Genomic DNA, 72089 nt, shown 5'->3' on the forward strand with positions numbered 1-72089 from the left:
ATTTTAATTTCTTTTGCTGCATTTATGAACTTTAAGTTATATCAAATGGACGTGAAATGTGCTTTCTTAAATGGTTTTCTTGATGAAGAAGTTTTTGTTGAACAACCCCCAGGTTTTGAGAATACATCTTGTCCTGATCATGTCTACAAGCTTGAAAAAGCTTTATATGGCTTGAAGCAAGCACCTAGGCAATGGTATGAAAGACTATCAAAGTTTTTGATTCAAAATAACTTTGTAAGAGGAAAAATTGATAAAACCTTATTCTTTAAGAATAAAGGTTATGATATTTTAGTTGTTCAAATTTATGTTGATGATATTATTTTCGGTGCGACCAATGATTTATTGTGTAAAAAATTTGCCAACCTTATGGGCACAGAATTTGAAATGAGTATGATGGGAGAATTAAACTTCTTCCTTGGTTTGCAAATTAAACAAACTGAAAATGGTATTTTTATTCATCAACAAAAATACATAAAAGAACTTCTTAAGAAGTATGGGCTATACAACGCTAAAACCAACCATACACCCATGGCTACAACTGTTAGATTAGATGAAGACCTAAAAGGAACTAACGTAGATCAAAAAATGTATCGAGGCATGATAGGTTCCTTATTATATCTAACTGCAAGTAGACCCGATATTTCATTTAGTGTTGGTTTATGTGCTAGATTTCAGTCCAACCCCAAAGAATCACATCTCACAGCAGTAAAACGGATTTTAAGATATTTGAAGGGAACAGACGACTTGTCCCTATTTTATCCTAAAAGTGATGTTTATGATTTAAAAGGCTTTAGTGATGTAGATTATGCAGGTGATCTAGTTAATAGAAAAAGCACGTCAGGTATGGTACAATTTCTTGGCTCATGTTTAGTTTCATGGAGTTCTAAGAAACAAAACACAGTTGCATTATCCACAGCCGAAGCTGAATACGTAGCAGCAGCAGCTTGCTGTTCCCAAATGCTTTGGATAAAACAGCAACTAAGAGATTTTGGTATTAAAATTGAATGCATTCCTATTTATTGTGACAATACCAGTGCCATATGTATATCTAAAGATCCAGTGCATCACTCACGAGCTAAACATATACATATTAGACATCATTTTCTTAAGGATAATGTAGAAAACAAAAATATTATATTAAAGCATGTTAATACAAATGAACAAGTTGCAGATATTCTGACTAAACCACTTCCAAGGGAACAATATGAAAAGATGAGATTGGAACTTGGTATGATCAAGCTCCACTAAAGTTGATTGCATAAAATTCCCAATGAAGCATCATGAGAATGAAAAAGGTCAGGAATCAACCTCAATATCTTTATTGAGAATCAATTATTGAATGGATCAGGTAAACACTTAATAAAGTTTGTACTATGAATGTCTTCTCGTTTGTATGTTGTTAAGTTGATCAGACCAAAGCAGTATGTTCATTATTTTCTTCATATAATATTTTATAATATCATAATTCATTCTTTTTATAATTTAATATCATAATTTAATATTTCATAATTTTATTTTTATATAGTCAACATAAATCAATAAAAAAAAACTATGGGAAACGGTTTTCATTTTTTTTCAAATAATCCTTCCAAATAACAAGTAATGATAATGGCATTGATGAGATGGGACTTAAGGTAACCGTCATTTCAACCCTTATTAAACTCACAATCTTTTCAAAAGTACACACGCTACTCACATTACTCACGCTTTCTCAATTCTTCTTCAAGAAACCGTTCTCCTTCTTTTCTCTCAACCTCTTCAAAAGTTCAAAATGAAAACCCCACAATCTTCAAAATCAGGCAAGAAAACTCCTAAATCTCGTGCACATACCCAGCCAAAACCTCTAAAAGTGGTTCATCCTCCACCATTACTGGATGCTGCACCACCCACAACCTCAGAAACCACAAAAGAATCACCCAAACATACAACTGAACCTACCAGTACCAAATGCAAGATCTCAAGTGGTTCATCCTCCAAAGTAGTCAAACGTTTGAAGCATAGTGACCCTAATAGTGCTGAAGAAATCTCAAAAGAAATGTCTGTTGGTTTCGGACTCGACAAATACTGGTATGATTCTACCCATTTTCCTCAACTGCATGACATTTTGCAACATCAAGAATGGGAAGTTTTGATGTCAAATTTTAGTTGCAATTCTATTTTTCCAAATATTCAAATGATTGTGGGATGTGTTCTAGTACTGTCAAGAACATCAAAATAGAATTTAATAGTGCATTGCTGGGGGAATGGTTTAATGTTCCTAATGTTGGGTTTGATACTTACTACGTTGGTTCAAAAATAGTATTTTCTGGGATAAATGAAAAAACGGTTTTAAAATTTTTAGGGATTGAGCAAAGAAAAGGGAAAATAAGCCATAACATTTTGAGTCCTCTGCATAAATTACTGTACAATATTGCACGAAGATTTATTTTGACAAGAAACTCCAAAAGAAGTGAAGTAAGTTTACGTGATGCTACATTGATTTACTACATGGTTAATCACATAAAGATAAATTGTCCATCTTTGATGATATCTCATTTGTCTGATTGTATTGAGAAGAAAAATTTTGTTGGTTATGGAGGGTTCCTGACCTGAAGATAGGTGCAAAGTGTTTACAAAATTTGCACTTAAAATTAACTGATGAAGGGATGTTAATACATTATGTAGAGGAGGAAGTTGAAGTTGGTTCTGAAGAAGAAGGGATTGAAAAAGAAGAAGAAAAATTGAGGGAGGAAGAAAAAGAAGAAAAAGAGCAAGGACCTATTCCCATTGAAAATATTGAAAAAGAAGAAAAAGGGGAACAGGAGGGAGAAGCTAGTAAGGGGGAAGCAGAATAGGAAGGAGTAGATGCTTATCACAATCTCTGTAATGATTCAAGTGATGAAGAGACTGTGATAGCATTGAGGAGAAAGGCTAAATCTGTTTAAAGGAAGAGTAGGAGGTTAGCCTCGAAGCGTAAGGCTACATTGGTTGATGATACCACATTTGAGACCATGCCTGAATCTACATCTAACAAACCTCCTTCTCCCAAGCCAACCACATCACCACCACATCACACTCCATCACCACCACATCACAATCCATCACCACCTCCATCACCTATTCACTTTACACCACCACCATCTCAGTCTTCACCAGGTAATGGTTGTGCTAACCCTGATTCTGTTCCTGCAGCTTCTTCAAACCTCATTATCTTCAAACTCCTTGACCTACAGTCTCAATTCACTGCTTTTCAAGACAAAGTTCGAGTCTCACTTGCTTCGATTGTTGATCAACTTAACCAGATGGAAAACCGTCTTGGTGCCAAGCTGGACACAGTGGAAGTACAGACTGAGTTCATCGATGAAGAAGAGACTGCTCCCTGATTCCTCTTCCCATGATTTTTAAATGATTTGTTGGCTGTAACACTAATCAAACAATTTCACTTTTCTTTGTACCATCTGGGGTACAAGTTTGTATTTGAACAACTGCTACATTTCTTTCTTTTGTTTTTATTTTCTGGTCTGTGATGACTAACACTATGAAGATTTGATTGCTTTTTATGGTGCTTACTTTTATTATTGTTTCTTGCTTTTATCACTGACAAATCTATATGGTTTGTGCTGAGGTTTGATAACCCCAATTTCTTTTTGATTGATGACAAAAGGGGGAAGATTATGCACAAACTTAAGAAGAGCTGTGAATACACAGTACATATCTTGATTAATTTATATTGTTTTTTTTATGGAAGTTAATGTGTTGTGCGTGCTGTGTTTATGTTAGCTTGAAATCTGATCATCTGTGATGATATTAAGTTCTTATGGATAGTGATGATATTAAGTTCTTATGGATATTTTGATTAATTGTTTTGATTAATTGTTTTAAAGTTGTTTCTTTGGTTGTTTCTTTGTTTCTTTTGAAAATACTTAATAATTTTTGTTTTCGACTATTTTATATTAGTTTGTTTTAGTTTAATTATTTTTGAAAGTTTTTAAACATATTTGATATTATGTTTTTATAGAGTATGTTGGTTTATGTATGGTTGGTAAATTATATTGTAACAAGTTGATTTACTAAGTTATTTAGAGTTGCTTTAATCTCTAGTATGCTCTAAGAAATTTGTTTTACTCTAGTATACTTAAGTTTGTTTATAAAGTTTGTCATCATCAAAAAGGGGGAATTTGTTGGCTCTTAAGGTTTTGATGATGACTTCACTTTTAAATAAACAAACATATTTTAGAGATTGTTTTGTAGGTGAATATCCGATTTTTTTGAGATTGTTGATGAAGCCTATGACTTGGTTCGTGGAGGTTGTACATGTCTTAAAATATTCAAGAAGTTAGATAAGTGCTTAGGAAGTTAAAAGTAGACAGACGGTCTACTGTTCCCAAAGTTGATAATCTGACAGAAGATGTAGATGGAGACAGTACACTGTTCCCATGTCGCAGGTCTGGAGAGAAACATCGGCTGGAAAATTGCGAATTAATTATTTTCTGTTTTTAAGTTGATGTAACGGTTAAGAATTAAATTAATTGCTTGATTAATTAATAAATTGGTTGGAAAAACTATTTTTAGGTTATCTAAAAATAGCCTAAGACTTTTTTTTTTTTAAGATTAAGATCTCCTATTTTTTAGGATCTTGTTCTTTTTAATTCCTATGCTATTTTTAGCTTAAGGAAATTGATTTTCTTTCTGAGCAAATGACAGCCGGTCATTTATTTTTTGGCAATTTCACTACCATTTGTTTTGAGAACGTGGATGATTGTGGGAGGTATGTCTAAGGTAACTGTTGGTTGTTGCTACTATAAATAGGAGGAACTTTGCTCAAACCGAACATCCATCCAAGAGTGTCCATTAAAGGGAGATCATTTAAGAAAAATATTTTCTGTTTTTAAATGCCAATTAATTTATTATATTTTTCTTAAGTAATTATTTGGATTTTTAATCTCTTGAGAATTGGCCTTGTAAGGGTTAATGAGTGATTTGTTGTAATTAGACTCATGAGAAGTCTAAGGGAATAGAGAAGTGAAACGTGAGAAGAGAAAGAGAAGGAGAAAGTAGAGAAAGAGAATTAGGCCTAGAGTAGAGAAGCTTCAAGTGAAGCAAACTGTTTTATGTAATTGTATTTGATTGCATAAAACATAGTGAGAATTTTGAAATCCCGGGGGATCGTGGTTTTCCTTCTTATTAGGCCAAGAAGGTTTCCACGTAAAATCTTTGTCTCCTTTTTATCATTTGCTTTTTAAGTTTAAGTTTTATTTTGTTTGAAAAAATTCCGCAAATTAGAATAAAAACGAAGTAAAGCTAGATACACAACAATTCACCCCCCCTCTTGTTGCATTCGACCATCTTCGTGTATATCAACAATTTCTAACATATGACTATTATTTTATATTATAACCACTTCAACACAATAAAATATACCAAATAATGTTGTGGGCCAAGTTTCGTGCAAAACAAACCAAGTTTGAGCTACTTTATGCGCGTAAGTGCCAAAAAAGCTTAAATACGCATAAAATCGTAACTTAACATGTATTTTCTAGCATATGACTATAATTTTGAATTCTAACCACTTCAACACAATAATATATACCAAATAGTGTTGTGTGCCAACTTTCGTGCAAAATTAACCAAGTTTGACCTACTTTATGCGTAAAAGTGCCAAAAAAACTTTAAAACCCATAAAATCACAACTTAACACGTAATTTCTAGAATATGACTATTATTTTTATTTCTAACCACTTCAACACAATAATATATACCAAATAGTTTTGTGTTTCAAGTTTCCAGCAAAACAACCAAGTTTGAGCTACTTTATACACGAAAGTGCCAAAAAAGCTTAAAACCCATTAAATCGCAACTTAACACGTAATTTCTAGCATATGACTATTATTTTAAATTCTAACCACTTCAACACAATAATATATACCAAATAGTGTTGTGTGCCAAGTTTCGTGCAAAACAAACCAAGTTTGAGCTACTTTATGCGCGAAAGTGCAAAAAAAGCTTAACAACGCATAAAATCGCAGCTTAACACGTAATTTCTAGCATATGGCTATTATTTTAAATTCTAATCACTCCACCAAATCGTGTTGTGTGCCAATTTTCGTGCAAAACAAACCATGTTTGAACTACTTTATGCGCGAAAGTGCCAAAAAAGATTAACAACCCATAAAATCGCAACTTAACGCGTAATTTCTAGCATATGACTATTATTTTAAATTCTAATCACTCCAACACAATAATATATGTAACAAATAGTGTTGTGTGCCAAGTTTCGTGCAAAACAAACCAAGTTTGAGCTACTTTATGCGCGAAAGTGCCAAAAAAGCTTAAAAACCCATTAAACCACAACTTAACACGTAATTTCTAGAATATGACTATTATTTTAAATTCTAACCACTTCAACACAATAATATATGCCAAATAGTTTTGTATGCGAAGTTTCCTGCAAAACAAACCAAGTTTGAGCTACTTTATGCACGAAAGTGCCAAAAAAAGCATAAAAACCCATAAAATCGCAACTTAACACGTAATTTCGAGCATATGACTATTATTTTCAATTCTAACCACTTTAACACAGTAATATATACCAAATAGTGTTGTGTGCCAATTCTCGTGCAAAACAAACGAAGTTTAAACTACTTTAATTCGCGAAAGTGCTAAAAAAGAATAAAAACCTATAAATCGGAACTTAACACGTAATTTCTAACATATGACTATTATTTTATATTATAACCACTTCAACACAATAAAATATACCAAATAATGTTGTGGCCCAAGTTTCGTGCAAAACAAACCAAGTTTGAGCTACTTTATGCGCGAAAGTGCCAAAAAAGCTTAAATACGCATAAAATCGCAACTTAACATGTATTTTCTAACATATGACTATAATTTTGAATTCTAACCACTTCAACACAATAATATATACAAAATAGTGTTGTGTGCCAACTTTCGTGCAAAATTAACCAAGTTTGACCTACTTTATGCGTCAAAGTGCCAAAAAAACTTTAAAACCCATAAAATCACAACTTAACACGTAATTTCTAGAATATGACTATTATTTTTATTTCTAACCACTTCAACACAATAATATATACCAAATAGTTTTGTGTTTCAAGTTTCCAGCAAAACAACCAAGTTTGAGCTACTTTATACACGAAAGTGCCAAAAAAGCTTAAAACCCATTAAATCGCAACTTAACACGTAATTTCTAGCATATGACTATTATTTTAAATTCTAACCACTTCAACACAATAATATATACCAAATAGTGTTGTGTGCCAAGTTTCGTGCAAAACAAACCAAGTTTGAGCTACTTTATGCGCGAAAGTGCAAAAAAAGCTTAACAACGCATAAAATCGCAGCTTAACACGTAATTTCTAGCATATGGCTATTATTTTAAATTCTAATCACTCCACCAAATCGTGTTGTGTGCCAATTTTCGTGCAAAACAAACCATGTTTGAACTACTTTATGCGCGAAAGTGCCAAAAAAGATTAACAACCCATAAAATCGCAACTTAACGCGTAATTTCTAGCATATGACTATTATTTTAAATTCTAATCACTCCAACACAATAATATATGTAACAAATAGTGTTGTGTGCCAAGTTTCGTGCAAAACAAACCAAGTTTGAGCTACTTTATGCGCGAAAGTGCCAAAAAAGCTTAAAAACCCATTAAACCACAACTTAACACGTAATTTCTAGAATATGACTATTATTTTAAATTCTAACCACTTCAACACAATAATATATGCCAAATAGTTTTGTATGCGAAGTTTCCTGCAAAACAAACCAAGTTTGAGCTACTTTATGCACGAAAGTGCCAAAAAAAGCATAAAAACCCATAAAATCGCAACTTAACACGTAATTTCGAGCATATGACTATTATTTTCAATTCTAACCACTTTAACACAGTAATATATACCAAATAGTGTTGTGTGCCAATTCTCGTGCAAAACAAACGAAGTTTAAACTACTTTAATTCGCGAAAGTGCTAAAAAAGAATAAAAACCTATAAATCGGAACTTAACACGTAATTTCTAACATATGACTATTATTTTATATTATAACCACTTCAACACAATAAAATATACCAAATAATGTTGTGGCCCAAGTTTCGTGCAAAACAAACCAAGTTTGAGCTACTTTATGCGCGAAAGTGCCAAAAAAGCTTAAATACGCATAAAATCGCAACTTAACATGTATTTTCTAACATATGACTATAATTTTGAATTCTAACCACTTCAACACAATAATATATACAAAATAGTGTTGTGTGCCAACTTTCGTGCAAAATTAACCAAGTTTGACCTACTTTATGCGTCAAAGTGCCAAAAAAACTTTAAAACCCATAAAATCACAACTTAACACGTAATTTCTAGAATATGACTATTATTTTTATTTCTAACCACTTCAACACAATAATATATACCAAATAGTTTTGTGTTTCAAGTTTCCAGCAAAACAACCAAGTTTGAGCTACTTTATACACGAAAGTGCCAAAAAAGCTTAAAACCCATTAAATCGCAACTTAACACGTAATTTCTAGCATATGACTATTATTTTAAATTCTAACCACTTCAACACAATAATATATACCAAATAGTGTTGTGTGCCAAGTTTCGTGCAAAACAAACCAAGTTTGAGCTACTTTATGCGCGAAAGTGCAAAAAAAGCTTAACAACGCATAAAATCGCAACTTAACACGTAATTTCTAGCATATGGCTATTATTTTAAATTCTAATCACTCCACCAAATCGTGTTGTGTGCCAATTTTCGTGCAAAACAAACCATGTTTGAACTACTTTATGCGCGAAAGTGCCAAAAAAGATTAACAACCCATAAAATCGCAACTTAACGCGTAATTTCTAGCATATGACTATTATTTTAAATTCTAATCACTCCAACACAATAATATATGTAACAAATAGTGTTGTGTGCCAAGTTTCGTGCAAAACAAACTAAGTTTGAGCTACTTTATGCGCGAAAGTGCCAAAAAAGCTTTAAAACCCATTAAACCACAACTTAACAAGTAATTTCTAGAATATGACTATTATTTTAAATTCTAACCACTTCAACACAATAATATATGCCAAATAGTTTTGTATGCGAAGTTTCTTGCAAAACAAACCAAGTTTGAGCTACTTTATGCACGAAAGTACCAAAAAAGCATAAAAACCCATAAAATCGCAACTTAACACGTAATTTCGAGCATATGACTATTATTTTCAATTCTAACCACTTTAACACAGTAATATATACCAAATAGTGTTGTGTGCCAATTCTCGTGCAAAACAAACGAAGTTTAAACTACTTTAATTCGCGAAAGTGCTAAAAAAGAATAAAAACCTATAAATCGCAACTTAACACGTAATTTCTAACATATGACTATTATTTTATATTATAACCACTTCAACACAATAAAATATACCAAATAATGTTGTGGCCCAAGTTTCGTGCAAAACAAACCAAGTTTGAGCTACTTTATGCGCGAAAGTGCCAAAAAAGCTTAAATACGCATAAAATTGCAACTTAACATGTATTTTCTAGCATATGACTATAATTTTGAATTCTAACCACTTCAACACAATAATATATACCAAATAGTGTTGTGTGCCAACTTTCGTGCAAAATTAACCAAGTTTGACCTACTTTATGCGTGAAAGTGCCAAAAAAACTTTAAAACCCATAAAATCACAACTTAACACGTAATTTCTAGAATATGACTATTATTTTTATTTCTAACCACTTCAACACAATAATATATACCAAATAGTTTTGTGTTTCAAGTTTCCAGCAAAACAACCAAGTTTGAGCTACTTTATACACGAAAGTGCCAAAAAAGCTTAAAACCCATTAAATCGCAACGTAACACGTAATTTCTAGCATATGACTATTATTTTAAATTCTAACCACTTCAACACAATAATATATACCAAATAGTGTTGTGTGCCAAGTTTCGTGCAAAACAAACCAAGTTTGAGCTACTTTATGCGCGAAAGTGCAAAAAAAGCTTAACAACGCATAAAATCGCAACTTAACACGTAATTTCTAGCATATGGCTATTATTTTAAATTCTAATCACTCCACCAAATCGTGTTGTGTGCCAATTTTCGGGCAAAACAAACCATGTTTGAACTACTTTATGCGCGAAAGTGCCAAAAAAGATTAACAACCCATAAAATCGCAACTTAACGCGTAATTTCTAGCATATGACTATTATTTTAAATTCTAATCACTCCAACACAATAATATATGTAACAAATAGTGTTGTGTGCCAAGTTTCGTGCAAAACAAACCAAGTTTGAGCTACTTTATGCGCGAAAGTGCCAAAAAAGCTTAAAAACCCATTAAACCACAACTTAACACGTAATTTCTAGAATATGACTATTATTTTAAATTCTAACCACTTCAACACAATAATATATGCCAAATAGTTTTGTATGCGAAGTTTCCTGCAAAACAAACCAAGTTTGAGCTACTTTATGCACGAAAGTGCCAAAAAAGCATAAAAACCCATAAAATCGCAACTTAACACGTAATTTCGAGCATATGACTATTATTTTCAATTCTAACCACTTTAACACAGTAATATATACCAAATAGTGTTGTGTGCCAATTCTCGTGCAAAACAAACGAAGTTTAAACTACTTTAATTCGCGAAAGTGCTAAAAAAGAATAAAAACCTATAAATCGCAACTTAACACGTAATTTCTAACATATGACTATTATTTTATATTATAACCACTTCAACACAATAAAATATACCAAATAATGTTGTGGCCCAAGTTTCGTGCAAAACAAACCAAGTTTGAGCTACTTTATGCGCGAAAGTGCCAAAAAAGCTTAAATACGCATAAAATCGCAACTTAACATGTATTTTCTAACATATGACTATAATTTTGAATTCTAACCACTTCAACACAATAATATATACCAAATAGTGTTGTGTGCCAACTTTCGTGCAAAATTAACCAAGTTTGACCTACTTTATGCGTCAAAGTGCCAAAAAAACTTTAAAACCCATAAAATCACAACTTAACACGTAATTTCTAGAATATGACTATTATTTTTATTTCTAACCACTTCAACACAATAATATATACCAAATAGTTTTGTGTTTCAAGTTTCCAGCAAAACAACCAAGTTTGAGCTACTTTATACACGAAAGTGCCAAAAAAGCTTAAAACCCATTAAATCGCAACTTAACACGTAATTTCTAGCATATGACTATTATTTTAAATTATAACCACTTCAACACAATAATATATACCAAATAGTGTTGTGTGCCAAGTTTCGTGCAAAACAAACCAAGTTTGAGCTACTTTATGCGCGAAAGTGCAAAAAAAGCTTAACAACGCATAAAATCGCAACTTAACACGTAATTTCTAGCATATGGCTATTATTTTAAATTCTAATCACTCCACCAAATCGTGTTGTGTGCCAATTTTCGTGCAAAACAAACCATGTTTGAACTACTTTATGCGCGAAAGTGCCAAAAAAGATTAACAACCCATAAAATCGCAACTTAACGCGTAATTTCTAGCATATGACTATTATTTTAAATTCTAATCACTCCAACACAATAATATATGTAACAAATAGTGTTGTGTGCCAAGTTTCGTGCAAAACAAACTAAGTTTGAGCTACTTTATGCGCGAAAGTGCCAAAAAAGCTTTAAAACCCATTAAACCACAACTTAACAAGTAATTTCTAGAATATGACTATTATATTAAATTCTAACCACTTCAACACAATAATATATGCCAAATAGTTTTGTATGCGAAGTTTCCTGCAAAACAAACCAAGTTTGAGCTACTTTATGCACGAAAGTGCCAAAAAAGCATAAAAACCCATAAAATCGCAACTTAACACGTAATTTCGAGCATATGACTATTATTTTCAATTCTAACCACTTTAACACAGTAATATATACCAAATAGTGTTGTGTGCCAATTCTCGTGCAAAACAAACGAAGTTTAAACTACTTTAATTCGCGAAAGTGCTAAAAAAGAATAAAAACCTATAAATCGCAACTTAACACGTAATTTCTAACATATGACTATTATTTTATATTATAACCACTTCAACACAATAAAATATACCAAATAATGTTGTGGCCCAAGTTTCGTGCAAAACAAACCAAGTTTGAGCTACTTTATGCGCGAAAGTGCCAAAAAAGCTTAAATACGCATAAAATCGCAACTTAACATGTATTTTCTAGCATATGACTATAATTTTGAATTCTAACCACTTCAACACAATAATATATACCAAATAGTGTTGTGTGCCATGTTTCGTGCAAAATTAACCAAGTTTGACCTACTTTATGCGTGAAAGTGCCAAAAAAACTTTAAAACCCATAAAATCACAACTTAACACGTAATTTCTAGAATATGACTATTATTTTTATTTCTAACCACTTCAACACAATAATATATACCAAATAGTTTTGTGTTTCAAGTTTCCAGCAAAACAACCAAGTTTGAGCTACTCTATACACGAAAGTGCCAAAAAAGCTTAAAACCCATTAAATCGCAACTTAACACGTAATTTCTAGCATATGACTATTATTTTAAATTCTAACCACTTCAACACAATAATATATACCAAATAGTGTTGTGTGCCAAGTTTCGTGCAAAACAAACCAAGTTTGAGCTACTTTATGCGCGAAAGTGCAAAAAAAGCTTAACAACGCATAAAATCGCAACTTAACACGTAATTTCTAGCATATGGCTATTATTTTAAATTCTAATCACTCCACCAAATCGTGTTGTGTGCCAATTTTCGGGCAAAACAAACCATGTTTGAACTACTTTATGCGCGAAAGTGCCAAAAAAGATTAACAACCCATAAAATCGCAACTTAACGCGTAATTTCTAGCATATGACTATTATTTTAAATTCTAATCACTCCAACACAATAATATATGTAACAAATAGTGTTGTGTGCCAAGTTTCGTGCAAAACAAACCAAGTTTGAGCTACTTTATGCGCGAAAGTGCCAAAAAAGCTTAAAAACCCATTAAACCACAACTTAACACGTAATTTCTAGAATATGACTATTATTTTAAATTCTAACCACTTCAACACAATAATATATGCCAAATAGTTTTGTATGCGAAGTTTCCTGCAAAACAAACCAAGTTTGAGCTACTTTATGCACGAAAGTGCCAAAAAAGCATAAAAACCCATAAAATCGCAACTTAACACGTAATTTCGAGCATATGACTATTATTTTCAATTCTAACCACTTTAACACAGTAATATATACCAAATAGTGTTGTGTGCCAATTCTCGTGCAAAACAAACGAAGTTTAAACTACTTTAATTCGCGAAAGTGCTAAAAAAGAATAAAAACCTATAAATCGCAACTTAACACGTAATTTCTAACATATGACTATTATTTTATATTATAACCACTTCAACACAATAAAATATACCAAATAATGTTGTGGCCCAAGTTTCGTGCAAAACAAACCAAGTTTGAGCTACTTTATGCGCGAAAGTGCCAAAAAAGCTTAAATACGCATAAAATCGCAACTTAACATGTATTTTCTAGCATATGACTATAATTTTGAATTCTAACCACTTCAACACAATAATATATACCAAATAGTGTTGTGTGCCAAGTTTCGTGCAAAATTAAGCAAGTTTGACGTACTTTATGCGCGAAAGTGCCAAAAAAACTTTAAAACCCATAAAATCACAACTTAACACGTAATTTCTAGAATATGACTATTATTTTTATTTCTAACCACTTCAACACAATAATATATACCAAAAAGTTTTGTGTTTCAAGTTTTCAGCAAAACAAACAAGTTTGAGATACTTTATACACGAAAGTGCCAAAAAAGCTTAAAAACCCATTAAATCGCAACTTAACACGTAATTTCTAGCATATGACTATTATTTTAAATTCTAACCACTTTAACACAGTAATATATACCAAATAGTGTTGTGTGCCAATTCTCGTGCAAAACAAACGAAGTTTAAACTACTTTAATTCGCGAAAGTGCTAAAAAAGAATAAAAACCTATAAATCGCAACTTAACACGTAATTTCTAACATATGACTATTATTTTATATTATAACCACTTCAACACAATAAAATATACCAAATAATGTTGTGGCCCAAGTTTCGTGCAAAACAAACCAAGTTTGAGCTACTTTATGCGCGAAAGTGCCAAAAAAGCTTAAATACGCATAAAATCGCAACTTAACATGTATTTTCTAACATATGACTATAATTTTGAATTCTAACCACTTCAACACAATAATATATACCAAATAGTGTTGTGTGCCAACTTTCGTGCAAAATTAACCAAGTTTGACCTACTTTATGCGTCAAAGTGCCAAAAAAACTTTAAAACCCATAAAATCACAACTTAACACGTAATTTCTAGAATATGACTATTATTTTTATTTCTAACCACTTCAACACAATAATATATACCAAATAGTTTTGTGTTTCAAGTTTCCAGCAAAACAACCAAGTTTGAGCTACTTTATACACGAAAGTGCCAAAAAAGCTTAAAACCCATTAAATCGCAACTTAACACGTAATTTCTAGCATATGACTATTATTTTAAATTCTAACCACTTCAACACAATAATATATACCAAATAGTGTTGTGTGCCAAGTTTCGTGCAAAACAAACCAAGTTTGAGCTACTTTATGCGCGAAAGTGCAAAAAAAGCTTAACAACGCATAAAATCGCAACTTAACACGTAATTTCTAGCATATGGCTATTATTTTAAATTCTAATCACTCCACCAAATCGTGTTGTGTGCCAATTTTCGTGCAAAACAAACCATGTTTGAACTACTTTATGCGCGAAAGTGCCAAAAAAGATTAACAACCCATAAAATCGCAACTTAACGCGTAATTTCTAGCATATGACTATTATTTTAAATTCTAATCACTCCAACACAATAATATATGTAACAAATAGTGTTGTGTGCCAAGTTTCGTGCAAAACAAACTAAGTTTGAGCTACTTTATGCGCGAAAGTGCCAAAAAAGCTTTAAAACCCATTAAACCACAACTTAACAAGTAATTTCTAGAATATGACTATTATTTTAAATTCTAACCACTTCAACACAATAATATATGCCAAATAGTTTTGTATGCGAAGTTTCCTGCAAAACAAACCAAGTTTGAGCTACTTTATGCACGAAAGTGCCAAAAAAGCATAAAAACCCATAAAATCGCAACTTAACACGTAATTTCGAGCATATGACTATTATTTTCAATTCTAACCACTTTAACACAGTAATATATACCAAATAGTGTTGTGTGCCAATTCTCGTGCAAAACAAACGAAGTTTAAACTACTTTAATTCGCGAAAGTGCTAAAAAAGAATAAAAACCTATAAATCGCAACTTAACACGTAATTTCTAACATATGACTATTATATTATATTATAACCACTTCAACACAATAAAATATACCAAATAATGTTGTGGCCCAAGTTTCGTGCAAAACAAACCAAGTTTGAGCTACTTTATGCGCGAAAGTGCCAAAAAAGCTTAAATACGCATAAAATCGCAACTTAACATGTATTTTCTAGCATATGACTATAATTTTGAATTCTAACCACTTCAACACAATAATATATACCAAATAGTGTTGTGTGCCATGTTTCGTGCAAAATTAACCAAGTTTGACCTACTTTATGCGTGAAAGTGCCAAAAAAACTTTAAAACCCATAAAATCACAACTTAACACGTAATTTCTAGAATATGACTATTATTTTTATTTCTAACCACTTCAACACAATAATATATACCAAAAAGTTTTGTGTTTCAAGTTTCCAGCAAAACAACCAAGTTTGAGCTACTTTATACACGAAAGTGCCAAAAAAGCTTAAAACCCATTAAATCGCAACTTAACACGTAATTTCTAGCATATGACTATTATTTTAAATTCTAACCACTTCAACACAATAATATATACCAAATAGTGTTGTGTGCCAAGTTTCGTGCAAAACAAACCAAGTTTGAGCTACTTTATGCGCGAAAGTGCAAAAAAAGCTTAACAACGCATAAAATCGCAACTTAACACGTAATTTCTAGCATATGGCTATTATTTTAAATTCTAATCACTCCACCAAATCGTGTTGTGTGCCAATTTTCGGGCAAAACAAACCATGTTTGAACTACTTTATGCGCGAAAGTGCCAAAAAAGATTAACAACCCATAAAATCGCAACTTAACGCGTAATTTCTAGCATATGACTATTATTTTAAATTCTAATCACTCCAACACAATAATATATGTAACAAAGAGTGTTGTGTGCCAAGTTTCGTGCAAAACAAACCAAGTTTGAGCTACTTTATGCGCGAAAGTGCCAAAAAAGCTTAAAAACCCATTAAAACACAACTTAACACGTAATTTCTAGAATATGACTATTATTTTAAATTCTAACCACTTCAACACAATAATATATGCCAAATAGTTTTGTATGCGAAGTTTCCTGCAAAACAAACCAAGTTTGAGCTACTTTATGCACGAAAGTGCCAAAAAAGCATAAAAACCCATAAAATCGCAACTTAACACGTAATTTCGAGCATATGACTATTATTTTCAATTCTAACCACTTTAACACAGTAATATATACCAAATAGTGTTGTGTGCCAATTCTCGTGCAAAACAAACGAAGTTTAAACTACTTTAATTCGCGAAAGTGCTAAAAAAGAATAAAAACCTATAAATCGCAACTTAACACGTAATTTCTAACATATGACTATTATTTTATATTATAACCACTTCAACACAATAAAATATACCAAATAATGTTGTGGCCCAAGTTTCGTGCAAAACAAACCAAGTTTGAGCTACTTTATGCGCGAAAGTGCCAAAAAAGCTTAAATACGCATAAAATCGCAACTTAACATGTATTTTCTAGCATATGACTATAATTTTGAATTCTAACCACTTCAACACAATAATATATACCAAATAGTGTTGTGTGCCATGTTTCGTGCAAAATTAACCAAGTTTGACCTACTTTATGCGTGAAAGTGCCAAAAAAACTTTAAAACCCATAAAATCACAACTTAACACGTAATTTCTAGAATATGACTATTATTTTTATTTCTAACCACTTCAACACAATAATATATACCAAATAGTTTTGTGTTTCAAGTTTCCAGCAAAACAACCAAGTTTGAGCTACTTTATACACGAAAGTGCCAAAAAAGCTTAAAACCCATTAAATCGCAACTTAACACGTAATTTCTAGCATATGACTATTATTTTAAATTCTAACCACTTCAACACAATAATATATACCAAATAGTGTTGTGTGCCAAGTTTCGTGCAAAACAAACCAAGTTTGAGCTACTTTATGCGCGAAAGTGCAAAAAAAGCTTAACAACGCATAAAATCGCAACTTAACACGTAATTTCTAGCATATGGCTATTATTTTAAATTCTAATCACTCCACCAAATCGTGTTGTGTGCCAATTTTCGGGCAAAACAAACCATGTTTGAACTACTTTATGCGCGAAAGTGCCAAAAAAGATTAACAACCCATAAAATCGCAACTTAACGCGTAATTTCTAGCATATGACTATTATTTTAAATTCTAATCACTCCAACACAATAATATATGTAACAAATAGTGTTGTGTGCCAAGTTTCGTGCAAAACAAACCAAGTTTGAGCTACTTTATGCGCGAAAGTGCCAAAAAAGCTTAAAAACCCATTAAACCACAACTTAACACGTAATTTCTAGAATATGACTATTATTTTAAATTCTAACCACTTCAACACAATAATATATGCCAAATAGTTTTGTATGCGAAGTTTCCTGCAAAACAAACCAAGTTTGAGCTACTTTATGCACGAAAGTGCCAAAAAACCATAAAAACCCATAAAATCGCAACTTAACACGTAATTTCGAGCATATGACTATTATTTTCAATTCTAACCACTTTAACACAGTAATATATACCAAATAGTGTTGTGTGCCAATTCTCGTGCAAAACAAACGAAGTTTAAACTACTTTAATTCGCGAAAGTGCTAAAAAAGAATAAAAACCTATAAATCGCAACTTAACACGTAATTTCTAACATATGACTATTATTTTATATTATAACCACTTCAACACAATAAAATATACCAAATAATGTTGTGGCCCAAGTTTCGTGCAAAACAAACCAAGTTTGAGCTACTTTATGCGCGAAAGTGCCAAAAAAGCTTAAATACGCATAAAATCGCAACTTAACATGTATTTTCTAACATATGACTATAATTTTGAATTCTAACCACTTCAACACAATAATATATACCAAATAGTGTTGTGTGCCAACTTTCGTGCAAAATTAACCAAGTTTGACCTACTTTATGCGTCAAAGTGCCAAAAAAACTTTAAAACCCATAAAATCACAACTTAACACGTAATTTCTAGAATATGACTATTATTTTTATTTCTAACCACTTCAACACAATAATATATACCAAATAGTTTTGTGTTTCAAGTTTCCAGCAAAACAACCAAGTTTGAGCTACTTTATACACGAAAGTGCCAAAAAAGCTTAAAACCCATTAAATCGCAACTTAACACGTAATTTCTAGCATATGACTATTATTTTAAATTCTAACCACTTCAACACAATAATATATACCAAATAGTGTTGTGTGCCAAGTTTCGTGCAAAACAAACCAAGTTTGAGCTACTTTATGCGCGAAAGTGCAAAAAAAGCTTAACAACGCATAAAATCGCAACTTAACACGTAATTTCTAGCATATGGCTATTATTTTAAATTCTAATCACTCCACCAAATCGTGTTGTGTGCCAATTTTCGTGCAAAACAAACCATGTTTGAACTACTTTATGCGCGAAAGTGCCAAAAAAGATTAACAACCCATAAAATCGCAACTTAACGCGTAATTTCTAGCATATGACTATTATTTTAAATTCTAATCACTCCAACACAATAATATATGTAACAAATAGTGTTGTGTGCCAAGTTTCGTGCAAAACAAACTAAGTTTGAGCTACTTTATGCGCGAAAGTGCCAAAAAAGCTTTAAAACCCATTAAACCACAACTTAACAAGTAATTTCTAGAATATGACTATTATTTTAAATTCTAACCACTTCAACACAATAATATATGCCAAATAGTTTTGTATGCGAAGTTTCCTGCAAAACAAACCAAGTTTGAGCTACTTTATGCACGAAAGTGCCAAAAAAGCATAAAAACCCATAAAATCGCAACTTAACACGTAATTTCGAGCATATGACTATTATTTTCAATTCTAACCACTTTAACACAGTAATATATACCAAATAGTGTTGTGTGCCAATTCTCGTGCAAAACAAACGAAGTTTAAACTACTTTAATTCGCGAAAGTGCTAAAAAAGAATAAAAACCTATAAATCGCAACTTAACACGTAATTTCTAACATATGACTATTATTTTATATTATAACCACTTCAACACAATAAAATATACCAAATAATGTTGTGGCCCAAGTTTCGTGCAAAACAAACCAAGTTTGAGCTACTTTATGCGCGAAAGTGCCAAAAAAGCTTAAATACGCATAAAATCGCAACTTAACATGTATTTTCTAGCATATGACTATAATTTTGAATTCTAACCACTTCAACACAATAATATATACCAAATAGTGTTGTGTGCCATGTTTCGTGCAAAATTAACCAAGTTTGACCTACTTTATGCGTGAAAGTGCCAAAAAAACTTTAAAACCCATAAAATCACAACTTAACACGTAATTTCTAGAATATGACTATTATTTTTATTTCTAACCACTTCAACACAATAATATATACCAAATAGTTTTGTGTTTCAAGTTTCCAGCAAAACAACCAAGTTTGAGCTACTTTATACACGAAAGTGCCAAAAAAGCTTAAAACCCATTAAATCGCAACTTAACACGTAATTTCTAGCATATGACTATTATTTTAAATTCTAACCACTTCAACACAATAATATATACCAAATAGTGTTGTGTGCCAAGTTTCGTGCAAAACAAACCAAGTTTGAGCTACTTTATGCGCGAAAGTGCAAAAAAAGCTTAACAACGCATAAAATCGCAACTTAACACGTAATTTCTAGCATATGGCTATTATTTTAAATTCTAATCACTCCACCAAATCGTGTTGTGTGCCAATTTTCGGGCAAAACAAACCATGTTTGAACTACTTTATGCGCGAAAGTGCCAAAAAAGATTAACAACCCATAAAATCGCAACTTAACGCGTAATTTCTAGCATATGACTATTATTTTAAATTCTAATCACTCCAACACAATAATATATGTAACAAATAGTGTTGTGTGCCAAGTTTCGTGCAAAACAAACCAAGTTTGAGCTACTTTATGCGCGAAAGTGCCAAAAAAGCTTAAAAACCCATTAAACCACAACTTAACACGTAATTTCTAGAATATGACTATTATTTTAAATTCTAACCACTTCAACACAATAATATATGCCAAATAGTTTTGTATGCGAAGTTTCCTGCAAAACAAACCAAGTTTGAGCTACTTTATGCACGAAAGTGCCAAAAAAGCATAAAAACCCATAAAATCGCAACTTAACACGTAATTTCGAGCATATGACTATTATTTTCAATTCTAACCACTTTAACACAGTAATATATACCAAATAGTGTTGTGTGCCAATTCTCGTGCAAAACAAACGAAGTTTAAACTACTTTAATTCGCGAAAGTGCTAAAAAAGAATAAAAACCTATAAATCGCAACTTAACACGTAATTTCTAACATATGACTATTATTTTATATTATAACCACTTCAACACAATAAAATATACCAAATAATGTTGTGGCCCAAGTTTCGTGCAAAACAAACCAAGTTTGAGCTACTTTATGCGCGAAAGTGCCAAAAAAGCTTAAATACGCATAAAATCGCAACTTAACATGTATTTTCTAGCATATGACTATAATTTTGAATTCTAACCACTTCAACACAATAATATATACCAAATAGTGTTGTGTGCCAAGTTTCGTGCAAAATTAAGCAAGTTTGACGTACTTTATGCGCGAAAGTGCCAAAAAAACTTTAAAACCCATAAAATCACAACTTAACACGTAATTTCTAGAATATGACTATTATTTTTATTTCTAACCACTTCAACACAATAATATATACCAAAAAGTTTTGTGTTTCAACTTTTCAGCAAAACAAACAAGTTTGAGATACTTTATACACGAAAGTGCCAAAAAAGCTTAAAAACCCATTAAATCGAAACTTAACACGTAATTTCTAGCATATGACTATTATTTTAAATTCTAACCACTTCAACACAATAATGTATACCAAATAGTGTTGTGTGCCAAGTTTCGTGCAAAACAAACCAAGTTTGAGCTACTTTATGCGCGAAAGTGCCAAAAAAGCTTAAAAACCCATTAAACCACAACTTAACACGTAATTTCTAGAATATCACTATTATTTTAATTTCTAACCACTTCAACACAATAATATATGCCAAATAGTTTTGTATGCGAAGTTTCCTGCAAAACAAACCAAGTTTGAGCTACTTTATGCACGAAAGTGCCAAAAAAGCATAAAAACCCATAAAATCGCAACTTAACACGTAATTTCGAGCATATGACTATTATTTTCAATTCTAACCACTTCAACACAGTAATATATACCAAATAGTGTTGTGTGCCAATTCTCGTGCATAACAAACGAACTTTAAACTACTCTAATTCGCGAAGGTGCTAAAAAAGAATAAAAACCTATAAATCGCAACTTAACACGTAATTTCTAACATATGACTATTATTTTATATTATAACCACTTCAACACAATAAAATATACCAAATAATGTTGTGGCCCAAGTTTCGTGCAAAACAAACCAAGTTTGAGCTATTTTATGCGCGAAAGTGCTAAAAAAGCTTGAATACGCATAAAATCGCAACTTAACATGTATTTTCTAGCATATGACTATAATTTTGAATTCTAACCACTTCAACACAATAATATATACCAAATAGTGTTGTGTGCCATGTTTCGTGCAAAATTAACCAAGTTTGACCTACTTTATGTGCGAAAGTGCCAAAAAAACTTAAAAACCCATAAAATCACAACTTAAAACGTAATTTCTAGAATATGACTATTATTTTTATTTCTAACCACTTCAACACAATAATATATACCAAATAGTTTTGTGTTTCAAGTTTTCAGCAAAACAACCAAGTTTGAGCTACTTTATACACGAAAGTGCCAAAAAAGCTTAAAAACCCATTAAATCCCAACTTAACACGTAATTTCTAGCATATGACTATTATTTTAAATTCTAACCACTTCAACACAATAATGTATACCAAATAGTGTTGTGTGCCAAGTTTTGTGCAAAACAAACCAAGTTTGAGCTACTTTATGCGCGAAAGTGCAAAAAAAGCTTAACAACGCATAAAATCGCAACTTAACATGTATTTTCTAGCATATGACTATAATTTTGAATTCTAACCACTTCAACACAATAATATATACCAAATATTGTTGTGTGCCAAGTTTCGTGCAAAATTACCCAAGTTTGACCTACTTTATGCGCGAAAGTGCCAATAAAACTTTAAAACCCATAGAATCACAACTTAACACGTAATTTCTAGAATATGAATATTATTTTTATTTCTAACCACTTCAACACAATAATATATACCAAAAAGTTTTGTGTTTCAAGTTTTCAGCAAAACAAACAAGTTTGAGATACTTTATACACGAAAGTGCCAAAAAAGCTTAAAAACCCATTAAATCGCAACTTAACACGTAATTTCTAGCATATGACTATTATTTTAAATTCTAACCACTTCAACACAATAATGTATACCAAATAGTGTTGTGTGCCAAGTTTCTTGCAAAACAAACCAAGTTTGAGCTACTTTATGCGCGAAAGTGCCAAAAAAGCTTAAAAACCCATTAAACCACAACTTAACACGTAATTTCTAGAATATGACTATTATTTTAATTTCTAACCACTTCAACACAATAATATATGCCAAATAGTTTTGTATGCGAAGTTTCCTGCAAAACAAACCAAGTTTGAGCTACTTTATGCACGAAAGTGCCAAAAAAGCATAAAAACCCATAAAATCGCAACTTAACACGTAATTTCGAGCATATGACTATTATTTTCAATTCTAACCACTTCAACACAGTAATATATACCAAATAGTGTTGTGTGCCAATTCTCGTGCATAACAAACGAAGTTTAAACTACTCTAATTCGCGAAAGTGCTAAAAAAGAATAAAAACCTATAAATCGCAACTTAACACGTAATTTCTAACATATGACTATTATTTTATAATATAACCACTTCAACACAATAAAATATACCAAATAATGTTGTGGCCCAACTTTCGTGCAAAACAAACCAAGTTTGAGCTATTTTATGCGCGAAAGTGCTAAAAAAGCTTAAATACGCATAAAATCGCAACTTAACATGTATTTTCTAGCATATGACTTTAATTTTGAATTCTAACCACTTCAACACAATAATATATACCAAATAGTGTTGTGCGCCATGTTTCGTGCAAAATTAACCAAGTTTGACCTACTTTATGTGCAAAAGTGCCAAAAAAACTTAAAAACCCATAAAATCACAACTTAAAACGTAATTTCTAGAATATGACTATTATTTTTATTTCTAACCACTTCAACACAATAATATATACCAAATAGTTTTGTGTTTCACGTTTTCAGCAAAACAACCAAGTTTGAGCTACTTTATACACGAAAGTGCCAAAAAAGCTTAAAAACCCATTAAATCGCAACTTAACACGTAATTTCTAGCATATGACTATTATTTTAAATTCTAACCACTTCAACACAATAATATATACCAAATAGTGTTGTATGCCAAGTTTCCTGCAAAACAAACCAAGTTTAAGCAACTTTATGTGCGAAAGTGCCAAAAAAGCTTAAAAACCCATAAAATCGCAACTTAACACGTAATTTCCAGCATATGACTATTATTTTCAATTCTAATCACTTCAACACAATAATATATACCAAATAGTGTTGTGTGCTAAGTTTCGTGCAAAACAAACCAAGTTTGAGCTACTTTATGCGCGAAATTGCCAAAAAAGCTAAAAAAACCTATAAAATCGCAACTTAATACATAATTTCTAGCATATGACTATTATTTTCTATAAAAACAACTTCAATACAATAATATTTACCAAATAGTGTATTGTGCTAAGTTTTGAACAACACAAACCAAGATTGAGCTACTTTATGCGCGAAAGTGCCAAAAAAGATTAAAAACTCACAAAATCGCAGCCTAACACGTAATTTATATAATATGACTATTATTTTCAATTCTAACCACTTTAACAAAACAATATATACCAAATAGTGTTGTGTGCCAAGTTTCATGCAAATCAAACCAAGTTTAAACTACTTTATGCGCGAAAGTGCAAAAAAATCTTAAGAACCCATAAAATCGAAACCTAACACGTTATTTCTAGCATATGATTATTATTTTTAATTCTAACCATATCAACACCATAATATATATACCAAATAGTTTTGTATGCCAAGTTTCCTGCAAAACAAACCAAGTTTGAGCTACTTTATGCACGAAAGTGCCATAAAAAGTTAAAAACCCATAAAATCGCAACTCAACTCGTAATTTGTAGAATATGACTATTATTTTCAATTCTTACAAAAACACAATAATATATACCAAATAGTGTTGTGTGCCATGTTTCATGCAAAATAAACCAAGTTTGAACTAATTTATGCGCGAAAGCGCCATAAAAGCTTAAAAACCCATATAATCACAACTTAACACGTAATTTCTAGCATATGAATATTATTTTATATTATAACCACTTCAACACAATAATATATACCAAATAGTGTTAGGTACCAAGTTTCTTGCAAAACAAACCAAGTTTGATCTACTTTATGCGCGAAAGTACCAAAAAAGCATAAAAACCCATAAAATCGCAACTTATCACGTAATTTTTAGAGTATGACTATGATTTTCAATTCTAACCACTTTAACACAATAATATATACCAAATAGTGTTGTGTGCCAACTTTCGTGCAAAACAAACCATGTTTGAGCTACTTTATGCGCGAAAGTGCCAAAAAAGCTTTAAAATACATAAAATGGCAACTTAACACGTAATTTGTAGAATATTACTATTATTTTCCATTTTAACCACTTTGACACAATAATATATACCGAATAGTGTTGTGTGCCATGTTTCGTGCAAAATAAACCAAATTTGAACTCCTTTATGCACGAAAGTGCCAAAAAAAACTTAAAAACACATAATATCGCAACTTAACACGTAATTTCTAGCATATGACTATTATTTTCAATTAAAACCTCTTCAACACAATAATATATACCAAATAATGTTGTGAGCCAAGTTTCGTGCAAAACAAACCAAGTTTTAAGCTACTTTATGCGCCAAAGTGCCAAAAAATCTTTAAAACCCATGAAATCGCAACTTAACACGTAATTTTTAGAATATCACTATTATTTTAAATTCTAACCACATCAATACAATAATATATGCCAAATAGTTTAGTGTCCAAAGTTTAATGCAAAACAAACCAAGTTTGAATTCCTTTATGCACGAAAGTGCCAAAAAACCTTAAAAACTAACAAAATCGCAACTTAACATATAATTTCTAGCATATGACTATTATTTTATAATATAACCACTTCAACAAAAAAATATATACCAAATAGTATTGTGTGCCAAGTTTCGTGCAAAACAAACCAAGTTTGAGCTACTTTATGCGCGAAAGTGCAAAAAAAGCTTAAAACCCATAAAATCGCAACTTAACACGTAATTTCTAGCATATGACAATTATTTTCAATTCTAACCACTTCAACAAAATAATAAATACTAAATAGTGTTGTGTGCCAAGTTTCGTGCAAAACAAACCAAGTTTGAATTCCTTTATGCACGAAAGTGCTAAAAAAGCTTAAAAACAATAAAATCGCAACTTAATATAAAATTTCTAGCATATGACTATTATTTTATAATATAACCACTTCAACAAAAAAATATGTACCAAATAGTGTTGTGTGCCAAGTTTCGTGCAAAACAAACCAAGTTTGAGCTACTTTATGCGCGAAAGTGGCAAAAAAGCATAAAAACCCATAACATCGCAACTTAACACACAATTTCTAGCATATGACTATTATTTTTAATTCTAACCACTTCAACACAATAATATACACCAAAAAGTTTTTTTTGCCAAGTTTCCAGCAAAACAAACCAAGTTTGAGCTACTTTACGCACGAATAAAAATCCATAAAATCGCAACTTAACACGAAATTACCAAGTTTCCAGCAAAACAAACCAACATAATAATATATACCAAATAGTGTTGTGTCCCAAGTTTTTGGCAAAACAAACCAAGTTTGAGCTTCTTTGTGCGCGAAAGTGCCAGAAAAGCTTTAAAACGCATAAAATAACAACTTAACACGAAATTTCTAGAATATGACTTTAATTTTGAATTACTTAACACAATAATATATACCAAATAGTGTTGTGTGCCAAGTTTCGTGCAAAACAAACCAAGTTTGAGCTACTTTATGTGCGAAAGTTCCAAAAAAGCTTAAAACCCATAAAATCACAACATAACTCGTAATCTCTAGAATATGACTATTATTTTCAATTCTAACCACTTTAACACAATAATATATACTAAATAGTGTTGTGTGCCAAGTTTCGTGCAAAACATACGAAGTTTGAACTACTTTATGTGCAAAAGTGCCAAAAAAGCTTAAAAGCCAATAAAATCGCAACTTAACACGTAATTTCTAGAATATGACAATTATTTTTATTTCTAACAACTTAAACACAATAACATATACGAAATACCGTTGTGTGCTAAGTTTCGTGCAAAACAAACCAAGTTTGAACTAATTTATGCGAGAAAGTGCCAAAAAAGCTTAAAAACCCTTAAAATCCCAACTGAACACGTAATTTCTAGCGTATGATTATTATTTTATATTAAAACCACTTCAACACAATAATATATACCAAATAGTGTTGTGTGCCAAGTTTCGTGCAAAACAAACCAAGTTCGAGCTACTTTATGCGCGAAAGTTTGAAAAAAGCTTTAAAACGCATAAATTCACAACTTAACACGTAATTTCAAGAATATGACTATAATTTGGAATTCTAACCACTTAACAAAATAATATATACCAAATAGTGTTGTGTGCCAAGTTTCGTGCAAAACAAACCAAGTTTGAACTACTTTATGCGTGAAAGTGGCAAAAAAGCTTATAAACCCATAAAATCATAACTTAACACGTAATTTCTAGCATATGACTATTATTTTTAATTCTAACCACTTCTACAGGATAATATATACCAAATAGTTTTGTGTGCCAAGTAAATTGCAAAACAAACCAAGTTTGAGCTACTTAACGCACGAAAATGCCAAAAAACTTAAAAACTTTTAAAATCGCAACTTAACAAGTAATTTCTAACATATGACTATTATTTTCAATTCTAACCACTTCAAAACAATAATATATACCAAAAAGTGTTGTGTGCCAAGTTTCATGCAAAACAAACCAAGTTTGAGTTACTTTACGCACGAAAGTGCCAAAAAAACTTAAAAACCCATAAAATCGCAACTTAACACGTAATTTCTAACATATGACTATTATTTTCAATTCTAACCACTTCAAGACAATAATATATACCAAATAGTTTTCTGTGCCTAGTTTTGTGCAAAACAAACCAAGTTTGAGCTACTTTATGCGCGAAAAAGCTAAAAAAGCTTTAAAACCTAGAAAATCGCAACTTAATACATAATTTGTAGAATATGACTAGTATTTTCAATTCTAACCATTTTAACATAATAATATATCCCATATAGTGTTGTGTGCCAAGTTTCGTGCAAAACAAACCAAGTTTGAACTACTTTACCCACGAAAGTGCCAAAAAAGCTTAAAAACCCATAAAATCGCAACTTAACAAGTAATTTCTAACATATGACTATTATTTTCAATTCTAACCACTTCAACACAATAATATATACCAAATAGTGTTGTGTGCCAAGTTTCATGCAAAACAAACAAAATTTGAGCTCCTTTATGCGTGAAAGTTCCAAAAAAGAATAAAAACTCATAAAATCTCAACTTAGCACGTAATTTCTAGCATATGACTATTATTTTCAATTCTAACCACATCAATATAATAATATACACCAAATGGTGTTGTGTGCCAAGTTTCATGCAAAACAAACCAAGTTTGAGCTTCTTTATGCGTGAGAGAGCCAAAAAAGATTAAAAACCCATAAAATTGCAACTTAGCACGTAATTTCTAGCATATGACTATTATTTTGATTTCTAACCACTTCAACACAATAATATATATCAAATGGAGTTGTGTGCCAAGTTTCGTACAAAACAAACCAAGTTTCAACTTTATGCGCGACAATGCAAAAAAAGCTAAAAACAAAAAAAATCGCCACTTGGGATCTAATATCTACCATATGACTATTATTTACAATTCATACCACTTCAACACAATAATATATACCAAATAGTGTTGTGTCCCAAGTTTCATGCAAAACAAACCAGGTTAGAGCAACTTTATGTGCGAAAGTGCCAAAAAAGCATAAAAACCCATAAAATCGCAACTTAACACGTAATTTCTTGCATATTACTATTATTTTCAATTCTAACCACTTCAACACAATAATATATATACCAAATAATGTTGTGTGCCAAGTTTCGTGCAAAACAAACAAAGTTTGAGCTTCTTTATGCGTGAAAGTGCCAAAAAAGATTGAAAACTCATAAAATTGCAACTTAGCACGTAATATCTAGCATATGACTATTATTTTCAATTCTAACCACTTCAACACAATACTATACACCAAATAGTGTTATATGCAAAGTTTCGTGCAAAACAAACCAAGTTTGAGCTTCTTAATGCGTGAAAGTGCCAAAAAAGATTTAAAACCTATAAAATTGCAACTTAGCACGTAATTTATAGCATATGACTATTATTTTCAATTCTAACCACTTCAACACAATAATATATATCAATTAGAGTTGTGTGTCAAGTTTCTTACAAAACAAACCAAGCTTGAGCAACTTTATCCGCGACAGTGCCACAAAAGCTTAAAAACACAAAAAATCGCTACTTAGCATGTAATATCTACCATATGACTATTAATTTCAATTCATACCACTTCAGCACAATAATATATACCAAATAGTGTTGTGTGCCAAGTTTCATGCAGAACAAACCAGGTTTGAGCAACTTTATGCGCAAAAGTACCAAAAAAGCTTAAAAACCCATAAAATCGCAACTTAACACGTAATTTCTAGCATATGACTATTATATTCTAATCTAACCACTTCAACACTTAATATATACCAAATAGTATTGTGTGCCAAGTTTTGTACAAAACAAACCATGTTTGTGCTACTTTATGCGCGACAGTGACAAAAAAGCTTAAAAACCCAAAAAATCGCAACTTATCATGTAATTTCTACCACATGAATATTATTTTAAAATCTAACCACTTCAACACTTAATATATACCAAATAGTGTTGTGTGCCAAATTCCGTGCAAAACAAACCAAGTTTGAGCTACTTTATGCGCGAAAGTGCCATAAAATCTAAAAAATGCATAAAATCGAGACATAGCATGTAATTTCTAGCATATGAATATCATTTTCAATTCTAATCACTTCAACACAATAATATATACCAAATAGTGTTGTGTGCTAAGTTTCGTGCAAAACAAACTATGTTTGAGCAACTTTATGCGCAAAAGTGCCAAAAAAGCTTTAAAAAAACTCATAAAATCGCAACTTAGTACGTAATTTCTAGAATATGACTATTATTTTCAATTCAAACCACTTAAACACAATAATATATACCAAATAGTATTGTGTGCCAAGTTTTGTACAAAACAAACCATGTTTGAGCTACTTTATGCGCGACAGTGCCAAAAAAGCTTAAAAACCCAAAAAATCGCAACTTATCATGTAATTTCTAGCACATGACTATTATTTTAAAATCTAACCACTTCAACACTTAATATATACCAAATAGTGTTGTGTGCCAAATTCCGTGCAAAACAAACCAAGTTTGAGCTACTTTATGCGCGAAAGTGCCATAAAATCTAAAAAATGCATAAAATCGAGACATAGCATGTAATTTCTAGCATATGAATATCATTTTCAATTCTAATCACTTCAACACAATAATATATACCAAATAGTGTTGTGTGCTAAGTTTCGTGCAAAACAAACTATGTTTGAGGAACTTTATGCGCGAAAGTGTCAAAAAAGCTTAAAAAAACTCATAAAATCGCAACTTAGCCGTAATTTCTAGCATATGACTATTATTTTCAATTCAAACCACTTAAATACAATAATATATACCAAATAGTGTTCTGTGCCAAGTTTCGTGCAACACAAACCACGTTTGAGCTAATTTATGCGCGAAAGTGCCAAAAAAGCTTAAAAACCCATAAAATTGCAACTTAAAATGTAATTTCTGGCATATGACTATTATTTTCAATTATAACCACTTCAACAGAATAATATATACCAAATAGTGTTCTGTGCCAAGTTTTATACAAAATTAACCAAGTTTGAGCAACTTTATGCGCAAAAGTGCCAAAAAAGCTTTAAAACCCATAAAATCGCAACTTCAAACTAGCATATGACTATTATTTTCAATTCTAACCACTTCAATATAATAATTTATACCAAATAGTGTTGTTTATCAAGTTTCGTGCAAAACATACCAAGTTTGAGCTACTTTATGCGCGAAAGTGCCAAAAAAGCTTTAAAACCCATAAAATCGCAACTTAACACGTAGTTTGTAGCATATGACTATTATTTTCAATTATAAACACTTCAACAAAAAAATAGATACCAAATAGTGTTGTGTGCCAAGTTTCTTCAATATAAACCAAGTTTGAGCTACTTTATGCTCGAAAGTGCCAAAAAAGCTTAAAAACCAATAAAATCGCAACTTAGCACGTAATTTCTAGCATATGACTATTATTTTCAATTCTATCCACTACAGCACAATCATATATATCAAACAGGTTTGTGTGCCAAGTTTCGTGCAAAACAAATCAAGTTTGAGCTACTTTATACGCGAAAGTCCAAAAAAAAGCTTAAAAACCCATAAATCGAATATTGTTGTGTACCTTTATTGTTGTCCATTTCGGAAATGTGGCTCTGGATATAGATCCCATTTCTCCACGCACTTTCTTCATTGTGTTGAAATATATATATATATATATATATATATATATATATATATATATATATATATATATATATATATATATATATATATATATATATCAATGCATGTAATATTATTAATGTAACACTATATATATAAATAAATAAATATATATATATATATATATATATATATATATATAAATATATATATATATACATAAATATATATATATATATATATATATATATATATATATATATATATATATATATATATATATATATACATATATATATATATATATATATACATATATATATATATATATACATATATATATATATATATACATATATATATATATATATATATATATATATATATATATATATACATATATATATATATATATACATATATATATATATATACATATACATATATATATATATATATATATATATATATATATATATATATATATATATATATATATATATATATATATGTAACACTTAATTAAATGATAATTGTTAAAATTTATAAAATTACGTACGCATTCGACAAGGCTTTGAACTTTGTGTTGCGAGGCAAGCTTTGAGGTTTTTTTAATGAGTCGAAGATGTGCAGAGTGTTCTTTAAAGGTCATATGACCAAGAGTATCCAATTCAAACTACAAACGCAAATTTAAAATCAACAATTTAGAGATTATGTGAACTTAAAAATCAAAAGATAAGTTCATTTTCAAAAATAAAACTTACTCTTCCACATATGGAGCCAGAATGAACGTGTGATTAGATGCAAGGGAATTATTCAAAGCAGTCTCAATGTATGCTTTGACGTCATTTGGATCATTTACGCTTTTAGTACCCGAAGTCGACTCAGGACAAAACCATCCAATTTTTATTGGAGGTTCGCAAGAATTTAGCTCCTCGTAAGCCGCACTAAACTCACGAATAAGAAAATTTTGTCAGTAATTCAGTTGTTAATAAAATTAAAGAATAATTCCTAAATTGTAAGATAATGAACATCACCTCATGTAGACATGGATAAGAGCTACATTCAACATTTCTCCTCTCAAGAATTGCCCAATGTCACTAGGACCAATAATTACAAATGGGCTCTCAACAAAGCAGAATTGTTCCTTCTGCAGGGTTAGAATGATTGGGTCTTCCTCACGAAGGCGAGATGCAAATGTGTGCAGCCATTTGCAATCTTGAGAGAGATCTTTTAGCTCCGCATCAATCAAAATTGGAGTGATTGCCATCGACTTTGACCCGGTCGACACCTTTGATGAGGAACCGATCTCTTTTCTAGAGTCCTTTGGACTCTTTTGCTATTTCAATTTATACACTTAAATTAATGTAAGCATGCCATTAAAAAATTAAAAATAAATAAGATAAAAATGATTATTACCATGGTAGTGAATCGGACCCAAGCATATGGCCATGTGACGAAACTACCTAAGGCGTCTGATAGTTTCTCAAGGCTCCATTCTGGCATTGAAACCGAGAGTGAGAAATTTTCAAACCCCTTTAGAATAGTTTCCACGGTCACACTGATGTGGCCACTGGTAACAGGCATCGAATGCACTGTTTGGCCCTCTTTGGTTGGCTGTGCCACACCATATGCAACCTCAGTTAAGTCGCCATCACTAGCTCACCTAACTGAAGCAGCAAAAGAGAACAAGGAGTCGCCTGCTGAAAATTAATAAGTTCTTATATATTTAAAAACTATATACCTGTACCACTGGCTCGGGAGTTGAATCCGGATTTTGAGCAACGGAGTTCATGGTCTTCGGTGTGTGATTTCACCCTTCAGGGGGCTGAGGTGCTACGGGGGTAATGGGCTCGGGTGTTGGCTCGACCGAAGCGTTAAGATCCCCATGTTGACTTTGCTGATCCTCGACAATCAGGTTTGCCAAGTCAACAGTGTGTGCTCTCATCTTCTACAACACGAGTGCCACTTTGGCAAGAGCGTCCTTCGTAATTTCTGCTCGGAGGGTTGCTACTTCATCAGGTGGCATCTTTCGAGATTGGGTAGCAACACACTCTTTATCGAATGCCTTCTTTAACCCCACATGGACGCCTCCTTTTCTGACTACCCGCCCCCTATGGTCTTTCACTAAGACCATATGCAATGCATCAATATTGACTCTTACGGTGAACTCTCCAGTAGCTTCTTTTTCCTTCCAGCCCATCTGTTCAAATAAAAAGTGACATATATAACAATTAGTATATGTAAATCAAATCCAAAAAATACAAAACAAATCAAGGATATACTTAATAATTTCAAAACTCACCACAGCATCAGCAACCTTCTTTGTTCCCAGATCAGTAATGGTAAATTTACCACTTGCATCTCGGGAGTGAAGCCCGCAATACCATTCTCGCACCCGATCTCCAGCAGGAGTATTCACGGATGCGGAGGTAGTCGTAGATGAGGGCGTGGCTGGACTTTGATTGGGGTATAAACCCACATCCACCCACTCTTTTCGAACCTCATCGTACGTTTTTGGGCCCAAGCGATGGTAAAACTTCCTTTTGCTTGCTGATTCAGAAGCTTTACCACGCTTTTCCTAATTAATCAATAAAAATCAAATGTCATATATTAGTTTAATGATTGAATCAAAAGAAGTAAATTCAAATCAAAAGCTATAATATAATATGGAATACTTACAACTTCAATAGGAATTGTTCTTTTGGCAACAAAACCCTCCCATTCATTCTTTGATATGTGACCCCATATTTCGTAGGGCATCTTCGAAGGTTCTTGCTCTCCACCTTCGTTTCCCGTTTTGACCTTTTTGGTCGTACGGGCACGCTTCTTCGTGATCCAGCCAGTTACTAGCTTGGATTTGAAATCTTTGAATCTTTCAGCAACAGCTGAAAGAAACACATTCTTCTTCTCCTCATCGTTCTCGATGTGAAAAACATTCTACCAAAAAATTTATATTTATTAGTGTCAATTAAATTAATTTTAAAATGAAACTAAATGAATAAAAATAGTAAAGTTGCTTACCACAGTTCCCTTCCATAGAGAGTTCTTTAAACCCTTTGGAACCTCGTTCCATGCGTACAATATGGAAATCTTGCGGATACATAGGCCCACTTGTTTTCCATATTGCCTATGCCATTTTCCACAGGGTTGATCCAACGCATGGGTTCTGTGACTTTGACATTTTTCGTAGGACCTCGCCCTTTTCTTTTCTTAGTGGTAGTGGGAGCATCCGTTAGTCGGGCGTCTTCAGTGTCATAATCATTGTTAAGTGGTGTAGCGTCTTCAGCCATACGCTCGTATCTAACAATTTGGTCCTCTTCAGTGTCATAACTATGATGCTCATTATCCGAGTTCTCAATCTCGGGGACAAATTCGTCTCTGAAAAGATGCATTGTATATCAGTACATGAAAGAGTATGAATAGAAATATATTAGAACATAGGAACGTAAATTCAATTCTATGACTATGACTATGATTTACAATTCTAACCACTTCAACACAATAATATATACCAAATAGTGTTGTGTGCCAAGTTTCTTGCAGAAAAAACCAAGTTTGAGCTACTTTATTCGTGAAAGTTCCAAAACAACTTTAAAAACCTTAAAATTCATACCTTGTGAATCACTTAATTTAAATATAGTCCTTTTGTGTGATCTACACGCATATAACCAACATCTACATCATCTTAATCCACTGAAATTGGATTGATAAAGGGCGGAGAGTCTTCAAAAGCTTCATATCCTTCCTCATCCTCAACATCACCTATACCAAGGATGCTTCTTTTTCCCGGTACAACAATAGACCATTTTTTATCAGACGGGTCTACAATTTAGAATACTTGCTTGGCTTGTGCGACTAGTATCAATGGCTCCTCACTATCACGCAAACGAGCTAAGTCTACAAGAGTGAATCCACATGGGTCGTCATTTTTTATGCATCGTCGATTATTATCTACCCACTTACATTTGAAAAGACCAATAGTCAAAGTAGAGTAGTCAAGCTCCCATATTTCATGTACCCGCCCGTAGTATACCAATTTAACATCAACCGGCGCTTGATCCTTAGCACTCACGTAAAATGTAGATGACGCCAAAATAGAAACCCCACTATTCTGTAGATAAATTGACTTCTTATCTTGACCCTCAGTCCAAAATGTGAAGCCATTGACATCGTAACCCTCATATTTGTTGAAAACATCACGAGCTCCAAAAGCTAACCACTTAACAATTTTCGATACACCCTTAAGTTCTTCACTTATTACTCAATCATGAAACCAATCAATAAACGTCTTGTTATGCAACTACAATAATATCCTATCCCTTTTACAAGGATATTTTGCGCGCAATATATCTAAATGCTCACTCAAAAAAGGATGGACTTCAGGAATATGATGCAACACATACAAGTGTGCTTGTAGAAGACAGTCTCGAGGAGGTGTGATCGATTTGGAGCCAATTGTTCCTTTTCCCTCATGCCTTTCTTCATGTCGAGAGGTGGGAAGTCCAATAGGCTTTGCCATGGCTAAATACTTGGCTATAAAGTTACTAATCTCATTGCTCACAGTGCCTTGAACCATACTCCTTTTGGGTTGTGCAGGATTCATCACCTTGTTTTGTAAAACACCCATGTGTCTTTCAAAAGGATAACACCACCTTAAAAAAACTGGACCCAAAAGCTTGATCTCACGAACGAGATGGACAATAAGATGAACCATTATGTCAAAGAAAGAAGGAGGAAAATACATCTCAAACTTGCATAAAGTTACAATCACGTCGACTTGCAGAGCATCAATTTTAAAAGGATTAAGAACTTTACTACAAATTGTGTTGAAGAACGAACACAGCTCGGTAAAAGCTAATCTCACATGTTTTGGCAGTATTCCACGGATTGCAATTGGTAAGAACACTTACATCATTACATAGCAATCGTGAGATTTCATGCTTCCCAAATTCAACTCACCATTTAGGGTCACGAATCTCTTCATGTTGGATGAGTACCCAGACGGAACCTTAATGCCATACAAAGACTCACAAAATGCCCGTTTCTCTGCTTTGGACAATGTGTAGCAAGCTGGAGGAAAATAAACTTTGTCATTACTTATCTTCTTCTTACCGCCCTTTCCATTAATACTGCCACCAACTTCATCAACTCTATTTTCTTTTCTTACTCACCTTAACATGTGCCCACAACTCCAGACGAAGACCCTTACATTCAAATCAATCTCGTACGGCCCTAACATCCTTTGTCTTACCTGGAATGTTCATGAGAGTCCCGAGTATGGCATTGCATACATTTTTCTTTATATGCATAACGTCAAGATAATGCCTAACCTGTAGATCTCTCCAATATGGGAGCTTCCAAAAGATTGATTCTTTTTTCCATAATCGGTCTTCACCCCCTTGCACTTGCCTTTTGCCAAATACAGTCTCAACTCCCTTAACATGTTCATAAACCTCATAATCGGTCAACGGTCAACGAGCTACACGGTCCTCAACCTCCCCGTCGAACATCTTCTTCTTCTTACGATATTGGTGATCTCATGGGAGGAACTTTCGATGGTGCATGAATACGTGTTTGCACTTAGGAATCCACGTGGATTCCATGTCATCAATACATATTGGGCATGCTTTCTTCCCTTTGTTCTTATACCCCGATAAGTTGCCATATGTCGGAAAATCATTAATGGTGCGTAAAAGCATTACACGAAAGGTGAACTCCTCATTAGCATATGCATCAAACACGGTATCGCCTTCATCCCACATCTTTCTCAAATCCTCAACGAGACGTGCAAGATATACATCTATGTCATTGCCATGTTGTTTAGAACCCGAGATAAGAAGCGAAAGCATAATATACTTACGCTTCATACACAACAAAGGTGGCAAATTATAGATCACTAACAGTACTGGCCAAGTACTATGTTGAGAACTAAGATTTCCGAATAGGTTCATTCCATCCGTACACAGTCCGAGCCTTAAATTACGAACCTCATCCCCAAAAGTCTTATGCAACCTATCAATACTCTTCCACTCCGGAGAATCAGATGGATGTGTGAGCAAGTGACCTTTCTTCACCCTTTCTGCATGCCACCTCAAATTTAACTTATCTTTCTTTATAGAAAACAAGTGCTTGAATCTAGGTATTATTGGAAGATATCACAATACCTTAGCCGGGGGCCCTTTAGCATCACCAGCCCCTTTACGCTTGTAGCGCAATAAGCCACACCTAGGACACTCTTCTAAGTTCTCGTTTTCATGCCGATACAATACACAATCATTCAAACACGCATGAATCTTCTCGTACTCTAAGCCGAAAGGACACATGAGCTTTTTGGCATAATATGTCGACTTTGGAAGTTCATTTCCCTCAGGAAGCATCTCACCTAACTTTTCTAATAACATTGTGAAACTAGTGTCACTCCAATTGAACTTTGACTTAATGTTGAAAATTGTCAACACTGCTGTTAGTTTGGTGAACTTTGTACATCCAGGGAACAAAGGCTTTTGAGAAGCCTCTGTCAACAAGTCAAAAACACGAGGACGTTTTCCAAACTCATCCTCAACTCCCTCCATCATCTCATCAACACGATCCACATCCTCATCGACGTTCTCTTCATCTGTCTCATACCCATCAACATGATCTACTACATCCTCATTGACATTAGCCACATTATTGACGTCCTCAACAACACTTTTCTCTATGTAAACTCCCTCCTCACTATGCCAAACCCAAACATGATGTTGAGGCCTAAACCCACGTCGAAGTATGTGCTCCCTAAGGATATCAACACTATCTACCTTTGATACATTGCCACAAGTGACACATGGGCAATAAAAATCAACTCCCCCCGTCCTAACTTGATGTTCAACCGCAATACTACAAAATTCTAATACGCCATTAGTAAATTCTGACGATTCAATGCTTCCATACATCCAACAACGATCTTTTGTCATCCTAATTAGTGTGGTTAATTAATTCAAAACAAGATTAATAACAACTTTTAACATATATACTTAACAAACTCTAATTAACCACAAAATTAAGTAATAATCATTCATTTAACCCTAGTTTACAATATTAATAGTAAACCATCATAATCTATAAATTGTTCAAAAAATATGTATATTCTAATAAGAAGATTTTTTTAACCCAAGTAATAATAAATTTAACCATAAACAACCCTAATTAAACCTAATTTACAAACTATAAAAAAATTATGATAAATTTAAAACTTAAAAACCACAATTACATACAAATAACAAATTACTTAAAAATATAACAAAACATGAAATGTATGATAAATTTAAAACTTAAAAACAACAACTACATACACATTGATAAATTATGATAAATTTAAACCTATTTTACATAATCAAAATGAAAATTATACCTTGAATTTTCGTGGGTTTTGGGTTGTGTATAACCTATACAATGAAAAAGAAATTAGTATAAAAAAAACTAAGCCCTAAAACACAATTAATGAAGCTTGAACAACAATGGGTTTGAGAACTAAGCTTTAAAAAATTATACCTTGAACAAGAGCAAGAACTAAGCCCATTTCGTGGGTTTTTCGTGGGTTTAAGAAGAGTAACAAAAATGTACGTACAGTCGTGCAGTTTGAAGCAGTAGATGATGAAGAAGAGCAACAATGATGAAGAAGAGCAAGAACAAAGACGATGAAGAAGAGGAATTGAAGAGAAGAAACAATCATGGGTTTTTTGAAGAGGGTTTTGAAAGAGAATGAAACAGTCGTGTTTTTGAACAATGAAACAGCAGAATGAAGAATGAATGTTTTGCAGTTTAACGTTAAAAGGCGGGTTTTTGAAGAGGTTATATGTTGCGGGCAAAGCAAAAACCGCAGCATTTGATGATCCACAAGCTTATATGTTGCGGGCTACTAGGAAACCGCAGCATTTGTTGACTATTTTTTTTTCCTAATTCTTTTTCCTATTTATTGCTGCGTATAATAAAAACCACAGCAAATGATTAGCAGCAGATACCTTTTTTTCTCACTAGTGAATAGACTTCCTTTCAATTATGAAAACAAAGGTCACATTAATATCACATTCACGGGTTAACATTATGGATGTGTGTGGTTTGGATATGAATCGTGTCTAATAAAACAAAGGTTAATCAATACTTGAGATTATTGTAGGAAAATTAGATAAAAATTGAATTATTATGAATAGTTTTTCTTTTAAATAAATCATTTCTTTAAGGAGGAGAGGCAAACTAGGCTATTTAAGAAATAAGTGTGAGCTTTGTTCCGATGAAGCAGGAGATATTCTTCATGTCGTTAGAGATTGTGTGTTTGTTAAAGAGGCTTGGGCTCATACAAATTTTGTTTTACCAATAGATTTCTTTAATGCTAGTTCTTTTCGGAACTGGTTACGTGCTATATTATATGCTTGTAACAGTAGAAAAGCCGCTTTGTGTATTTTATTTTTTTTGCTTGGCGCCTTTGGGGTGATAGAAATGATAGAGTTTTTGGAATGATATTTTAGTGCATGTTTAATTTCTTTTGTAACAGGTACAAGCTTATGTTCAAGAATGGGTGTAACACTCCATTATTTATTCTGCCATAATATGTTTATTTTAATCAATTTAAAAGAATTAATAAAATTAAAAATGTGTTGCATTTAAAATAATTAAACAAATTTTATTTATTTAGTAGCTATATTTAATATGAAATAGACACTCATATTATTAATATCATTATTTTGCAAAATACTTAATGGATAGTGTGTTGGATTTCTCCCCAAGTGGATAAAAGAAAATTAAAAATTATTTAATATGTGTAGGCTAAGTTAATTTGGGTCATGAAAGTAAAAATACCTAAATTGGGTAAGAGTTTGAATGAGATGAAATGTGATATATACTACATTACTACTACCCCATTTATTTCTTCACTCCTCCTACTCCTTATTTATTCCTAAAACCTTTCCTCCCTCACAGCTCACTTCTCTCTTCCATGGTTGCCACCTACTGCCGCCACCTACAGCCTCCGGACAGCCATAGCTTCCGCCAGACAGCCACCTCCGACTGCTAGACCCACCGCCAATAGTGGCTTTGTGGGTACTTGTTTTCTTGCTCCCATCTCATTTTTGTAAGCTATTCTTTATTATTCCTTTGTTTTGAGCAATTAATTTCATATTTTCTCTCTAGTAATTTGAGTGAATTATATTGAGTTGTTATGGGCAAGAGTTAAAATTGTGATTCAAGAATGTTCCAATTTAGGGTTTGGATTGGGATTGAGACTAAGGATTGAATAGTGTATTCAAGATGTGTTTTAATAGTGTTAGAGTACATAGACAACTTGGTTGATGATGTTATTGAAGTTTAGATTTGGTTTTTATTATTGTATGTGATGTTGGATGAATTGTTAGTAGTTGTTCGGTACTATTGATATACAACTTGTTATAGGTAAGAGTAGTAATGGTAAATTGAACATGAATTAATTAAAAATTATTATGGGAAGAGTAGTAATGATGATTTGAACAAGGATAGACTTGAAATTATCAGGAATGAAAATAATAGTAGTATGCAATACTTTTGGTGTTTTTGTGGTGTTTCGTGATTAAGAAAGCTTTGTGAGCTATTCTTCTTCTCTTTTTATTTCCTCATAGTTTTATGTTGAAATATTATCTTATTTTGTTAAAATATGTTGTTGGATTGATGTTGGATGGGTAAAAGTTGGATGCGCTTCATTTGAACAAATAATGGTTTAGAAGCATTATTAATAGCACATTATGATGTTGAAATTGATTAAAGTTATGGATAATTTTTGGTTGGCTTGTTATCGTTATTGAAATTATTGGTATTATTATGATTCTAAGAATAAAGAATTTTAATTCCATATAAATCCTTAATATACATAATAATATTAAAGTAATGTGAATCGTATCACTATTTCAATTTGATGTATTACAAATCTAATTTTATTCATAAAATAATTCTTCTTATAATGTATTTTATTATTGAATTGATTTGAAAAGTTGGATGGTCTAAATATGCATTTTAAGTCACGAGCTATTCTCTATTTTATAAGCTTAAGTATGCGTGGCGAGTGCTCGGATGTTCTAAAAATGTGTTAATACTAGTGAATAGTTTAAAGGCTACTTTTCATAGTATTTAGTAGCTCTTAATGAGATTAGTAGACTTATAAGACCTAATTTAAATATGGTAGGTGCTCACTTCATAAGAGATTATACATACCTATGTTGGTGAATGTTTTAACTTTTGCATAGTGCCAACAGCTTCAAGTATGTACACGCAGTAACGAACCCTTATATGCAATTTTCTTTAAGACATTAATGTTTATTGTAATAATATGCATTGTATCAAAACTATGAGATAATAGTGAGTGCACTTTATATGAAGAGCTATTGATTATGAAATCCTTGCGCCTAGACTAGTTTAGAGAATGTGAGTACTAGTAGAAGGCGGGGACCATCCCCTTATTTATCTAAGAATCGGATATGTCTTGAAGTTAGAATTATTCCTTTATAGGTGAATTTCATGATTTGTTTGAGTTGGTCAGTGGGTTTTGCTATCCCAGGGCACTCATTAATAGTAGAAAGCGGGAGTTATTCCCATTTGATAAAGCATTAGATCATGCTTAATTGACGTGACTCCACTGGATTAGTACCTCTAGTTGGTTTAGTTTCCTAGGTGAGATCCGAGAGGATCACCGTACAGGAGGTGTGAGCATACTTGCGTCATTGGGAGCCGGATGGCCGATACTGCCCTTAGATCGAGGTGTTTCCATGTGGGCCTTGCAAACCCCAATATGGTATAGCGCCTTTGGGGCACCTCCTATCTTTGTAATATGCAACCAATGGAATCAATCATTGGAAAGATTATCAGAGACTTCCGAAAAGGATTTGATTGAATCAATGCGGGTCTTTGCCTTGATGGTTTTCCATTTCAGAGAACGAGACAAGGGAGAATTAAAACAGAGGATGACGGCAAATAGAGATATGGATAGAAAAGTAAAGAACTTGGAAAGAGAAGATATGAAAATGCAGAAGAAAATGGTTCTAGCTCATGGTGACTCGGACGGTCTATCATTGTCTGGCCATGTTGTTTATCAGAGTGACACCAGCAACAAGAAAATGGCTGGGAATGTCTGAAATGAAGAAGGAAGGTTTGCTTATTAAAGGGTCACGTGCGTCACACGTGATAGTCAAAGGTTAGTTTTGACAGTCAAACTCTCAAATCCGTTAGAAGGTAGTCTTTTGCAAACAAAAGTATTATATAAGGTAGTTTTTTGCAAAAAAAATTAGATAAGGTAGTTTTTTGCAAATTCAGGTATAGAATAGGTAGTTTCATAGAATTTTCTCTAAATTTTTTTAATTTTTAGCTAAGTGTAGTTTAGGATATACATAATCAAAATTGTGCATTAGATTGCGTAAAAAATGAAATGTAGCAAGTATAATGGAATGGAGGAAGTACTAAAACAATAAAAGACTTGGACACGTGTCACTACAACCATAAAAGTTTTCCCTCCCAATTCTACTACTTAAATTATTTTAGGTAATTTTTTATCTTTAATTTTATTAATTCATCATTTATCTATACATCTATACATCATATCATACTATATACTAAAGTAATAGAAGATTTGGACACATGTCACTGCAACAATAAAAGTTTTCTCTCTCAATTCTAATATTTAGGCTTTTAGTTAATTTTAATTTTAGATTGAATATTCATACGCTAATAGTGGTGGGAATATTTGCAAGGCCGAATAATTATGTTAACTAATTAAGTTTTATTGATAATTATATTATTTATTTATTTATTTTGATTAGAATGTTTTTTTATTTTTTATTTTTTATATTACAAGGAATTTTACCATTACTATAAAACAATAATTTAAAAGTTAAATAATAACTTAATTATATATATAAGATTAATAATTTTTTATTTAAATAATTAATAAATAATGCTTTGACACAGGAATCTATCTAGTTATTTTGAATGAAATGAAAAAGTAATTTTTTATTTATCTAAACAAATAAGAAATAAGCAACTAAAAAAGCCGTACAGAAACCAAAATGCCAATTCAAACAAGTACACAACACCTACTAGTCGTTGAAAAATTTAAAAATTTAAAATTTAAAATTTAAAGACTTTCAATTCAAATAATCTTTCACAGAATCTCAAAAGAAAGACCCAAAAATGGAGATTTCCAGTTTAGAATGTTTCTGAACTATCACGATTCGCCGAAATCCTCCCCGTCGAGCAAGACCAACGCCATCGAAAACCCTACCAGTCTCCAATTTTCCTTTGAACGACATTTTATCAATAGATATCGACAGTAATCAAAGTCCAAAATATTTGTCGATCAAATCCCCAAATCATTCGGATTCTCTAAATGTTTTTCTTCGGGTACGACCGATTGTCAACGATTTTTTAAATTTGAAAGAAGTTGAAATTAAGAAATTATTGTAAGAGCATTCTTATTGTTAATGATTCTCATTCAATTACGATTTCTCCCCCAATATTTACATGTATTCCTTCTGGTTCTTCTCAGGTTTGATAATTGTTTCTGTTTCCCCACGTTTTTTCTGGGTGTGAATGTTCAGGGTTTTTATTTTTAAGTGATTTAATTAGTTTTTAGGTGAATTAATTGTAGCAAGAGGTGTATGAGAAGCTGATAAAGCCTATAGTTGAAGGGTTTCTCAACGGAAGAAGTGGGCTTTTAACTACTTTAGGGCCTAGTGGTTCTGGGAAAACTCACATAGTTTTTGCATCTATCAAAGAACCCGGTTTGGTGCCCCGTGCTCTTCGACACATTTTTGATTCTAATATAGGAAAATCGAGGTGATTGTGCTAGTTTTTTGGTTATTTGAAAGTTTGGTTAAAAATTATTGGTAAAATTTATGTGTATGATGGATTTTTAGAGTTTGTTTTATATTGCTTGATAAATTAATTGTGGTTTGACATATAATATCTGTTGTCTAGTGTAGTTATTTCTATATGCTAACATAAGTAGAAATGCTTACTTTTAAAGGAATAAACTGGTTTTAATTTTTTTTTTTTGAGTGAACTGGTTGTTAATTTAATCGTGATCGCTCAAATATTTTGTGTTGGTAAGTGTCAATTTTCGTGTGCATGTTTGGTTGGTTGGTTTTACCAACCAAATAGCCAAAAACCAAAACCTAATCAAAATGTCAAGAAAAAAAGTCATTTTCTAAACAGATGTCTGAAAACTCTGATGTAACCAACTAAGGATCAGTTATAGTTTATCGGTCCTACCTTAGATTAGAAGGAAATTTTAGATGGCAAAAGGTACTTTAGTGTATTCCTAGTGTTAATTTGCTACAAACCATTAAGTTTGACCAAGTTGTATGGTCGTATAGGAATTAAAATATGAACTGGATTAAGATGGACAGTAGAAAATTTCTAATACGTCAGCACACTATTTAGTGAAGTATCCATCTTCCTCGTATCAAAGACTCATTGGAGATAAAGATGGTAATAAGTTAAATGAGCTTTCTTTTCTTCCACTATTGGACCATTAACATCGAATCAATCCACTTTATTAACTTGAACCCATTCTTTTTTTACTTTTTTATGTGGACCAACTTATTTCCGCCTCGTGCTGTATAGATAGATTATGGAATAGAATTGTATGTGGACTCTTAAGATAACGTCTCTTGTGTAGGGACCTTTATGATTTTTTTGACTTTGTTGTTTAAGTTATAGATGTTGTAAAATTGAGAAGAAAAACAAGAACAAGCAATGATTATGTGTTCTCGAGATAAGAACAAAATAGTAAAAAGAAAAGGAAAGACAAGTGGTTTCTGAATGGGTATCTTAAGGCACCACTTCAATCATGAAATTGTATTTTTATTGGTGATTACACTTAATTACAATTACAAATATATACAAAACATACAAAAATTCATGAAGTGTTGGGCTCTTAAGCTCAAACACCTTTAATGGTGTTTGTTTGCAAATATACATGAAACAAATTTACCTCTTTTAGTGTTTGCATTCTTTCACATGTGTTTTGACAATCAATCTTAGGTTCAATGACCTCTTAACTCGAGCTTTCTTCACCCAAACAATATTGAGTAATCTTCAACAAGATTGCTCTCTCTCTCTCTCTCTCTCTCTCTTTCTCATTGGTGGTGTTTACTGTTCCTATCTCCTTCTACACTTTAGAGCTTCTTGTAGAGATGAGTTTCAACAAGCTAACACACATTGTTTTGGGTCTATAGGACCCTTCTTTACAGACCACAAAAGCTTAGTGGAATCATTCCTCAAGTTTCCTGAAACCAAACGTGTTCAAGACGCAAAATCCAATGTTCAGACAAAGAATGCTTGTTCAAGCACATATGCTACTCGTTTAGTCACCTGCTTCCCACATCTAAACATGGTTGAGCATACCTGTGCACAACTCTTGTTGCTTGTTCGAGTACTTACCTTTGCCCATTTGAGGAGCTCACACGATGTCTCTTTGTTGCTCGTTGGAATAACATGAATCAAATGCTATTGATTGTCTTTCACTGTCTTAACTCTTACTTGTTCAAGCAAGCTTCTCTTGCACGCTCTTGGCAACCTACTTGTACATGGGATGATTTGGCTCTTGTAGTAGCATTTGCATTTCTTACTAGAATTAGAGCTGAACTTTTTAGGGAATAAAAGATTATAGGAGAATGAAGTTCATAGATTTAGTGGACTTTTGTTATGTTGTTATGTGTATATATTTTTTTGTAACATTTCATTTTATATATAGATGATGTCAATTTTTTGTTTTTTTGAGTTCGATTGAAACATCCTATCGCTGATTGTGCCACTTATTCTCTCAAATTTACCATTGTTTTTCATTAAGAGTATAATATATTTTCTCATGTTGATATACGTTGGTTCATATAGCCAACTCTACATAATGAAGTTGTACTAACTTTTGTTGATCTTATTGCTGCTAAAAGAGAAAAGAAAACTGGAAATAAGGTGTGTTATGGTATGCTAGCTAGAGAACAACATGATAGATTGTTAAAATTAAAAGAGAACCATCGATGTTAATGATTTAATGAAACATTTTTTACATATATTTAATATCCTTTAGGATATTAAGCTGTTAGTTAAGATAATGTTATACATGAAACTTGAGACAACATTCTGATTATCAGAAGCTACATTGTCATATAAATATTATTTTTAAGACTCGACATGACATAATGCTCGACTTTGACAATGATTCTTTGTTTTTCTGTTCTGCTAAGTTCTCTTCATCAGTAAATTCCTTAGTTCTCGATGACTATTGCTAAATTGAAGTAAGCAAAATTTGAAAGCAACGAAAGCAAGCGTCTACATGAACTTATTCGCGGGATGAACTTAGTGTGTTCATATTCTCAATTTTATTTTCCTTTATCTCATTTTAACTTTTGATGAAAGTTCACCGTTATGTGAAGATGTATACGAAAATGAGTGATGAGCTATATAATTCGATTTTCGAAACATTGTATTTATCTTTTTTTTTCCCAGATTTTAAAAGTTAGATCTGGTGCAGAAGACTACTTTGATACATGCTTTCTGCTCAAACATGCTTCTCCATACATGAAAATCAAGTAAAGCATACTTTTATTTGCTTCAAGACTCTAGTAGATCGATTCGTTTAATTAACTAACATTTCTCATTCTCCCTCTTAAGGTTTTTTGAAATCAAAGAAACTTTAAATGTACCCCGTAGGAAGAGACGTATTGACATAAATGGTAATGAAAAGAAAAAACGACCAAAGTTGAGTGGTATTGACGGCAAAGTATGGATCATTTATTTGATTGCTTTTTGCTTTTGGTTGATTGGTTAAGCTTTCTTCTTCTTTATATTTTAATTCTGAAGAACCTTATGTGGTACTCTTCTTTTGTTTTTATTCCAAAGGCAGAATTCCACCGTTATAAACCTTAATGTTCATTGCGCTTGATGATATTTTTATATAGGAATAAAAAACGTAGGATCAATAAATAAAATAATGACATTTTATGTTGAACAATTAATTTTTCACTAGGATGCAACTATAAATTGTCTCTATTGAGTGAAATATTATGTGAGAATACAATTCTCAATTGACTTTTGATACAATATTGTCATTAATTATAATTTGCACAATTTGAGGATCTATTTTTTTTTTTTTTTTTTGCATTGTTGCTATTGTTGCATGATGCACAAAAGATGTGTATTAATTGAGCCAAAGCTTAAAGTTCTTTGGTTACGAATTATAATATAGTCAAATCGTGTGTGCTTCTTATTTATGTCAAGTAGGAATTGATGTTTGATTTAAAGGGTAAATCAGAAACACCATTTTTGTTATACTTATTATAGGGGTTAGATTGTGTCCATATGACCCTTCAATCCCTAGGTAGGTGGGAGCTACTTAGTGACACTGGAGTAATTGAATATTATAATACATAGAAGATATCAAATTCACTAGTTTATTTTTTTATTTGATAATTACATTTTTTAGAATGCGTTTTTTTTTTCTTTGTTCGATGGGTTTCTTTTGCCATCCATGAATACTAGGCATATATAGGTGTATATAGTTTATACTTTCACTATATTGCAATATTAAGTAGCTATTGTCGCTAATTGCTTTGATTTTTAAAACTATTGAAGATAGCTATTATATAGAAACTAAATTTTTTTTGACCTGTCATTAGAGATAGGATTTGAAATGAAGATATTAAAAGGGATTTAGAGTTGGATACGTTGAGAAAAAGATAAAAAGAACTGTCCAAGATGGTTTAAGTAAGTGCAAAGATGAGGTATTTGCAAATTGGTAAAGATCAAACATTGGACCTCGGGAGACAAAAGAGGGCGAGGAGAATCAAAGATATCCCAGAGGAAATGAGTGGAAAATGATATAAAAGATCTAGACTAACAAATTGAAATGTAGATAATTTGGATTAATGGAGAAGAAAAATCCATGTGAACGACTATTGAAACTGGTATATTGGTTTATGTAGTTAATCCCAATCTTTTAGGATTTATACATTATTGTTGTTGTCTTCATCATCTTTAGGCGAAAAAAAAGGTCTTTGCTTTAATTTCTATTCAGATTGCTTTCCAAACAAATTTCCTGAGTGTTTATTGCTTATGTATAAATGGATTATCTTGACCAGGGATGATCATGAGTCTAGAACTCGGTTGGACGCGCCCCACACCCGCCCCTTTTTAAGGGTCTGGATCTTATTTTTCGAGACTCATTGAATTTGGATCGAATATGAATCTAAAAAATAATTAACGGGTTCGAGTTCGGGTCCAAGAGTTTATATCCGAATTCAAACCCGAACCCGACTTCTAGACCCAACTCTAAACCCGCTCCTCAAACCCAGACCCGGACCCTGACAAAAATTGAATTTCTGAGAATCTTTTCCCATATTATGGCTAAAAAAAAAAATTCCCACTTTGCATTATGTGGGAAAGTATTTCCCAAAATATCGTCCACGTGGAAATTTGTTTTTTTTTATTTTTAGACAAAACCGCCACTTGAGATGGCGGTTTGCCTTCAGTAGCAAACCGCCATCTCAAGTGGCGGTTTGGTCCCTGGTAAACCGCCACTTCATGTGGCGGTTTGCTTGTGGCCCGAATTTTTTTTTTCTATCATTTTAAAACAGTGAACGCAACATGCATTAAACTAGTTCAATACCATCTATTCCATAATAATCAATTACGAACCGGCTTGATTTGAAAAAATTAATTTTGAAAATAATGCAAAGATATATTATAATTATCGAAAGTCATACAAGAAGTTCAAGTCATATAAGAATATACAAAATTTTTCAAACTACAACCCCCAGCCCCTTTTGTTTTGCGCACCGGTGGATGATGATGGTGTGAACTCGTCAACCTCCGCAATGACATTAAGAGTAGGAGCTCGTAGTTGACTAGCACGCTGATATGATGATTCTTTGCGGAGGCGATGGATGTGGAGGAGGAGTGGTGATGGAAGTTGGAGGAACGAATGGCGACATAGTACCGGATGACGATGGCGATCTGGAAGACCGACCTCGAGTAGATGAACGCTGGCGACCTCGTGTGGACCGAGAACTGGATCCTCCAGAAGAGCTACCTCTATGGGCTGAACTCCTTGGAGAAGGAGTGTGAAATGTGTCATCTACCTCGCCAATGACGGGTGGAGTCGGTATGAGGTACTCATACCCCGCCTGACTCAATGCATCGGTCAATGACGCGTTGATGGAGCCTAGGGTCTGAGAACATAGCCGATACCTCACATCAACCGGCGATGTAGCGGCCCCTTGAATCGTGTCATTGCACTGTATGAGCACCGATCGGATGCGCTCAGCCTGTACGTTATCATTATGTTGTTAAAAGACTGACATTAAAGTATTACTATATGTTATGAGTGTTGAAAGAAGACGTACCAGTAACGTAGTTGTCGGATGGTAATGTGATCCTGGCTGCGCAAATGCGGTGTTCGTTAGGCGTAATATGGAGATACGCCTGTACCAACTCATGTACATGCCAGTGCTATGACCTGTGAAGTTATCTCCTCGAACAAAACGAGATGCTCGGTCATTCCACGCATCTACATGCGATCTATGTCGTAGGACGTAGTTCTTGTCCCCAGTCCTTCGATCGATCGCATGTAGTTGAGGTTGGGTGTCACAGGCATGCAGAATAACCTGCTCCAAACCGAATTGACGCATAACACGATCCAGGAGGTGTAGCTCGACGATGTCAAAACAAATAAGTGGAAAACGTGATCTCCAAATCTCGTGGCCCGATGTACATATGTGCGGCAGAGCGTCCATCTTAGCCGCTGTGTAAGGCTGCCATGTCATCTGTAATAGTAAGCAATATGCCCAGTAATATATACAATTTATTCATAACTAATACAAACAGTAAATGTTAATATCCCCACCAATTTGCTACCAATTTGCAACCAATATCATGACTTCCTCACCCCAATACACTATAACGGGAAGTGTAAATTTGAATACAAGAATTTGTGATACTAAGGTATTAGAACACTTATTATAAGGTTCATTTCAAATATAAAAGCTAAAAATACCATAAGTATATACAAAAACCATTAAACTAACCCTACAAAGTAATAAACTTTCATTGAAGCATTTCATCAAACACTTTATATGCATATAAAACAAATCCTAAAATTCAACTACAAATGTGTAAAATGTAAGCTTAAATCATGAAAACAATAGAATGTAACCAACAATTAACGTTTTTATAACTTCAATTCAAAACAACAATGAACAGAGAAACAATTTGCATATTGAAAAAAAAATTAGGGTTTTATTCATACCGTAAATGAGGATGAAAATGAACTAGTACACAAGGAGAAGAAGGGAATATAGTTGATTAGTTTAGTTGAATGAGAGGAATTGTAAATTTGAAGTAAATGAGAGTGAAGAAAATTTTTTTTTTAGGGTGATACTGGCAGCAGCAACAAGGAAGAAGAGCAAAATGAAATGCAAATGTCGAAGCTGCTGTTTTGTACTGCTACAAAACCGTCACTTCAAGTGGCGGTTTACTAATTTTTTTTTTTTAAATAAAAATCTGCTGTTTTGTACTGCTACAAAACCGCCACTTTAAGTGGCGGTTTACTAAACTTTTTTTTTTTTTAAATAAAAATCCACAAAACGCCATTTCAACTAGCAGTTTAGTTCACATCCCTAAACAAAACCGCCATTTCATGTAACGGTTATATTAAAAAAAAAAGTAAAATTTTTCACACCTATTCTACGTGGATAGTAATGTGGGAAATAATTTCCCATTTCAAGCAAAGTGGGAATTAATTGTTTAATTTGCAATATTCTAGGAATAGTCTCAATTTCTGATCTGACCCATTTCACTTCATAATTCATAGGAGTATATATTACTCCAGTCCATATCTAGCCCTAAATCTTTTTGACTTCATATGCTACCCCATTTCAATCGGCACTAGTCCTTCTCTTCTTCCTCACTCTCGCCGCCTGCTCCACCGCAGAGGTGCTCACTCAGCCTCAGCCTGTCAGCCCTCAACACTTTCTCACACGTGGCGTCAGTCTCATCGTCTTCATTTCACAGCTTCTTCATTTCTGTGGTTTGTTCTTCATATTTAGAATTTATAGTTTTTGTACTTGTTTTCATTCTCAATTTGTAGTTTCTTCTTGATTTTAGATTTTAGTTTGTACTTGTTTTTCATTCTCAATTTCATTTCTCAATTTTTGATTCTATTTAGATTGTAGGATTTGTAGTTTACTTGTTTTCATTCTCAATTTCGCAGCTTCTCCATTTCTGTGGTTTGTTCATCATATTTGGAATTTGTAGTTTGTGCTTGTTTTTATTCTCAATTTGTAGTTTGTACTTGATTTTAGATTTTAGTTGTACTTGTTTTTCATTCTAAATATCATTTCCCAATTTTTGATTCTATTTAGATTCTATGGTTGTACTTTTTTTAGACCCGTTAAGGACATTAAGGACCTTAGACCCATCATATCCGGAGGGTCTGGGTCTGAATCTGGAAATTTTAGACCCTTAGCATCCGGATCCGGGTCTGGATCTATACAAAAGTAAAGGGTGCGGGTCCGGTTCTGGCTGGACCCGCTCTAGACCCGCCCCATGACCATTCCTAGTCCTGACCCACCGTATTGTTGCTAATACTTATTGTGTTGGTCTTATCTTTTTGTAGAATGATGTTTCTATAACTACTACAGCATCAGAAAACTTGCAAAAAGGTCAGTGAGCTTATGTGTGTTTTAAAGCCATTTTATGTCTACACGATCTCTGTCCTTGTCTGTGTATGTATATGTGTGTTCTGAAGCCACGTCATGTCATATTCAGGAATTGACACAACAAATATCTTTTGAGTGGAAGCCAAAGAAATCATGTGTCGAGAATGAGTGAAAATTCACTTCCCAAAGTTACCTCTATTGATTTAAACATACAAAGGCAGTACTATGTCATGCAAGGTTTCCAAGGCTCTCTGGGGTGCGTTGAAGCAGTATAAGGAAAGAGTCAAGGTAGACGGTTTTGACTTGTTTATTTCTACTCTTCTAACACCTCATTGAGTGCATTCGTGTAGTTTCTTGTGAGCTTTCATGTATATCTAATGCTAATCAATTAAAATCCCGGACTATATTGAAAACAGGTAATGCAATTAGATATTGATATACTGACGGAGAATCTTAGATATGGACGTGCTCAACATCTGGCAATGAAAGAGGAACTACTTTATCTGAAGTCTCAAGGTTCATATCATAAACAAGTTCTTGGTGTTGTTAGCTGTTCTTCTGGAGGGCCAAATTCGGAGGAAGTATGTGTTGGCAATCCTGATTTGGAGGAGGAAAGTAGATCTGCCTCCATGGATGAGGAATTTCCGAAACCTCAGGGGACTGGACCTGCTGATGTTTCAAAGATTTGTACAATCATTGTTGATTCTGGTTGCTCTATGGAAGGCTCAAATTCTGAGGATGTGAGTCCTGATTTGAAGGGGAGAAATCAATCTGCATCCTTGAAAGATGAATGTCCGGAGCTTCAGGGCAGTGAACCTCTTGGTGATTCGAAGGTTTGTACTTAGTACATTCATCTTTAATTCTGGTTGTTGATGTTTCCTATTCATCTTTATATAGTGAAGCTCTTGTATGAAACAAAACTATTTGTTCTTGGAATGTAGAAAATAAAGCAACAGTTGAATTTAGGTTGAGGAGGTTTGGGGGAGTCGGATGTGCGCAACCTTACCCTTGTTAGTAATATAACTAACATAAATGTTGTTTCGGGTTGACCCTTGGTAGACGTCATGTGAAATTTCACATATATATGAAGAGCACGTGATTTGATGGGCCATTTAGCAACCTCAGTGTTTATTCAGCAATGATTTTTTCGTGTCTAGGTCCATGTCGGAGCTGTAACATCTGTGTCTAAGTGGGGGCTTGCTGTTGATGAGAGTATTGACTCTGATGCAATCATGACAAGGTGCTCTGACGACACTAGCTTGGCTTCAACTGATGTTAAAATGTCTTTTCCAGAAAGTTTTCAGGTATGTTTCTTCAGAGGTTGATGTAACCCATGACTGTCTTTCTATGTTACACCTACTTCATTAGTTTGATCAGCTGCATTCAAATAACTTGGGGTTCTATACATTGCTTAGGCACTGCAGTCATCGGTGGAATGCCGAATTTCACATGACATAAGGGAATATGATGGCCATGAGAAAGATCAAATGAAGGAATGTGATAAAGAATTAAAAGGTGTAGTAATTTGTTCAACTCATCAATATTATGCGGACTATGTTTTTTAATTCCTTTTTTATTGTACCATTCCCCTTTCAGCATGTTTTAATATATGTTCACCATTTCTTTTCATGGTTACTTTTTTTGGATGCTGTGGATAACTTAACACGTATTCACGATTTGAAATAATCTTGAGGACCACAACCTGTCTCCTTTAGTCACATTTTGTTTCACTTGCATATTTCCTTATCATTCCTCATTTTATGTGACCAACCAAATGGTTCTATTAATAAAGGAGGATGTAAAGGCTTTAGTTTTTGAATGTGATGTGGCTGTTGTATACACAAAAAGTAAACAGTCATTTGTATTCTGAAGGCTTGAGTTTATGTCATAGGGTTCACAGCTCCAATCTCTCATATGCCTTCAGTTCTGTTGTGTGATAAGCTACTTTCTTCTGATCTAGTTGGGAAGTTTATACATGTGTCTAATTTCCTAAGCTCTTAAAAATTGATGATGCTTATGGTTGAGTGGTTTTTGTTTGACTTTATTCCATTGGTAAATTTAAGGCTTCCAAATTCTTTATATGAATAATGATTAGAGCTGTTCAAAAGTGACCCGACTCGAAAATCCAAACCGAAAGTAAACCGACCCGAAAATGCGTTCTTTTTTTTTTTTTTGGTTTATCGAGCCGACAGTACCCGAACCGGTTGACAACCAAAAATGGAAAAGCTGAACACGAGCTGTAACCGACACATAACCGTTAACCGAGATTATCCGAACCTAATAATGACCGACCCGAGTCATATCAGACCTGAATCATGCTCGAAACCGAATTCTATCCGGCTAAAACCGACTTAACCCGAACGAATTTTAGATCAAACTGCTGTAAACCTGAACCAATTTTTAATATAGAAGTATGATAGACTCATATTCAATCATCTTATTTGTTAATCTAATAAAGTGTTAGATATTTTAATAAATTAAATTTTATAAATACATGGTTTCCTATATTTAGAGTTAATAGTTAATGGTCAATGTTTATTTAACTACTTTTAATCAAATTAGATAAATATTGATAAAACTTTATAATTTTAATTTCCGGTCAAACAAGTAAAAGTAACAAAGTAATAATGATTACTAATTGATTTGCATTTTAACTATTTTGCTTTAAATAAAAGGAATCTTGTCATCAATTAAAAATTGACTAATAACTTAACTTGATATTGATTCGATCGATAGTAATTAGTAATACATAGCTGAATTTTGCTTTTAAAAAAAAACTTGAAATCTATCTGTACCGGACAAAACCGAACAAATTAGTAATCGATGACAACCCGAGACCGATTGACACTCGACACGAACTTCAACCGACACCGAACTGATGCTAACCCGATAGCTTGAATAACCGATCTCCAACCGATTCGTGACTAACCAAGTCGACCCGAGTGTGACCCGTTGTAACACACAGCCGAAAAATAACTGATTCGAAATGCAACTGAACCGAATGACACCCGTCCGAAACCGACCCCTTCACCCGAATGAACACCTCTAATAATGATGTATAGACCTCCAATCTTGGTTAGTTGAATATTTTTTTCTGCAAATGAATCATTGTGATAAAATTTGTTTGCTAACTTTTCAGATTTATGCTTTCCTTGTTCTAATGTTAGGTGCAATTTTTTACTTATTTTGCGATAGAAAAAGGTTTCATTTCCCAATTTTTTTTTCCTTGTTTGTTGATAGTTCTTGATTGGAGTTGCAATGTGATTCTAAATTGACTTGGTTCGTTATACCTTTAGACGGGGCCTTTGTATTCCTGCATTTGTCAATTTCGTGTATATGGCCTGTTTGTGCAAGTCCTTCCCATCTCACATTGGCAAAAAATAGGAAAGAAACAGATGGTATAGCATGTTGGTTTGAACTAATCTATAGCTAGTCACGCCTTATAAATTTTTACCTGATTAAAAAGAAGTAAATCCAACAAAACAGAATGCGCAGACTATTCTACTCAGAAAAAATCTGTAGCTACTCATAATTCACTAGTTACAAGCATCTTTTGTTGTGTGGTCCTTGCTTGTTCCCCTGAATTAGCAGAATGATATTCTATATTGAATCTTTGTTGTTGGCAGAATGATATTCTATATTGAATCTTTGTTGTTGGCAAATGGATATTGTATTCATGTATTCACTTCATTCTGATGGTTATTGGTTGCGTACTCTGGTCTTGAATAATAGGTCCATTGTCTTCAGATGCTTTTGACGGTTTCCCTAGGCCACATGGCATAGATCTGATGGATCAGAGCGAAAGTTTGGGTTGTGACGTACAAAACAAGATGGATAAAGTAAAAATTGTTTGTTTTGTCTATTTGTGCATTCTTTGTAAAATGTCATGTTTCAAATTTTTTATCGTTATTTCTAGGAAAATGTTGTGCACGGTCCAGGAAGCAATTTGGACTCTGAGCTGGAAACCAAAGAAACCTTTTACTCTGTAGCTTCAAAAGCTATTTCATATCATGACATGGTTAAGGTAAACAAAATGCTTATAAAACATACTTGTAGATTCAATATTCCATGAGTCCTTCCTCATCTTCTTCTATAGGAACATGGTGCAATCGGTCCAAGGAGCAGTTTGAACATAGAGTTGGAAAAGAAGGAAGCTTCTCACTCTAAACCTATGAAAGCTGAGCGGCCCAAAAGGTAGACATTATGGGATATTTTGACATAAAATAGATTTGATATTCTTTCTTCCTTCCTAACTCATTTACTTTTTTTCATGGTGCCTTTGTGGTGCTAAATTGTGGTCATCAGGCGACTTATGCCAGCTTCATCATTATTGTTGAGGGATGCTAGGAACCTTGATGTGACAGACGACAATTTGAAGTTACAGGTAACCTTCTTTTGCCTGTTAAAGTTGGAATTCTTGGAAGATGCGAAAACTCAAGGATTTGACCCTTTGTTTTCTTCTTTCCCCTTGTTAACCCAATATTTTCCTTTATTTGGATGGGACAAGAAATTTATAATTCTTTGGTTTTACACTATAATGGACTACAAAAATGACTCATTATGTCTTGTGCACTTTTTATTTATGTGAAGCTGCACAAGATGTTTACTCCCTCCTATTCATCTTAGGAGTCCCATTTGACTTTTCACGGATTTTAAGGAGAGTTAAAAGTGGGACCCTAAGGGTAAGAAAGAGAGTGGTATTATGGGTTTTTAATGTAAGGAAGGAAAATTAGTATGGGTAATGAAGGGTATAATTGAAAATAGGATAAAGCTACTAAGGGCATAAAAGTCAAAAACCCATTCCAAAAATAGAAATGGGACAATTAAGGTGACTTGACCATAAAAGGAAATGGGACACATAAGCTGAATAGGAGGGAGTATTACCAATTATCACTATAACCTTTTTGTTAGTTTTATCACTAAGAAGGGAATGCTGCGTACATTCGATCTCCAAACCCCATCTTAGGTAGGAGCCACGTAAAGGCATTGGTGTAATTGAATGTTGTTGTTAACACAGTATGAAATTATCTGAAGGATGAGAAAGTAGATGCCTTTTCTGGTTCATCTTATCTCTTGTAAATAATACTTCTATTTTTTTTCTGGAAATTTATGTTGCTTTGTCTCAGCTTAATGGTAGTGTGGATGTTTTGATGAGCTTAAAAACTATAATTCCATCATAGTCAACAGAGAAAATGTTGAAAAGACAATAGAGACGTTACTAAATATTTGGTTGGACATGTCCTTCCAAATCTCTCTAACAATATAAGGTATCATTTATTGAAATGTGAACGAATATATGTTTCTCTAAATCTTTCCTTCTTTTTCCCCTTTCTAAATCTAAAATATGTTACGATAGTCTCATTTTAAATTTCTTCGTCCAACTCCATACTTACCACCAGTACCTAATGAACAAGCTGTTTTGCGATAATCAAGATTTTGACATGCTTTAGTCACCTTAAAATGATTAGCAGTCTGAAGATACTGAAGGTTTTCACTGCTCTTGAAATTTTATGGTACTACCTGTTGTAGTTACACCTGTGCCTGCAGTATTTGAGATGCCTGTAGTATTTCTGAATTTTCCCAACAGTGGTGTGTGTTCATTTCAGCTTGTTGGTCTTACACCATATTATATGCTTTTATTTGTGTGCAGGCAAGTAGAGGTGGACGGAAGGCGGTTGAAGATGAATATAAAAGAAGCAAGGGTAATGCTTCTCTTTTACGACTGCTAAAGAACCATCTTCCTCGATAGCCATGGCTCTGTGTTGAACCTTATTGTAGGGCAAGGGCAAATGCTTCTCTTTTGCGACCGCTCACGAACTATCTTCTTTGATAGCCATAGCTCAATCTCGTAGGCTTACATTGTAAGGCGAGTTTGTAAAAATGGGAGTCTCCTTACTTGTGCTCCATCGATTTTAGTTCACTACTCAACAGTCCACGATATATTACATTATTTGTAGGCTATATGATCTATACCCCTATCTAACCTAATTATGTGCTTGTATAGACTTGTAAATTTATCTTCACATTGATGCCTAATGCAAGAATCGTTGGCATTAACCATGGTACTATTGTACTGCGTAGGCGCTTACCTATGTTTTTGTGTGTTTCTTTGGAGCATAAATATTTGATTATTTAACATATTGTACAACTCTGTTTAAAGAATATTACTATATCCCTAAATAGGGTAGTTTATTTAATTAATTGTTAGTTTTAAAGGCCAACTATTATAATTTATTTCTTGGTTAAAAGGTTGTTGGGATGTTGTAATTTTATAAATAAATAATGAAAAATATATAAATTATTTCAAATATTCAACTTTTATTCATTCAATTAATGGCGTGTTGTCTATCAATAAAAAGAAGAAAAAGGTAGTGTAGTAGATAATACTTTGTGAAGTACTTCATTTTGAATTTGTTATATTTATATGTATAAAGCTCTATTTAATTTGCAAAATGTAGTAAAATCAAAATGATATAAAAGTAAATGTTTTCTATATTGGAACATGTTTTCTATATTGGAAAAGGCTTTAAGTTTTTTTAAGAAATATTGTAAATGTGATTTACATTTTTTATATGTGAAATTACTTTTTAGTATATTAACTTAGTGTTGTTATTAGTCTTTTCATGATTCGATTCTAGGATTAAAAATACACTAATGTATTTCTACTTAGTGTTCTCAAACTCGTCAAAACGATTTGGGGAGTTTGTATGATTTCTCGAAGCTTTCTCTGAGATTTAGGGTTCCAATTTCGAGTGAGCATTTTACTTAAATATTATCCTATGATTTTGCTTCGTATTATTTTATTTGCTTTGTATGATTTTTGTCGTTTTTGATTGTTTATTTTAAATTTCTCGAAGCTTAAGGGATATAAGAAAATTTCTAGTTTTTGTATTGGATTAGTTTCTAAACCCTAATAAACAAGCAATTTATGTGAAATTTGAATTCTAATGTTTTTACACAAATTATTATACCATATGATATGATATGATATATATTTCTATTTGAATAATTATTTTTTTGCTTTGTATGATTCATCGGTTATTTTTTTTAAGTTTCCCTTGCGTATGGTTCTATAAATTTTACAACTAGTTTTTTGAATTTGCCATAGTATAAAGGGGATAAGGAAATGTTTTGTTCTTATATTGGATTAGGTTCAAATACCGCAATTGATCAAGCAATATATATATTGCCTCTAATAGCATAAAGGACATAAGAAATTGTCTCGTTATTATATAAAATAAGATTTTAGAACCCTAATCAATCAAGAAAATATCTGCTGTGTTTGAATTTTAGGGTTTTTACCGAGTAAGTACTGAAGCTTGATTGGTATTTAGGTGTCACATTTTGCACACATTGATTGCATTTGGTGTTGTTTGTAGACCTTATGTTGTATCATCTAATTTGAATATGGAATTTTTGGTTACTTTTGTACCGGGCAGTCATAATGCAAAAAGAAAGTTTTTGTCATGATTATGAAACAGATTTCGCATTCGATACAAATGGTTTTGTGGTTTCCTCGGCCTATATTCTGGTCAATGTAAGCATATAATATGATAGTGTTGGGATATGTGATACGACCTTATTTTTTCACTAAGGGGGCAGTTGTTCAGTTGATACATTGATATGTTTTAATGATTGCATTTTACCTTTGTTTTCATAGCAAGGTAACAAAATTCTTCTAACAAATATTCTTTGTATATTTGTATGACATTTAACATTAATTTCTGAAAATAAACCATTTAAATATGCTATTCTAAATTTTTAACTATTAATTAATGTAGGAGACAACTTATTTAAGTGTTGTAGAGTACCAATGCACATTTATGATTATATTTTGACATGACTCTTCACCTCTTCACACATATTTCCTCCGTTTCAAATTAGTTGTAATATTGATAAAAATGACACTATCCATTCATCACTTTTAATTTGTTATTAATTTTTAATTTATAAGTTAAAATAGAGTCAAGTGAAATCTTGTTTGATTCGTCTCATTGCTAAGATTATTAATATCAAATTTTTATAATTTTTTATTATTTATAATTAGAGATATTAAAGATTGAATTAGTGCATTAGAATGTGTGAAAAAACAAATGTTGCAAGTAAATTGGACAATTATTACTCTATCTGTAGCAGGAGCGGCACTCTCGATACATAATTAACATTAATAATTATACTTAAGATAAATAATGCGGAAGTGTAAAACGCCGAACTGCTAAAAAGCATTTAAATTAAAACTGTTCAAAACATAAGTAAAAAAAAAATCTTATAACTAAGAAAATATAAAATAAGGTTTGCTTAAATACGATAAAAAAAAACATAAGTACAATATAGTCATCAAAGTCATCAAGTAAAATCAATGCAGCTAAGTTCTCGATAGAATAATTAAAGTTGCGGCCTGGATCGAAACCTGAGCTAAATTTTCCTGCAAAATACTGTCATCCATAATATGGATGACAGCCGATTAAATCGGTCGGCGATAAAGCCGAGTACAATTTTCTCAACAAGCTTATGATGCGATAGTTAAATCATGCTTACAAAATAATCATCAAGCACAATATAGGAGGTATTACTCATTATTGACCTTTACTAAGCCATTAAGTTACATTCTCAATACTTGCAGAAGTTCATTATTGCTACCAAATACTTGGTAACCTTAATGCTTATTTAATCAAGTTCAATTAAGCCTCATAGCTTTACCATCATAGCACATCACAAGATTACAACAATAATGACAACTGATATATGTAAGGGTCTGGTTAGGTGAGGACCGTAGTCCTAAACCCTAACTGTGGTGGGAGTCGTCACTCCTCTCAATACTGTTATGCTCGAGACTTCACAGGATGGATTTTTCTCGGACCCCCTATCTGACACCGCATTTTACGTGCCGGCTAACACGAACACCGGGATTTTACATGCCGGTCCATGGTTCGAAGTTACCTTACTATCAGAGTCATACAATCAATATCATGCAATATCAAACAAGACTGTAAACCGAAATAGTTTACATTCTTATAAGTCAAACTTCCACTAGTCAAAATTTTGACAATTCTACCCTTTTAATAGAAACAAATTACTAATATCTAATAAATTAATATTAATTAAATAACAAATTTTCGTAGCTATACTAAGATTCCTGAGGCTAAACTAAGTCATTATTATGTCATAAATAATCATAAAAGTCAAGAGTAATATTTCTAAGTACTTAATAACGTATTTTATCAAATAATCAGTAAAATAGTAAAACGGATCTATCATAACTATAAAAAAACATAATCCGACAAGTTATTAAGGGTCCAAAATCTAAATGAAATTAGTTTTCGAGAAAAACAATGCTAAGCATTTTAACAAATTTGTTTGACTATTTTACCGATAAACCGATTAATAATTCTTTATAATTACTTGAGTCCAAAATAAAAAAAAAATTAATCAAAACACCAAGATGATATAAAATCATTTTAAACACATAAGTTTATTTAACTAGTAAAATTCATATATATCTATATTTTCATATTAATTAAAATTTCCATATATATGACTTTTTTTTCGAGTGTCCCAAAACTATTATTATTTTGACAAAATATCACTAAATTGGATATGACTTTAATATTACCATGTAAAGTTTAAATGATTAAAATAAAATTATGTTGATTATGCTTTTATATTATCAAGTAACCATAAATAAATATCACATAACGAGAGAGTTAAGAAAATGTGTATCATTTTCCTCCAAAGGTGGTGCTAAACTAAGTAAGAGAATAATAATAGGAAAATAAGAACTTAAAGAAATAAGCTTCAAAAGAGAAAGTCTTCAAAGCTCCAAGCTTCAAAAAAGTAGATCTTCAATTACCCAAAAGAAAATGATATTCAAGCTCCAAAAGATAATACTTGACTTTTCAAAAGTTGATAATTATTGGCTTAAAAAGTGATAAGATCAAGCTCTATTTTCATTTAATTCTTCAACTAATAAAAAAGGTATAAAGTTAGTAAGATGTTAATGAAGTCAAGATATAAGAAAGAATGCTAGAAAGATTTGATGATGGGGGTGCAACTGATCTCATGGCTAAGGAGGGGTATTTATAATGGGTTTTGAGCAACTTTTTAGTTCATAAGATTGTATGAAAAAGAAGGTTACCTTGTGTAAGTGATGAACATTATGGAATGATGTAGAAAGGATTTTGGTTCATCAAATTTTTAATCTAGTTTATACTAGTGAAATGTTTTAGATTAATGGAAAGTATGACTAATGTTTGATTATGAAAATATGATAGTTTACTTAGAAAATTTTGGTTAAAACTATACTTAAAGTTAATAAGAAAAATATAGTTAATTTTTAGGTATAAAATAATTAAATCAAAGTTATAAGGTTAAAATGATAAGTAGTAAAATTAGTTTAAGGAAGCGAAGTTGAAAAGTAACATTTTAATAAAACCGTAAATATAATATTAAAATTTTACTTTTCGTAGTATAAAATAATAAAATAATATTTTAGTGCTTATAAAGAAATTTAAGAATATATATATATATATACATATATATATATATATATATATATATATATATATATATATATATATATATATCTATATATATCTATATATATATATATATATATATATATATATATATATATATATATATATATATATATATATATATATATATCTATATCTATATATATATATATATATATATATATATATATATATATATATATATATATATATATATATATATATATATATATATATCTATATCTATATATATATATATATATATCTATATATATATATATATATATATATATATATATATATATATATATATATATATATATATATATATATATATATATATATATATATATATATATATATATATATTAAGTTTAATATTTAGAAGAAATTACAAAATCGGAATAAGGTTTTGGAATTAAAGGGATTTGAATTAGATAACCAAAGAATTAGGAATTCGAAAAAAAAAAATTCGAAATAATTAATCGGAAAATTAAGATTAAGAAATTTGAGCCTGTTACACTATCCCTCCTGTTGAATTTGTATAATTTTTTATTTTCGTCCGTCTCACTTAATTTCCATCATTTCTATTTTTAAACAATAATCTACTATTTTCTTTTGATCTCATCAATATATTTTAACTCACTTTTAATTTTATTCACACAATTCATTATTTTTTTTATTTATTATCAAGTGTCTTGAAAATACACCTATTCCTCAATGTAAGTTAAAGAGGATAGTATCTTCTTAAAATTCCTTTTACAATTCCTCAAAATTTCTTCTCTACGATTCATTTCCTAAATTTCCCTTTTATCTTCATCTTCAAGAACCAAAGTATTGGAGTTTTAATGGTGCTTATCATCTCCTCCCTTCATCTTCTTTATCTCCAACAAAAATAAACAATCAGTAAGTATTTTTTTATAGTAATATTTCTTTTTTTTTTTAATATTGCAATTAGGGTTTTGGGATCGATTGATTCAACGTTCCAGGTCGTGAATCCTGACGTTCCAGAACGTCAGTGACCCGCGATTGGGGTCGCACGATCCAGATCGGGGGTCGGAGGCCAATACTTCGATCCTGGCCAAAACCAAAATCATCAACTTCCTAAGCATTTAAAATTCCTGTGAAACATATGTGCAAACAAATGACGTCATTGTTAAATAATCATAGCTTTGGACTGCTTGTTGTGTTCAGAGTACTAGTAGTTGGTAGTTTGATGCATTATGAACAGCAAATTGTAGAGACTTTGAGCGATTTTACAGGGTATTGTTTGAACCTTAAAATATACGATCACTCGAAGGTTCCATTTCGAATAATTTCATATTTGCGATTTTGAATTTAAATATTTAGTGACTTGTTTTAGTTGGGTAATTTTTCTATTTGGATTTGGACTCATCTATGATATATGTTGATTCTTGTGTAATGTTTGATTGATTCATCGTATGGAAAGTAATATTCTTTCTTGTGTAATGTCTAACTGATTCATTGCATGTTGTTAATCTATACTATTGATGCAGACACTTGTCCTGTTGTCATACATGTCTGCATAGTATTCTTTCGAGAGGCTTGAGCTCCCCTAAATGAATCTGGAAACTCATCCATAATCATTTAAAAAATGGCTGAATGAATGTGTCTTTGACCTCCCTTAGTATTTATACTACTTTCTTTTAGTTCTACTTATTCCTTAAGCTAACTTCCCACTAATTCCTATTTCGCTTATCCCTACATTACCCCTTCCAAGCTATGTATGACACCAGTTATGGTGGTTTTGCCATATTTGACGTTATTAATGTTTTCTTGCTTGCATGGCATCACAATTCACAATAATGTACTTCTCTGTTTAATTCACCTTTTTCAATTCTCTTGAACATTAGTTGGAGTCTCAATTTTATCCTTTCTTTTTAAGGGGCTTCTACTTGAAATAGCAGGGATATAGATTTCAACAAAAAAAATGTGATATTCTATGTTGACAGTATGTGTTAGGTAATACTAGGGAGCCTGTGAGAAGCTTTCGGCTGCTGATTGGTTTTACTGGGATCTACCCTTGAAAACGATTTTTGTTGAGTATATTTTATTATGAATCGTGTGTGTTATTTAACCTTTTTCATTTTTTTTCTTTTTAGGTAACTTTATTCATTAACCGGGGAATCTGACTTTTTGCAAGTTCTTTTGTGATACACCATTTATGCATCAAGATTATGAAACTTGGAGTTTTATCACAAGTTTTATATGAAGTTTGGAAGCATCTAAGTGGAATTTGAGCATTATGACACTTGAAGACTTCCTTACCTCGACTGAGATGAAAGATGGGTTCACTACTCCTGCTCATGTTGAGGAGTTGATCAATGTTATGCAGAAGCAGAAAGATTCTTCAGTGAAGAGTGTTCATGATGCGACGAGGCAGTGGGCTGCTGTTGCTAGTACAATAGCAGCTACGGAGAGAAGAGAATGTCTTGACCTTTTTGTCCAATTGGATGGACTTTGGTTTATTGATAGATGGCTTAGGGATGCTCAAATTTTTCCTCATGAAGCGAGTGATTGCTTTGTGGAGGAGGCCATCTCAGCATTGTTACATGCAGTTGAGAAGCTTCAGATAAACCCTGAGAAGCTCTCATCGTCAGGGATCTGCATTACTGTTGGAAGTCTTTCTAGTTATAAAAGCACTAGAGTCCAAGATAAGGCAAAAGCTCTTTTTGATAGATGGAAAACTGAGGATCTTGTTTGCAAAAGAATGGATGTTGAGCAAACCACACTTGACAATCAAGCTCCTGGATCAAATCTTTCTGCAAACAATGCCACTTGTGCAAGATCCCTTAATAAGGAGAAGTTGGAATGTGTTGGAAAGTGGGAAGATAAGTTTCCTAGTGATCAAGCGAGCTCTATTGAGGGTGATCTTGTGAAGGAAGAAGTATGCCCATCTAAAGGACTGTATGCAGATTGTGATATAGAAGCAGAGCAAGGCACAGATGAGATGGCTCTTCAAGTTGAACAGGAAAAGCATGAAAACAAGCTTAATATGTCATCTGATACACCAGTTGTTAAGGTTACTTCTGCATGTGGTGTTTCTGATTGCAAAGATATGTCTTCAAGAACTGATGCTAAGTCTGCTGAAGAAGCTATTGTTAAACCTGATATGGGAGAATCTGTAGTCAAAGAGGGATCGCCATATGAAAATACGTCTGCATGCAATACAAATAGTCCTGTCTGTAAATCCAGCAGTGAGATTGATGATGATGAGGAGAATGGTTTGGATCAAGGTAATCGTTCTGCTCTGGAGGAATTTAAGGATCAAGAAGCAACTATTTCCAGATCGGAAGATGATGATGATGAACAGAGCGAGAAGAGTTATCTCGGCAACAGTTGTGAATTTGTAACACTAACAAAACACAAAAAAGGTACTGATATCATCCAGCAGACACGAGATTTGGACCTTGAGGATGGTACAGTTGATGCTTTAGAAGTTGCTCGGTTGGTTGCCAAAGAAGTTGAAAGAGAAGTAGGGGCCTATTGTGAGCAATCTGGAACCTCCTCTTCTTCTTCTGATGGAGAATCAAGAGATAGCATTAGGGAGTCTGATAGCCCGAAATCTATAAATGGAGTGCAGGACATGCCAATAGATGGTCCACTGAATCAATCGTCAGCAACGGAAAATACCTCTGATGCTACTACAAAGGCACCTCTAATGAGTCTGGCTAATTTGGAGACTAATTTGCAAAATCATACCCAAGATGGAGAATCCTCTTTGGTGACTGAGGTTGCCCGGGAACCAGAAAACAGAGAGAAAAGTTTTCTTGATTTTGACCTGAACCAAGAATTTTCCTCTGAGGATGGTGATCAGGTGGAAACTACTAGTTCAAATCCAGTATCAGTCGTATCTGCCTCGAGAGCTATTGTGGCTTCTGGAATTCCTACAGGCCCTCTTCAATTTGAAGGAAGTCTTGGCTGGAAAGGATCTGCAGCCACTAGTGCATTTCGACCCGCATCTTCTCGTCGGGCGTTTGATAGTGATAGGCTTATTTCAGGTGGGGATACCAGTATTGGTTCACGACAGAGGCAAAATATTCTTCCTTTTGATTTGAATGTGGCTGAATGTGTGGATGATGAGATTGTCAATATAGGACTAGATAGACACAAACAGATTTTACCCGGCCTTCCTTCAGACGAGTCTTCTGTTCAAGTAAGTCCTAACAAACCTCAGAGGTTCAAATTGGATTTGAACCAATCAGAGGATGATGGGGGACTTTTGATATCCGAGTGGAAAATGAGTCGTCGAAACTGCCAGCTAAGTTCATCGCCTGCGTCTTCTTCATCATGCATGCTACCTTCGATGAGGAACTTCGACTTAAATGATAAACTGTTGAATTGCAATGATTCGGCAGACCATTCTGTTTTTCTTGGGGAGTCTTCTCACAAAGTTAATCCATGTATGGGTTCATCAGGTGAAAATGTTATTTCAATCTTGGGTGCCAAAGTCTCAAGAAATGCATTTCCTCAGATGCCATTGCCTTTTCTGAATGGGATGACTTCAGAACCTATGATGGATGCTAACTTTTTCCGAGGGGGACTTTTGATGGGGTTGGGAGCTCCAGTTACGTATCCGCTTGGATTCAATGGGGTTCCCATGTGTCCCACTGTTTCTCTTGAATCAGCACAGATTTATAGACCCACTGTAGCAATGCCATATGTTTTTGAATCTAGGGGAGCTCCTTTTCTACCTCAAATGTTGGGATCTGCATCAACCATTCCGCCTTCCTTTGGTCAGCCATCATTAGTCATGAACACGGTAAACGCAACACCTGGTCCTAACCTTGCTACCCCTTTGCGCCCCCCCATACTTGATTTGAACTCTGGGTTAACCAATGTTGTCGAAGCACGAAATCCTGATCCTGCGTTTTTTAGGCCGCTTTTCATACCTCATAGTCAGGGTAAACTATCAGAAGAGCAATTGAGCCTAAGAGACACTTTAAGACCCTTGGGTTCTGGCAGTGGTGGTGGAAAACGAAAGGAGCCTGATGGTGGATGGAATTTCTATCCTACGAACTACAAACATCAACAACCACCACAGTTGTAGAAAAGTTATATATTTTGGGTATTTGTCTTTGGTTTTCTGCCTAACAACTCGAGAAAAGCTTACTGATGCATAAAATCATCCAGAATGTAGCGGATTTGGCAATAGGAGAGTTGGAATTTAGTTATAAAATTGAATAAATACTGGAGATGATTGGTTTGATAGTGATTCATGGCCCAAACCCAACAGCTAGAGGAGAGAAATTAGGTTTATTGATTCTTTTTAAGTTTTAGTTTCCATAATTTCCTATTTATTTTACTTTATTTGTCCCATATAAGGCTATTGCAAGAATAGAAATATCTGGTACATGTTGCTGAAATATCTCACCCATACATAGAAATATATTGAATGATCCCTTTTCACATTTATGTATCGCTTGTAGTTGTAGGATTCACTAGTTTTATACACTGAGTAGTCAAGTATGTATATTGTTCTGTTTATTTTTTAAAAGTTTTAATATTAGGTGATCCTCTTAATTATAAATTAATATTGCATTACTCTTAAGTGTTTTGTACGTTATATAATTTGAAAATTCTTTTGCCAAACTTGTTGCGAAACTGATCACATAAAGCAATGAAGAGTGCAAGATGTTCAAGAAACAAACCAAGAAGCATAGTATTGTAGTGGAGTTTTCTAAGATGTATATATGCACTCACTCACAACAGAATTGCCTTTCTATCTACTGAATGTTCAACTAAAGCGAGTAGGGCTTCTTCGCTCACCTTAGTTTGTTGTATTGGTGAATAAAATTAATAGGGGTAAAACAGTTAACACTCTGTTTGGTTCGCACAAGGAAATCGGAATGAAATGAGGAAAGGGAATGAAAGAGAAAGGAATGGATTCCCCTAATTTAGCCTAGTCATTTGGCTGTGTTCAGGAAACGGAATGAACTGCTTATTGATTCCCTTTGTGACTGTTTAGTTCAAGTTAAGGAATCAAATTATGAGTTTTTAAATTCTTTTATATTTTTAAAAACTTATTTTTTTAAAAAATATCATCAACATGTATCATCTTTTCCTATAATATGAAGAAAAAATAACATAACTGTAAATAATATCTTTCTAGCTCGATTGATTACAAATAATCACTTGTTTCTAGATCAAAATACATAGCAAAAGTGTTCTAGTCCTTTCAAAATCATTCATGCAACCACATCATAAGATCTAAGCATTACTATTTCCTCCAATAAGACTCTTAACATAAGCACTTTTTAAAGCGTCGGGACACTTTGAAAATATTATGAGCTTGTTTGGTTGTGCGGTTAGAATGTTAGCCACTTCAAAAACTTGGTTAGGAGTTACACCTTCTAAATTGAAAGAGAGTAGTTCCTCTAGCACTTGCTCAGTCTTTTCAACTATTTTTTGCTCACGATCATCAGTGCGTGCCATCACATTTGCCATAGTGGAAAGATGAACATTCATGTCTTTCATGAATGCTTGTAAGCTAGCCAATTCATTAGAACTACCTTCACCACCATTTCCTCTCTTACTTCTTTTAGAAGTTTTTTCAGTCTTCATCTTTTTTGCAGGAGGAGAAGTAACAATTTGAGTGGCATTACCACTAGCAGCAACTTCCTCATCATCACTTGAATCAAGTGTAACCTGTGGAGGGGCAACATTTTGCAAATTCTTGATTGCTTCAATATAATCTTCACCTGGTTTTCTAGTAGCATAATCCTTGCCATAAACATTCATGAGTTCATGAAAGTGCGGAAATAAGACTCCAAACAAGTTTTTGCAATTCGGATGATTCTGAAAAACAAAAAAATGCTCAAAATGATCAAATATACAACATCGTCAAACTATCTCAAACATAATTAAAATGACCTTACAAAGGTTGTCATACCTTGCAAAACTCGTCATAAACAGCCCGGTCCACAGAAACCATTTTTTTTTCATCATCCCAAACGAATCCACTTGTATTTAACATTTGAGAAATAGCCCTAAACTTGGCTCCAAGTGTCTTAAGTCGAGAATCAATGTGTGGCAGAGCCTTCAAACCACAACCAGGAAGAGCCTTACCTATGACCTCCTCTAAGCGAACCATATAGCCGCTTCTGAATCCATTATCACACCTCCAGTGAGGATCAACAGCTAGCTCTGACAATGCTTCCACAAGAACTTTATCTTCTTGAGCAGTCCAAAATCGTTTGTTTTTTCCCCTTCCACCTCCACTTGCACTACTTTCATCCATCCTTTATAACATTTGAACCATATTGATCATAGTAAAAACAAAATTGCATGTATATAAAAATGAAATTAACCAAGAAATATTCAATACAAGTAAACAAAGGAAATTTTCCTCAAGTCCAATACAAGTAAAAAAAAAATCAAGCATGAAATAAACATACAAATCTCAAGTTCAGATACAAGAAACAATTTTTTTTTTAATAAAAAAGAATAACATCACAAAGTAAGTCTGCGGTGTCTAGCCCTCCAATCATTGAACATATATTGGGCCATTGTATTTCGAAAATTCGTCCATGGATCGGTTACAGCAATGGAGGTTATGTACTCCACATCATCTTCCTCATTATCATCACCATCATTATCATCACTATCATTTTCCTCAAACAAGTCCTCATCACCAAATTCTGCAAGCATGTATCTCTTTACCAAATTATGTAATAAGGCACAAGCAAGTACAATTCGACCATGTGTTTGTAAGCTAAACCAAGAAGGACTTCTAAGAATCCCCCATCTTCCCTTGAGTAACCCAAAGCATCTCTCAATCACATTTCTAGCTTTTGCATGCCTTAAGTTGAAATATTCTTCGGCGATTTGAGGTTGTTGGGGATTATTCCATTCTCTAAGATGATAAAGATGCCCTCTATATGGTGCAAGGAATCCTTCTCCATTAGTATATCCTCCATCACATAGATAATAACAACCTTGACCAATTTTTTTTAAAAAAATATTACTCTCTTACTAAGTTAATCTCAAATAAAATCTATTAAGTCAAGTAAATTACCTTTTGGAACTTTTAACCCATTAGGCCTAGAAATAGCATCTCGAAGAATCCGACCATCGTGTGCCGATCCCTCCCAACCAGGTAAGACATATATAAATACCATCTCGGGTGAACATACTCCTAATACATTCATAGCAAGGGTACCTTTTCTAGTGCGATATTTGGATCGATCTTTACAAGGAACATTCACTAGAATCATTTTACCATCAAGGGCACCTAATGAGTTCTACAAAACAAACAATATAACTTTAAATTATGTAATAGTCTCTCTATTTTATCTCAAATTAAAGTGTTGGTTTTTTATTTACCTTGAAATATTTTCATCTTTCATCGTTGCAATCCTCTTGTATTGGTGTTGGTTTCTTAAGAAGAATAGCATGTAACTTTAAGATTGCTAACAAACAAGCATGAAATTGTCTACTAATAGTTTCACCACTTCTATAAAAATGTGCACCCATCATTCTATTTTTCTTATGGTGAGCTAATGTGTATAAGAAACCCGCAACCATCTCTTCCAAACATGTGTTTCTTGTTTCATTTAATCCACCAATATCTCTAACCATCTCTAAAAGTACACCAAATGTGTATTGATTTATACGAAGATAGTTCCCACACAAAGTGTCACTTTCTCTAATCATTTTATTCAAGTTGTGCAATCTCATTTTTCTCCTAGTTTTTTTTATCAAGCTTAAGATAATGGGAATCGTATATAGTTTTTCTCATCGAGTACCACATCAAATGTAGCAACACAACACAATTAATCATAGTAATTATGAACCGAATAAAGTCCCAATTTCTCTTCCTTTTCAAAGAAGTACCAATGCGAGCCATTTTCTGTAGAAAAGAACATCAATAACACCATATCACAAACTACCCACAAGCTAAATAGAAAGCCAGTTCAAAATTCACAAAAACTAGCAGCCTGTTATCCCACAAGCTAAATACAGAACCCTGACATTAAGCAACAACACCCTATTGGATATAAGCACCAGCAGCTTATTATAAAGATGGAATTGCTCTATGAAGCTGCCCAGATAAAAGTTTTGAAATACTATTTAAACATCAAGAACATCAAGAACATCAATAGCAAAATGGAAATATACCACAAAATTACCCAACAGTTACTGAATCCATAAACTACCCAACAGTTACAAGCAATATACCCACAAATTACCCTTTCCTTGTTATTGAATCCATGGAAGGGTTGCCATTAATGAACAAGCGAATGAGAACTCATGAATGAACAAACAAGCAACAAGAAATGGCAGCAGTAAGAAAATAAGCAACAAGAAATTGGCTAATCGAAATGAACAAACAAGAAATTGGTAAATAAGGAAAGCAAAGCAGTGGGTTTACCTGCGAATTGAAGCAGTCGAATTGAATGAACAAACAAAGCAGTCCAATTGAATCGTGGGTTTGAGATGAAGATGAAGCAGCACTCGTAGGAAGTCGAACAAAGCAGTCCAATGGAGGGAGATGAATGAAATGACGACTGAAGTCGAACAATGGCGGCAGTATTAGAAGAGAAAAGAGATTCAAATCAACAGTAGTAGAAGAATAACTTACATTTGAGAATGGCGGTAGGAAAGTCGAGGTTGAGGAGAAGAATGCTACGAACAATGGCGGACGACCG

General features: G+C 32.9%; 3 protein-coding genes across 3 annotated transcripts in view; 2 read left to right on the forward strand and 1 right to left on the reverse strand.

Moving 5' to 3' along the window:
• Positions 1-43379: 43379 nt before the first annotated feature.
• LOC130798894 (kinesin-like protein KIN-6) lies at positions 43380-58119 on the forward strand. Its single transcript, XM_057661991.1, is given in 17 exon segments — positions 43380-43601; positions 43837-44024; positions 45234-45675; positions 46086-46163; positions 46698-46780; positions 46863-46971; positions 51862-51911; positions 52014-52145; positions 52147-52192; positions 52321-52737; positions 53062-53208; positions 53320-53419; positions 55637-55743; positions 55821-55928; positions 56001-56098; positions 56210-56288; positions 57555-58119. Coding segments are annotated over 17 exon segments (2505 nt in total). The 3' UTR covers positions 57654-58119.
• A 5013-nt stretch (positions 58120-63132) lies between these two features.
• LOC130797944 (uncharacterized) lies at positions 63133-67969 on the forward strand. Its single transcript, XM_057660744.1, has 2 exons — positions 63133-63324; positions 64542-67969. Exon 2 carries the CDS (start codon positions 64685-64687, stop codon positions 67487-67489), a length of 2805 nt encoding a protein of 934 aa, XP_057516727.1. The 5' UTR covers positions 63133-63324; positions 64542-64684; the 3' UTR covers positions 67490-67969.
• A 680-nt stretch (positions 67970-68649) lies between these two features.
• LOC130798895 (uncharacterized) overlaps positions 68650-72089 on the reverse strand; it is a 3735-nt gene continuing 295 nt past the window's right edge. The window contains exons 2-7 of the mRNA XM_057661992.1: positions 71402-71507; positions 71235-71337; positions 70457-70682; positions 70061-70352; positions 69332-69680; positions 68650-69237 (exon numbers count right to left, since the gene is read on the reverse strand). Coding sequence (XP_057517975.1) covers positions 68650-69237; positions 69332-69680; positions 70061-70352; positions 70457-70682; positions 71235-71337; positions 71402-71507 — 1664 coding nt within the window. The remainder of the gene's footprint in view (positions 69238-69331; positions 69681-70060; positions 70353-70456; positions 70683-71234; positions 71338-71401; positions 71508-72089) is intronic.

The sequence above is a fragment of the Amaranthus tricolor genome, chromosome 13 (genome assembly GCF_026212465.1).
Source record: "Amaranthus tricolor cultivar Red isolate AtriRed21 chromosome 13, ASM2621246v1, whole genome shotgun sequence".
Classification (NCBI taxonomy): Eukaryota; Viridiplantae; Streptophyta; class Magnoliopsida; order Caryophyllales; family Amaranthaceae; genus Amaranthus; species Amaranthus tricolor.

What these genes read in the sequence shown, in the direction of transcription:
- LOC130797944 (XM_057660744.1), top strand. Translation starts at nt 64,685, where the DNA reads ATGACACTTGAAGACTTCCTTACCTCGACTGAGATGAAAGATGGGTTC.